This window comes from Patagioenas fasciata, chromosome 11 (genome assembly GCF_037038585.1).
Source record: "Patagioenas fasciata isolate bPatFas1 chromosome 11, bPatFas1.hap1, whole genome shotgun sequence".
In the NCBI taxonomy this organism is placed as follows: domain Eukaryota; kingdom Metazoa; phylum Chordata; class Aves; order Columbiformes; family Columbidae; genus Patagioenas; species Patagioenas fasciata.
In genome coordinates this window covers 21306469-21363604 of record NC_092530.1, presented here as the reverse complement: position 1 = coordinate 21363604, position 57136 = coordinate 21306469, and the positions used below count along the sequence as shown (strand labels likewise).

At 41.6% G+C, this 57136-nt stretch overlaps 3 protein-coding genes and 1 non-coding gene across 7 annotated transcripts in view; 3 read left to right on the top strand and 1 right to left on the bottom strand.

The window, feature by feature from the left end:
* The window catches only part of MOSPD1 (motile sperm domain containing 1), a 14217-nt gene extending 4898 nt beyond the window's left edge, over window positions 1-9319 (top strand). For both annotated transcript variants that reach the window (XM_065846829.2, XM_071813563.1), the window contains exons 2-6: window positions 862-1118; window positions 1302-1377; window positions 3998-4224; window positions 6144-6305; window positions 8665-9319. In XM_065846829.2, the coding sequence (XP_065702901.1) occupies window positions 965-1118; window positions 1302-1377; window positions 3998-4224; window positions 6144-6305; window positions 8665-8696 (651 nt within the window). In that variant the 5' untranslated portion in view covers window positions 862-964 and the 3' untranslated portion in view covers window positions 8697-9319. The remainder of the gene's footprint in view (window positions 1-861; window positions 1119-1301; window positions 1378-3997; window positions 4225-6143; window positions 6306-8664) is intronic.
* A 5986-nt stretch (window positions 9320-15305) lies between these two features.
* On the bottom strand, window positions 15306-29728 carry LOC136106489 (P2R1A-PPP2R2A-interacting phosphatase regulator 1). 3 transcript variants are annotated; one of them, XM_065846825.2, is made up of 10 exons: window positions 29260-29728; window positions 25959-26037; window positions 23347-23403; window positions 21755-21798; window positions 21621-21675; window positions 21088-21180; window positions 20450-20538; window positions 19947-20008; window positions 18823-18919; window positions 15306-17704 (listed from the first exon to the last, which is right to left on the bottom strand). In XM_065846825.2, the coding sequence occupies exons 1-10, from the start codon at window positions 29373-29375 to the stop codon at window positions 17548-17550; spliced, it is 849 nt and encodes a 282-aa protein (XP_065702897.1). In that variant the 5' UTR covers window positions 29376-29728; the 3' UTR covers window positions 15306-17547. The 3 variants fall into 3 exon arrangements, with proteins under 3 accessions (XP_065702897.1, XP_065702900.1, XP_065702899.1); XM_065846828.2 differs by having other exon boundaries at window positions 19947-20011; window positions 29260-29727; XM_065846827.2 differs by lacking the exon at window positions 29260-29728 and adding an exon at window positions 27626-28391 and having other exon boundaries at window positions 19947-20011.
* Window positions 29729-32157: 2429 nt separating this feature from the next.
* PABIR2 (PABIR family member 2) lies at window positions 32158-42477 on the top strand. The gene is made up of 10 exons (XM_065846280.2): window positions 32158-32615; window positions 33092-33170; window positions 34481-34537; window positions 34898-34941; window positions 35026-35080; window positions 35305-35406; window positions 35959-36047; window positions 36598-36662; window positions 38974-39070; window positions 40134-42477. The coding sequence occupies exons 1-10, from the start codon at window positions 32500-32502 to the stop codon at window positions 40282-40284; spliced, it is 855 nt and encodes a 284-aa protein (XP_065702352.1). The 5' UTR covers window positions 32158-32499; the 3' UTR covers window positions 40285-42477.
* On the top strand, window positions 39908-40050 carry LOC136106592 (small nucleolar RNA U109). Its single transcript, XR_010652156.1, has one exon. It is a non-coding gene; the product is annotated as a small nucleolar RNA U109 (small nucleolar RNA).
* Window positions 42478-57136: the final 14659 nt, after the last annotated feature.

Genomic DNA, 57136 nt, shown 5'->3' with positions numbered 1-57136 from the left:
GTCAATGGTATGTGTGCTGAGGAGTCTGGCCTTAATTTTAATTTATGAATTATGTTTGGGATTGTTGCTTGATCGGCTCATGGGTGCTGGTTTTAGTTCTGCAATGTCACTCAAAATAAAACTGTAGGGGTGGCAGAGGGAGAATTATGCTGGTTATACTTGGGTTAGAGGCAGGGGTGGTAGAAAACCTGTCTTATTTTTTTTAATCAAACAGTAAATCTCAAATCTGTTTGATATCATTTATCCCAGTTATTTTTCATGTAACTACCCTGCCATTCTAACATGAGGTTAGTTTAAACAAGGCGTGAAGGTGTTCCCCATTCTTTTGTTCTGAATGTCTGGGATTTGACATACCTCAGTGCCTGTATGAGCAGATACCTGAGCTGTTATTCCTCATCTGGGAATGCTTTGAGTAGGTCACTGCTGTGGAGATTCCTGCCTGACTGGTGACTGCGGCGGCCTCATGTCTTTGTGCTTCCTCGTGTTGCTATGGGGTTTTTTTGTTTCTCAGGTGTGAGTGTCCCGAGGCAAGGATGGGATATCTTTGTGGTGGTGGTGGTTGGTTTGTGTTGCAAAGACTCAGCATAAGCAGCCTTAGTCATGGATTGGGACCCCCAAATGCTCTCATGATACACCGAAGAAGTGCTTCTCCATTTATTTTATAGTGGTTTGTTAAATAGAGGGAAACCTGATGCAAATATTTTTTTCTATTTCCGTATTTTTGAAGGAACTTAAGGTAGATTCATAGCCAAGCATCAAGTTCTATATTTTTACACCTTTGTTGTCTGCTTCAGTTTAGTGTAGACTTATGGAAATAATCTTCTTGCCTTTTCTCTTTTTTTTCCCCTTTTTTTCCTTTAGAATTGCCAAAATGCTTTGGAATTCTTAAACGATTCAAAAACTGAAGTCTCTGAGGATACAAAATCATAAGAACACAAGAAGCAGCAAGGAGGATTCAGTGCCAATGCAGCAACAAAAAAGACAGCCAGAGTTAGTGGAAGGAAATCTTCCTGTTTTTGTTTTTCCTACAGAACTTATATTTTATGCAGATGACCAGTCAACACACAAGCAGGTGTTGACACTATATAACCCCTATGAGTTTGCCTTAAAATTCAAAGGTGGGTTTCTTAGGTTAAGTTCTGTTTAAGGGTTAGTTACTGATCTTGAACAGTCCAATAATAATTCATGTAACAAAGCATATTTATGACAAAACCAAACTCTTGTCTTTACGTGTGTCTGTTGATGAAGTTGGTGAGGTGTGTATTAATGATTTGTTACCACTACTGTCCTTTTTGTTGCAGTTCTTTGTACAACTCCAAATAAATATGCGGTGGTTGATCCTACTGGTGCCGTGAAGCCTCAGTGCTGTGTTGATATGTAAGTAAAAGTTGGTTGTTTTATTTAATGTATGACACTTGATTACCCTAATTTCTTCTATTATTTAAGATACAGTAAATGACAGCATGCATCTTATAAACTAAGTTGGATAAAGATATGCAATTTTTCTAATTTCTTGTATTCTTGTGGCCATCTGGTCTTGGCTATTCTTTCACTCTAGGGCAGAGATATTACAATAACGGAGATACTTCCTTCTTTAATTTTGTCTTTAGGAATAAATAAAATGCTTGTAAATGCATCCTGTAGTATATGTAAACCAGCAGTTTACTTGTTTCTCCTGTCAGGTTCCAACCCAGTAACGGAGAAAATAAGAAGGCTGGTTAAGTGACCGCAATAATGCATAGGATCTGCAGGCTGCTATAATTCAAAGTAGAGTAGGTATATAAGCTAAAATAGACCAACTTTTTTTTTCGTAATTCGTTTGCCATATAATTTCTGTGCTGATGTACAGATACAGCTAAAGAAGGCATGAAGGTGCCTAAAAGAGCAGACCGAGCTTTCTGACTAGAAATCTGCAAATTGTGAAACTCCTTCTGGAATCTCTGGCTAACAAATGGCCAAATACAGAACAACAAAAAATCCCCTAACCTGCTATTGAATGATGTGTCTTTTGTCAGGTAAATAATACTGTGCTTAGGAAATGGCTCTTTCCAATAGACTCTTCTCCTTAGGTGTCATTTGGAAAATTTCAAGGACTCACCAAATAGAAAAGAAGATTAAAACATGGAACTAAAAAGTTTGGGTGGGCAGGGGCAACAGTCCTAGAAATGGAACAAAACAGGTCAGAATATAGCAGTTTATCAGTGAGCTATTCCACTCTTTAGCAGACATTTACACAAGTGTCATTACATTTGGTTCATCTTAAACAAATGTCTTTTATTAAATAAAGTAAGACATATGCATGTTTCCAGGGGAATTTTTCTGCCACAAAAACCCCCATCCTGTTCCAATGATTGCTGTCTAAGGGCAGTGTTTACTGCTAGGATATGAGCAGTACTATGCAAGTGTGGCTGTTTGCCAGATAAACAGATATTCTACAGAGCTTCCAATTATGCAATGGTCTCTAAAAAGAAACAGGAGAATGTATTTGTTTATAAGGGTCTGCAGAAAACAGCTCTTTGCTTGGCAGCAGATGCAGGTTCTCATACCACAGTGTTACGTAAAGATTCTGTTTAGGTTGGTAGCACGCTGGTACTAAGAGTAGAGATAAAATGTTAAAAGGAAGTGTTAAAGGAAGCAGTAAGAGTTGAATCCACTGTTCTGATGTGCTGAGAGTTGTATGAATTAGGCTTTTTTCCCCCTGACAATCCTTTTGTTTTAGTGGAGGCAGTTGCCCAGCCAACCCTCAACTTGCTGAAAGGCTGTCATAAGCACACTATTTTGCCCCTAAAGTGACGTAAACCTGCGTACGTTCCTGCAGCCTTCTAGCTTGGGGGATGACTTTGTTTCCTTGTTGAATAGTGTGATCAGACTAGATACCAGTTACAAGCGCTGGCCAAGTGTTAATGATTGTAGATACCTTGATGTGATACAGTTACTTTAAATTAAGACTGAAACACAAAAATTGTTTCTTGCAGAATTTTAGTACATATAATGTCACAAAAATAGGTTTCTGAAGCAGTTTTAAAAGTAATATCCTGTATTACTAAGAGTAGAATCATTCTTTTCCCCTCAGGAGATGGCAACCTTCTTGAAGCCAAATCACTTATATGTAGGTATTGTTATCTTAGAAATTTAGAATAGCCTTTTATAAACAGAGTTTTCCACTTTGGAAAAATAATTAAAATCCATATTAACCATAAGAGCTGATGTGACTTCAAAACCTAAATGTTATAGCTTTTTTAGTGCTAGGTATGTATTTTCAGAATGAATCATAAGTGCAGAGAGGAGGCAGTTGAGCAGGGCACTGCTCAGAGGTCTCTACTGTCTTTGATTAGTGTTGTTTTAAAACTGTGCCTTTTGTAGGTCCCACATACAATTTTTCCCATGAAATGCCATAAAATTAGAAGGAATGCAACAGCGATTCCCCTGTTGAAGCCGCCTTGGTCAACCTATTCAAAGCAGTAGAACAACAGAGTTGTTGCTGGACAGTGAGGAGGTTTACCAAGGCAAGGCTTTGAGCCTGGTTTCCCCAAAAAGCTGGACTTTTGCCATCAGCTGTCCAAGCATTTGGCAGTCCTGCTTTTCTTCTTTCCTTCCCTGACCACTACAGTCCCCCCATACCTTTTAAAAACATTGGTCAGCATTACAAAAACCTTGATAAAAGAGGAGGCATCTTTCAGATAATGGAGATTTCATGAAAATGGGCAGCGAGGTCTCAGACTGAGGCAGAGGTGTGCTTGAGATAAAGAATTAACTGTTGTTCTTGGCCAGCTGATTGGAGCGGATATGTTTGGGAACCAGAGGAAACATGAGGGGAGAGAGGAGGCAAGATCAAATTATCAAGCACATGGAGTGACAGGGAGGGAATGGGGATCTGGACTATTGCAATGTATCTGTGGGGAAGAAAGAGGGGAAACATCGGTGTGTAGGGCGTAATCCCAGAGGAGACATGGTTTTTATCAGTTCCTCTGTTTCAAAATGTTGTTTTCTTCTGCAGCGTGATTCGTCACAGAGATGTTCGCGCATCTTACTTTGGTGTGATAGATAAATTCCGTCTACAAGTGTCTGAGCAGAGCCAGAGGAAAGCACTAGGGAAAAAGGAGATTATTGCCACTCTACTTCCATCTGCAAAGGAGCAACAACAACAAAAGGAAGAGGAGGAGAAACGAATAAAAGAACACCTGGCGGAAAGTGTCTTTTTTGAGCAGACTTTGTGTCAACCAGGTAGCTGAAATCTTCTACCCCTCCTGTCTTGTGAATCAGTTATGAATAGCTCAAGTGACTAGAAAGACTAGACTAAAATACATTTTTAAATAATGACAGTTTTACAGGTTAAGTAAAAAGAATATTTATCACTGGGGGATGACAGTGCCCAGGAACCCAGACCATGGTCGTTCTGCTTGTGCTCTCTTGATTAATCAAGACCCTTTGCTACCCCCCGTTTGCACATCATACTTTGGAGAGTACATCTGGTGTTCCTCTGGTGCAGAAGTTCTTCTGCAGCCGATAGGAATTTATCTGCAAGAGGGTGGTAGTTGTTTTTTCCCTTGGTCTCTTTCAGAACATATGCCCCTCCTGAGTTTGTTCCAAACCCTTAATCCTCCATTTCCTGATGAGCAGGAAATATTGCCAAAACATCTTCTGGAGTGCTCCTTGGTCTGCGCCATCTCCTTTGTCTGTCTCATAAGTACAGAAAAGCACAGTTGCTCACTGCAAACTCCGCACGTTTCATACGTGAGGAGCTGAATCAACAGTCTCGGGCAAAACCTGAACCGAACAGTCCAATTGAAGCGTTAGGGAGAGACAGAAAAGATACCGAGTTTTACTGGAACTGAGTATAAACTGATTCTTGACTTTTACTGATTTATAGTGTAATATTTCTGTCACTGCTTTATTTTTCATGACAAGAACAAAAATCAGTTCCTTAAAATAGATTAACTTGCTTGAGAGTGTGCCTTCTGTTAAAAATAAGTTGTTTCACTATTTTTACATAGCTTGTTGGCTGGTGAAACACCTTTTACTAAAAAAACCTTAATATACATAGGAGGGGAGGATACACAATTAAAGTAAACCTATAGAATCCTGGGCTCACAGAACAAAATGTTGCTATGATAGTTGTTCCAGTACAGAAGGTTTGAACCATCCTGAACAATCTGATTCTGGTCTTAATCCAAAGGCTATTTCTCTGCTTAAAAGCCTTGTCGGCTACATTATATTGCTCGCTGACAGAAAAACAATAAACAGAGCAACTACAGTCTTTGCATATAACTTGCAACCCGGGAATAACAGATTTATGGAATTTAAACAGGACATGCATTGCTATTCACTCTGAAGATAGAAAGACGTTATAAAACATTGGCCAATTTCTAATGGTTCTTAAGAATTTGGTTAGAGGTATCCAGCTAACGCCTTAAGAGCTCTTTTTACAGGAACGTTACACAGTGTGCCTTTGAGTAGGTTCCAGCTGCACAATAAAGCAGCGCAAGGAAGAGCATGAAGGATGGTTCATCTATAGTTTGGATTTCCTTGCTCTGGTGATACTGGACTGTCAGAGTGGTTGACTTACAGTGTGTTGTTTTTTTAAAGTACGTTTCAAATGATACTAATTTGTGGCACATAGAGTAGTTCTGGGAGGTGCAGCCCTTGAATCCTCTAAAGAAGGAAGGGAAACTCATCCTGCCCAAGAATCTGCGCTCTTGCTGCAGCCAAGTTTAGATCCAGACGTGTAAGCAGAGTTGCCTGCTCGTGAGGCTCCTTTAGGTGTTCTTTCCTCATTAATTACTAATCACTGAAGGAACAAATCAAGGAATGGAGTGAGGATGCATGGTGAAAGCCCAAGCGTTGCTGAGCCACCCAGCTGTCATGCGTGTGTGTATATATAGCTGCTGGCAGGCTCTGTTCCTCCAGAAGGGAGGGGTTTGGGAAGTCATGTGAAAACAAGTTCCAGCATCAGAGCAGGGAGCAGCCTTCTCCCCTGCAAAATGCGGGAGGTTTAGGAGTTGTTTTCCACCCCCTTCAAACTCCAAAGGGAAAAGAAAATCTCAGGGTATTGCAGCCTCAATGTACCACAAACATTTTTTGCAGAATATTTCACGTTTATATTGGGTGGGTATTCCTTACAATTGTGCCATTTTGTTTTTCAGAAAACAGAACTGCCTCGTCGGGACCTAGTTTACTAACAGTCTTCCTAGGAATAGTGTGTATTGCAGCACTAATGCTACCTACATTGGGGGAAATGGATTCCCTGGTGCCTCTCTACCTCCATTTAAGTGTGAATCAAAAGTTGGTAGCTGCTTATGTTTTAGGTAAGTATTTTGGATTTTCTAAATGTTTTCATGCAACTTCTGTGATTTGGGAAACTTCTGTGTTTGCCAGTGGCTTCAGGAAACTTGATGGAGACAAAGCACCTCATTACATCTTGGTTTGCATCTCCACTATTACTTTAACTTGCAGCCATAGTTGATGTCAGGGTAAACTGGTTATTGTAAGTATTTCAGACCAGATTTTAGTTCATACTTCTTACATACAGGCCCCTACATGTCAATTTCACCTTTATTTGATGACTGGCCAGCTGTAGTCATCTGCCAACAAAACTGAATGGAATGTGCTCTATTGCAGAACCAACATCTCTTCTGTTATTTGGTTTCCCAGATGAGCTGATCTCAAAGGCTCCATTCACAGCCTCATTGACAAGCAGTTGAAATGTGTAGACATAAGTTGTTGTAAACCCTTCCCAAGAGATCACTACCATTCACAATTCTTCCCGATTTGTAACTTGCTCCTGAATTAGCAAGTGTAGATAAGTTGCACATTTCATTTGTTATGACTGTTTTTCTATGACTATTTCAGATTTGAAGAACAGTCACACTAAACTCAGTTCTCCTGTTCCACTACCTGGCAGAAATGAGGATTTAAAGGAAACAAGCTAGGCAGCTTCAGACTGATAGCTAGAGGTGAGGTAGTGATGGGGAGAGACGCAAGTTCTCGATGGTCAATGCGCATGCTCAGTTGACTGACTGGCTCATGCAAGTCAGGTTGCTGAAAGGGTTTGAAAACTCACTTGTCCCTCTTTTCCTGAGCTGATGATGATGTATTTTCAGATCAGCACCTTGCAGTAATCCTTGCTTTGTTTTTATCTCTAGTTTTGAGAATTACTCCAGTTTCTGCCGGTGCTAACTATAGTATTGAACCATTTGACTTTTCACAACAACTTAACCTGTTTCCAGATTCACTATGAAGTTCTTACAGGCTCTAATTCCTTTGGTAGCAGCGCTTTTAGTGTCGATGAAAAGATTCTTTCTGCAGTTCTCCTTCATCTAAGAAGTTGATTGCTCTTGAGCAAGAAGATGAAAACACTTTCTCCCACAACAAAGTAAAATTGGATTGTGTAGCATTTAATTGAAAAGGGAGGTTAATACCACGCCAAATGGGCTTTATGACATTTGACAAGTATTTGCTTTACAGAAATGAGTTAAACTCTTCATTACCTGTAGGTCCCTGTACAAGTGGTACAGACTGCCCTGTAGCGCCTTCCAGGAGCTGCTGTTGGTGCGCTGTGATTTTGAAACTCCAAGACAAGGCCCTCGGCAGTTCTGGTAGCACTGGTTCTCTAAGCTAGTACAGAATTCTAATGGATAAATTGCTTATCTAATGGAAGGCAGCATTACAACTCTGTTCTGTGATGCTTCAATTTTCAAAATATTTATAAAGTGAGTAATTTAAATCAGTATGTAGTGGCAGGATAGTGAAATAGTCTCAGAAAATTCTTTATCCATTATGAGATCTCTAGGCTTTAGCTTTCTGCAGGGAAAGGCTATAATATTAACATCATCTGAGCCTGCAGGAAAGTAAGATTGCCCAAGAACTGATAAATTACTATTTTGATGTTATGTAAGGCTGGAATTCAAGGAGACCTGATGTTTTCCCATGCGCCTCTTTGCCTTGCGCAATATAACTCCTGGCTAAGAACTTGCAGATTTGTACTTTCTCCTGTATTGGCACATCACGAAGATGAATTTTTCAGTTTGTCATGAGTAGGTTTATTAGCCTCGCATTTCCTCCTGTTTGTAATTGTTTTTTACCTCTGTCAGAGCAGTGGGTTTTTTTTCCTCCTCCTTTAAAGGTCACAACAAAGAGTTTGCAGAAAGCTCCCTGTGCAGGCTGACAAGGACGCCTCATATCCGTGTGGAACGAGTCTTTGATCAGTTATTCTGCACAGAGCAGAACCAAAATGTCCTGGAGCCTTCAGCTCATCTGCCCCACTGATGATTCAGCGTTGGAGGGGCTGACACTGCCCAAAACCATCCCCTGTGAAAACTGGGGCTTGTGTGCCAGTGTGACACTTACCTAAGCCAAAATCTCAATGTTACGATTTTCCAGTAGTGAGATCAATATTATTTTTTGAGTATTTATAGCTTTCTTTGACATTTAGTCACTAGATATACTGCACCTCAGTGTCATTTCTTAACACAGGTTTTGACTACATCAAAACTTGGACCAATACTTCCAATATTTAAGTGAAATGTATATATAAATTCATTCTGCGTTTATTTATGCACTTTTACCTTGTTTTCTGGCCTGTGATAGGGTAAACTGTATTTTCTTTATTTAAAATGTTTTATTCAGTGAAACTAAAGCATTTAGTTCTTAATTCTTGTCTTTCAGGTCTCATCACCATGGTTATTTTGAGAACATGAGCAGTGAGTTAATAAGATGTCAAACACCTTACTGTATATTCACATCATGAATGTGGACTGCCTTCTACTCCCATTTGGCTCATCAAGATGCTAGCGAAACTGTTCAGTGATTTAAGAAGTGTAATATATTTTAACTATGTATAATAAATGAAAGACTCAAAGCACTTTTGGGTGCTTCTGTAACAGACAGCTATGAAATGTTCAGTGATACCTGTGAAAATAATTTGAAAAACTTTTATATCTACGCCTACTGTAAAAATTCCTTATTAAAGCAACATTTGTTATCTTTAGTCTATGTTCACATCAGTGTGTGATCACTATAAAAGCAAACTGTCTTATGTAAAACGTTCATTTGGTTTGTGGTTGTACATGCTGAGGCTGGCGCATAACACCTCTGTATACATACCAGAAGGATGAGAGTCATTATTAATCATTGAAGAAAACGAAAAATCCCATCCGTGAAACTACAAAATAAACCATGCATTTTAGGTGAAGAAGTAATTCTCAAATTCCTCATTACCAATGTATCCCTGAGTGCTTGTTTTCTTACCTGGGGAAAGAATTTCTGCACCAGCCATTTTGTATCGCAATTGTCGACAATAAAAACAGGTTCTCTAATCAAATCCTTTCACTTCTGAGGGCTGCACGTCATAACGTGAGTGTCATTAATGGCAGTTGAACTCACACTGCACGCTAATACAAAATTCTGTACTTTTTCTATTTTAGAAACCAAACTAAGTATAGCAACAAAGGTCTTTGTCTACACCACCTCGCTCCCCCACAGCTGAGAGGGGATTTCTTTTGTATCAGAAACTCCTGCTCCAATTCCAGTTTTATATTCCAGGTAATTTACCTTGTCTCGTGTAATGAGTGTTTCCCTTCATTTGACATTTCATTGTTGAGGTGTTAAGTTTAAAAATATTTCTTCTGAAGGGCCACTGTTACTGCATTTGACTCATACACACAAATCTTTGTTTATAAGAAGTCTGTGATATATGTATTAAAAAAAATAATAATAATAATTTTAGAAATTAAATGTACTTTTCCCCCTGCATGTTATGGGTTACTCTTGTGCTTATGCATGGAAGTACACAGAAACCATGCAGATAACAGGGTTGCTTAAAAAACAAAAGAGAAATGTTGAAGTTGTTAATCACTGTACATTTTTTTTCTTATCTATAATACAATAAGTCTTTAAAGGGAAATAAAATGTTACTTTAGCTTGATTCTCAGAAGAACTGAGATTCTGTCATCTGTCAGCATCAGGTGATGAAGTCTAACAAGACGATCATTTAAACAGAGTCCGTACGTGGTGCTGGGGTCGCGGGGTCTCCTGCTGCTGTTGAGCTTCAGTCCTTAGTACCTACACTGTTAATTCTGGTTTTCATGAGGTGCTGTAACCTGTTGTTTCCCTTCTTGAGGGAATCAAATACAAGTAAGGGAGATAAACCTGCTATGCAGTACATTAGCCTGGCTGTTCTGTATTAAGGTATATGTTTTATTGTACTCAAGCTGATTGATTAAAAAAAAAACCAAAACACACGACACCTTTTTTCTCCCTATTCCCAAGTTCCAGTCCCGGGCCAGGATTGTGTTTTGCAGGAGTTCCCAGTCACTATAACCAAGGCCTGAGCCCTGTGGGCCCCTCAGGGCTGCAGGAGGGCGCACACTGAGGTTTGGGAAGGGAGATGAGGGGACAGAGACCTGGTGTTGGTTTCCAGGGAATTTAAAGGGAAGTGACTGGTTTAGAAAAACACCCTGGCAAAAGAAATTGGTAACAAAAAGTTATCAGCAACTAAAAAGACCGTAACATTGGACCATTTCTTTTTGGAGGGCAAGCGGGGAGCACTACACAGACAAAGACTGAAGGCACAGTGTAACTCAGCAGATGCAGATAAAACTGGTGCTTGCATAAAATAAGCCCGACAAGCGTGAATTTTGACTTCTTTCTACTTCAGGGAAATTACAGCACACTGTGTAATCACAGATTTATTCCAGTGTTGGGAGAACAAGACCTGCGGACAGTTTCAGCTCTGTACTGTGAGCAGGATTGTATCCCCCATGGTACCGCATGGTCACAGGGAGAGATGAGTAACCTTTTAGCAGTGGATACACAAGGTTTAGAAGATATCTTCTGCTGTATATATATTTGCATATATATAGATGTATGCACACAATAGAGTTATGGAAAACACTGAGTGCCTTTGGAAATAAGACCTGAAGCAGTGAATATGTCTCCTTTCAAAAACACCAGGAAAAACAGTTAAGAGTTCACGTCATTTCCCATTCCTGACTCGTAACACAAACAAAAGAGTCATTTCCTTGAAATGGAAAAGTATTTAGAGCAGACAGTGAGGACGGCTTTAAAATCGCCCAGCAGAAACAATCATCTTGTTTACGCAGCACTTGCTATGGCACTGATGTCAAACCAGCAGCACTGGCTGCAGGAACCCAGAGTGCTGCTGAGATCACACTGCCAGCGTCGCTCCTCGGAGCTACAGGCTTGGTAGATTTGGTAGATGATCTCCTCTGGACCAGCAAATGCTCAGATGTCCCTATTTTCTCTAAAGGAGCAAATCACAGAATGCTTGAAGTGACAACAGAGCCAGTGTAACTCTTTCAGAGCTCCGGGGACTTTCATGTCCTCAGGTCGCAGCGCAGCTCATGGAGCCCCCAAGACTGCAGAGCAGGTTGACCAGCCTTGTCTGGAACCCACCTGGAGACAGAACCCGTCCCTGTGACAGGAAACACTGAGCTACTGCTGACGTTTCCCAAAACGTGTCCCAGGAAGATAACCAAGGGTGCTGTCAGCTGTAAGTCACTGTTCGTCCTTAAGCATCTTAGTGGTGGCATCACTTGCTTAGTAGAGCTCCATGTGAGCCAGTGAAGACTGGGAAACCATCGTTACACAGTCTAGCAAGAGCTATTTAAAGATAATGAGCATATAAATGAACAGAGTCTAAAGAACCTGTGTATCCTCAAACAATAAGTACTGGAGGTATGAACACAGGCAGGCAACACAAGTATAACAACTAAAGCCAAGTACAGGGGAACACTCACTTTTTTGTCTTTTTGCCTTCTGCAGAGCACACCCTTGCAGAAGCTCTCTGCTGTAAGCTAATTAGCCGTTTGCTTTAGAAAATCAACTGGAGCTAACGCATATCAGCTCTTGAAAATCTGCAGAGCTCTGTAACCATGCTGACAATATAATGTGGAATTACGCAAAGAAACACACACTGGGCTTGGAAGCAGCAGAGACTCAAAGGAATAATTGAAGCAAGAGCACGATTACAGCAGCACAATCATGGCAATGGATGAGGAAAGAGGGCGGTGAAAGGCTCACCTGAGTGACGCACCTCTGCGAGGAACATCGACCCCGACACGACCCGCAGCCATCCCGATCCTAGCAGAACAGGAGACACCAAGAAGGATCAAAGATGACTGATAAAATACATATCAGAGACATGGAATAAAAGAACCAAGAAGCTGTAATGGAACTTAAAGCCATGTTTCCAGTTAAAAAAACAATACAATTTACAACAACAACATGCAATTTACAATAACAAAAATGAGAACATTCCTCTCTAGGAAACTGCAGATACTCAAGGCAGCTGAGGGCTGAACATCATGGCACTAGGTGAGGATATACTTTGACAAACAAGAAACCACCAACAGGAGACAAATAAAACTCTGCAGTGAGGCTCTGGAATCCCGTGTTCCATCAGCACGGAACCCATTAGCGCCTCTCCCTCAGGAATCTGCAAAATCAAAACCGACTGCTGAAGGGAATGCATTTAAAATGAAAGGATCTTGATGTATTTTTAGCAGGAAGCCCCTTGCAGTGATCTCAGTGCCACACAGCCCAAATTAAACTGGCTTGAAAGACACCACAGTACGCTGCTTCTGTGCACAAAAACCAACACGTGATATGTATATTGTGGTTTTGATTTTTCTCCACATAAGAGGAAAAACTGATCATGAGAACCAAAGATTTACACCTTCAGCAAAAAATACTCCAGCTCGGGCAGCTCTTCCTACCTAAGCTGACATCCAGCAAAATCTAAACATTTACACACAATTATTAATCACAGAAAGAAATCTTGAATAACGAGCATTTACAAGGCTCTTACAAAGCAAGTAAAAGAAGAAACTAAACTATCAGGAGAATTTTGAATTTGATCAATGCCAGATTTGTCTGAGGAATCTTCACGGGAACAGGGAAGCCTCACCAATTCCTCGAGACACGCTGGGGATCCAGCACGCATACCGTGTTTGGTTTTGGTTTAAACGCACTCAGCTCCTCCCTGCTCTGAAATTTCTGTTTCCCAGCCAGCTACTAGAAGTCAAACGAGGTTATTCTCCTTCAGTTGTTTATTTTTTCCCCCTCATCTTTCATGCTTCTGCCACAAAACCCCAACAGGGGAAGCAATCTCTCCCTTCCAGTGTGTACATGTACATGGGGTCTTCCAGCAGAAGGGGAGGTGTCTGCTTGGAGCCCCCAGGACAGGGGAAAAGCATCTCCTGAGCAGGACCTCGGCTGCCCCCCAGCTGGGCTCCAGTTTATCACATAGGGATGCTCACACCAAATAAATACAAGTGGGAAGACTCTCTTGCTGCAGGTAAAACAACCGGTCATCCAAGGTACACCCTTCAGAAACAGACACAACCAGTCCTCCAAGGTACACCCTTCAGAAACAGACACAACCAGTCCTCCAAGGTACACCCTTCAGAAACAGACACAACCAGTCATCCAAGGTACACCCTTCAGAAACAGACACAACCAGTCATCCAAGGTACACCCTTCAGAAACAGACACAACCAGTCCTCCAAGGTACACCCTTTAGAAACTGACACCAAATAAAAAACGCAGGGTGACAATTTTTGCATCCAGTTACTGAAAAGGCCTCTGGCAAGCCAGGTGCTTTGGACTGGTAAGGTTTTAATTATGGTACTGTAGCTGCAAACATTCAGTTACATTTACAAATATTTTAACTTGGTGCTTCCAGGAGAAGAGGGATCAACTTAAACTCCATCTGCCAGTTGGTGATGAGAAACATTGCTTAAAACAGGATACGAAGAGCTCACACATTTTAATTATGACTCCTGACGCTCTCTATTTTCAGTAAATGAGTTACGACTCCAACATATGCAGGAACACAACAGCATAAAGTGAACATTCCTGAAGCGACTACTACTAAGAAATGCACAAGCTGTTCCCGAGCTGGAGGCTGATGGGGCTCCAGAGGTCACACCTGCCCGGAGTCACCTCAGCACAGCAGGACTGGACTCGCAGTGCAGCACTAACATCAGAACCAACATAAACATGTAGAAACGGAATTATCCTAGTCCCACCAACACCAGACTTTGGAGATCTGTTTTGTTTGTACAAGCTGGTGACCATTTACACTCAAGTTTTCTGAAGAAAGGTGAAAAGAACAAATTTGGGATTAACCTCAGGAGGACCGTGGGCCACCGTTGAGGGCTCGCTGGCAGCACAGCAGAGACCCCAGCGAGTGACGCTGGCTGATGCACTGGCTCATTTTTCCTGGCATTTGTTCCTCTCTTCTAGCATAAAGTGTCTATTCCTGTGCTGAGTGCAGGAACCACCGAAGCGCTCACTCCAAAAATACAGTCCCCCTGAGTGCTGGCACGGTTATCCATGTTCCCTCAGCAACTATGTCATTCTGGAGAGGGTGGAAGGAAGAAAAACACCTATCAGTTATCAAGGAAGCCACCCTGGCTCAAACCCGATTTAACTGCCAACAAACCCTGGGGGATAGTTTTCAACCAGAGCGATCAAGTGCCGATCGCAAGCACGACTTCGGAAGGGTGCCCGGCGAGAGGAGTGGCAGACGCCCAGACAAACAGCTGCATGCTTCAAAGAGCTGCAGAATTTAAAAAAAGTTTACATATAATAATATACTTACATACTTTTAAATATCTATATATATGACAGTAATATTTCCAATATGGCCTGAGACAAGAAAGCTGCCCATTTCTTCTTGGAGGAAGATAAAGGCACAGACACTTGTGATATAACCTCTGACCAGTTAAGGAACATCACACGCAATCATCCTGTAACCACGACGCTTTACCAAGCAAAGCTTCAGTATTCATTGCTCATGAGTTAATGGTGAATTAGTAAAACAGTGGTGGTACTAACAGCACAAGCTACTACATGAGCACAGGGCTGATTACACAACATTGTGTAACACCGTAATTCCCTGAATCCAGATACGTATTTTGCAGGATGATTTGGTTCCAAACTTTAATCTTTCATTTCAGTGGAAAAAACCTACACAAGTCTCCTGACTCCGGGGTGCAGCTTCTTGACGACATGAACAGACAAGAAACTGAGATGCCTTCTTCCACAAGTTTACAGTAATTTCCATTTTGCAAAAGCAGGAAAGGAACAACTGCAGATACAGAACTATTTCTCCTCCAACAGCATTAATTGCCCAATTAGGGCAAGCCACAAAGCCCCCGCTCTGCTCCCCAAGAGGCAAGAGCCTCAGTACTGTCCACCCACCAGCTGTACCTTCTGTTTTCCAAACTGTTTCACCAGGACTTCATCTACGTATAAACCAGGGACACGTGGAGCTGTTAAAGTACTTTGAAAAAGTTTGGTTTTATTCTTCGGTTTTCCTAGAGTTGTCACAGAACTTTACGATAGCATTGCGCGAGGAAAACAGAAAAGTCTGCTGCAGATTTTAAGGCCAACTTAAATGTAAACTAGACTGGGTTGCAATAGATATTATGATTTAAAAATAAAAACATTTAATCACAGATGAAAACAAGAATATGGTTACTTGTCTAACAAAGTGCAGAATCAGCAAAACAGTTACTTTTCCATTTATTGGCACTTCTTTGAAAAACAGCATAAATATTCAACAGAAAAGATACAAGTTGACCCACACACAACTATTACACCCCTCTACTGATGCATCTTTTAAAAAAAGACTGGAAGAGACACCAGAGACACCAGGAGGTTCATTCTTAAGAAACAAGCAAGTTTTAAGAAAACTAAATCTTGCCCTCACCACAAAAGAGTGAATGCACAGCGACTCTTTGGCACATACCTGAAACTGCAGAATGAAACGATGCCACGTTAGACAGAGAGCAAACAGACATTACACACGAGCTTGTCCATCTGCGGCAGGAACGAAGGGCAGTCTGAAGTCTTTGTGAGTTTTGTTCGCTTGTTTTGGTTGTTTTCAAAAAAGGAGCTGCAATCAGGAAGCTGACTATTACAATAATTTAAGAGGAATTAAATCCAAAGTAAACCATGTCATATCTTACTTGAACTGAGTAAAACTATTAAATAGATTCTATTTTCTTTTTACAGTAAGGACATACAGAAACGGGTTGTTGGTCCTCGGGTCGCCAGGTCTTCCCACTCCATATCATCCGTTTCTACTTTCGATGGGTGCTGTCATTTAGAGCTTCATCCAGGTGGTTCTTCCACAGCAGAGTTCAGAGTGGGCTTTTCTCCTACTTGAGGAAGTCTATATGCTTTTCTCACTTTATTACATGTTACAAAGATTTAGTGTTTGAAATTAAAACATTAACCTCTCTGAAGAGAAGGCTTGAAACCACATAGTACAGACACGTACACACGTACAAATGGGGACCCAGCTGGGGAAGTTCAATCACGTAACAGGAGCCAACGATCAAAACAAGGTTGCCACTGGAAAATCTGGAACAGCTGCCTATGGTGGGGTTTGTAGATTTTTCCTCCCGTTTGGGGAATTTAAAGGTTGAGATCAGCGTGCCTCAACCCTCCGCCTTTGCAAATATAGTACGAGAATCCCGAAACATCTCAGATTACCAAATTCCAGGGTTCCAATAGCATCTCCAGTTTTCAACAACAGAAATAACTTGACGCCATTGTTTGAGGAAGTGATGCCATGAGATTAAACACAGATTAAGCGTCTGATCGCCTCAGCCTGTAAAAATGCATTCAAGATTCCTTGCTGTATTTGTCCAACAAAAGTCACATATGAGGACAAATACTATCTGTTAAAATAATGCATTTCTGAATGCCCAAATACTAACATCTGAGGATTTAATGTTTTATTCCAAACATTATTACTATTTTCCCTATTAAAAGACCTTTAATAGAGCATCTATCACTCTAATACATCACCTAAATGGGGAAGAAATAAAAACCAACACAACACTACAAAACCCCAGAAGAATGTTCCACGCCTCATTTGGATTTGGTCAGAACAGCAGTCACGATCATAAATACAATCCAATGTATAAATTCAAGTTGACAATTCACCTATTTGTTCTTTTGACATCTATTAGAACACAGAATTAACAGCCAATCATAATAGGTAACAGAACACAAGAATCAATTCCCCCCTGCCCCCATATTCCCGCTTTCATATGAAAAATCAAAAATATAAATATCTAATACCCAGGGAATAAAGCCAAATTAGTAAGCTGCTTCATTGGTTTCAGACTGAAGACAAACGTGAAAATTATCTGTTACTTCATAAGCACCACTTGATACTAGTGAAGACGCTGCCTGTTGGCCGATGGAAAGCCAACTCTTCCACGAGCGGAATGTGCACACGGCATTTGTAATGTACGCCAGCAAGACGACATCCATTGTAAATCAACAGCTTGCTTACTCATGTTAGCATCAAATATGTTTGCAATTCAAATGCTTATTGTATTTTAGTAAATGTCATACAAATCACTAGAAACGCTAATTCCTCCTCAAGGAACTATTCTGGAAGTTTTCTAGAAATAATGACATTTCTGGAAGTTCCTATGAGGAACAGAATCAGTTACGCACAACAGAAAGTCTGTTTCTTGGTGTCCATTCACAGACTTCTCCTTCTCAATTAATAGGTAACTTAGCCGTAAGATCTACTGGTAAAAAAGATCTGGAGTCAGGGAGCGAGACGGGAGAGTCTGTGTTGGTGCTGACTTCAGCTGGTGAGTCACAGGAAGAGCCTGCACTGCTTCTGTTGTCATCGAGAGCGTGTGACGAGAGACTGAAAACAGTAACATCAAGATATAAGAAGTGAGGGACTCTTTCTGGCATGTTTCTAGTACTAGCTGCCAATCATTACAATGCCATTTTGAAAACAAATGCACAATGTTGAAGGAACAGTAAGCCCTACGATTTGAAATAAATCTGTAACTACTTCCAAACAAACAGATCACATTCTGGCAATTCCCTCCTTCTGCTCACCCAGAAATGAGGAGCGTCTGGCAGAGAAATTCATTGCAAGACTTTACCCCAATACCTACAAGGTCTCAGGCTAAAAATATCCAGAGGTCTCTTCCGTCAGGAGAGCTGATGATAAACTGTTCATACTTCAGTTGTACCATTCACTCTCTATTTCACAGGACACAACATTGTAACTATAGGTGATCTGTCATCAGCGACAGCAAAGTGTTTTTAAAAATCACCATCTCCCAAATCAAGGTGCAGCAACTGAACCTGCACTGCTACACCTACTATGAATAGGGTGTGCAAAAAAGGTGTGTTTTTACAGTACCTTTAAAACATGGTTTTTTATTGCCACTCGAATGGGCGCAGCGCTTGTGCACAGCTGTGTGCATTAGCGGAGAGGCAAAAAGGACAAACATACCCCGTCTTGATAGCTGTGTGGGCACACCCTGAGTACTATTAACCCCTTGACCAAAATACTAAATCAAAATCCCTTGCCATTTCAAGTCATAATGATTTTTTACTTAGTACTTTTTATCTCCTTCCAGCAGGGAGGGTCAGACAGACAAATTTTCCTGTGTGACTAAGAGCAAGGGCAAAACAAGAAGGAAAAAACCTCCAATCCACCCACAAGCACTAGCAGGTGCATTTGACTGCAACTTGAAAGTAGAGTAAAAATTGCCGGCCACAAGGTATCTTTTCCTAAACATGCTCAATGCTCATGTACGTGAAGCATGTTAACGGTCAGTCCTAGAAGCTGTAAAACTGTAGTGAATATTACTGTCTGTTTACTGTGATAATTTCAGTGCTTCAAAATTACAGGATGTCTGTATTAATGATCTTTAAAAAGCAGCTTCAAAGCACAACCATTACTAGATGATAAAAGACTTGTAGCAGTTCTGACAAAAACGACACAATGAACAGCACAGCATTTACCATCCCCCAAGGTCCGCCTGATGTGAAGCTTCAGGGGTGAGCATGTTGGTGGATCCTTGGAATAATCTTTTTGGATGATCTTCTATCTCTGTTACACCTTTGGTAAGAGACAAGGAGTGATAAACAGTTACTACTCATTTAAACTAAAACCTACTTTGAATTAAAACCTACTTCTACAGAGCAAACAATAATAGAGGTTCAAACATGTTGCAACAGATTATTTTAGACATAAAATAGAAGTTTGATGCTGAAATTTTAGAGACTATTTCTCAGAAACATTTTAGTCTAAGCTTCAGGAAAGATTAGTGAGTTATGAACTGAGATTTAGACATTGGATATTTATTCTTTGGTAGCAAAGAATAATCGTTTTGTTTCAGTTGATTCAGCTCCACCAGAGTAGAGAAGCTCAGAATAAGGAGAGTTTGTTTTCCTCTTGCAATCAATAAAAACAAGGTCCAGGATTATCACTGAACTGACATATTGACTTTGATTTCCAAATACACTACAAGAAGAGAGGATAGATATATGCTTAAACAGGCTATGACAGAACTCACATAAAAGTATTTCAAAAGCTGTCTCAGAGCCAGAAGTGTTCTATTACAAAAGTGAAGCAGAAATATATAAACACAAATGCAATAAAATAACTAGAGGTTAAACTTGAAGAAAAATGTAGGAAGATAGAGAAGCATTTCCCAATAAAGCTGTAAGGTGCTTACCAGGTCTCTGCACATCACTTTTTGGTTTTGAAAAGCAATTTTAAAATCTACAGTGCCTATGCGCTTCATTTAGCCAGGACTTTCAACATTTTCTGTTTGTCAAATATACCAATAGTTGTATTTTTTTTTTGTTTTGTTGAGCAGGTTACATGTGTTTGCTATCAGATCTATATGAATGCAGCAATGGAGAGTCATTAGAACAGAAAAACTATGTGTTTTATGCAACAGTAAAAACAAATTTATCAATTTCTGTTTTACAAACAGTTCAATTTCTTTGGTTATCTGTAATACCCTCTATTTCTGGTCACTCTTTGAAGTATCAGCCAATTGAACAGAATTATGAAGAAAGCTATATGAATTATTATAAAATAAACAAGTTGGCATATTAGCCAAATCCAAATACTGTACCTTTTCTTTTTATTGATCCGAGAACACTTGGTCGAATGCAGTTAATTGGACTCTGGCTTCTCCTGCTAAAAGAAGGCATATGCTATACTGATATCACCATTGATAAAGGAAGTCTTAAAACACGTTAAAAAAAAAAATCACAATATATTCAGATAACAAACAAAGTGGAAAACACTAAGAAAATAGGCATTAAAACAGCTTATCCAAAATAAGTCCTTCCCCCCACCCTTAGGATTCAATTCAATTAGTTAAGATCTCATTAAGAGCAATACAGAGATTACACTGAGAAGACAGATGCCACAGGGCAGCCCACCCTCCTGATGTTTCAACATGAGGATTTTAACAAATATTCTAGAGCATTGTAAAATCCAAAGTTTACATGCATATATAAAGTTATATTTGTGATCAGAAGTCAATTATGCATATAACAAATTCTGGTATTTCCAAGCCTACTGTGAACAAGCTTTGCCAATTTCCTGTTATTGATCTGATCTGGTACTCACCTTGAAAAGCGCCTTGTTGGACTTGGGCTAGGACTTGGAGGTAACCCACTGCTGCTCACCAAACTTTGCAAAGATGGTGAGAAACATTGCTGAGAGCAAAACAGTTTGCATTATTTACATATAAATACTGTATCACATCCATATGTTAACAAAAACTTTATCACAGGTAAATACGAAACCCACCACCAATTTATGCCACCGGTCACTGCGGCTGGGTATACTGAGATACCACTTTTTGTTACTGAGGAAAAAAAATAATTGGACAGATTCCATTTCCATGCAGAATACATGAAAGTTGACAAGGATTTATTTCACCATAGTCTGGTTAAACAGACTATGGTTTATAAAATAAGAATGTATGCCACTTCCTCTCATTCTAAGAGCAAGGCAGATAAGCAATAAGGTTTACTAACCACAGATTAACAGCTGAACGCTCCACAGAAATGCATGTCCACAAGATGTGCAACTGCCAGCTGGTATTTTTTGGTTTGGGGTTTTAGGGTTCTTTTGTTTACCCTCTAGTTTCTTGTTTGCAGTTAAGGTAGAAAGGAGCAGGTGGCTTAATCTTTTGCTATTAATTCAGCTGAATTTATTTAGCATTGCTCAAGATAAAACCATTATTGCCACATTTTGCTCACCTTCCCTATTCCTCTGGTAGGTGAAGGAGCTGGAGAAACAGGGACAAAGTCTACTTGCTTTGGTGATGATGATTTTTCAAAATCATTGTCGCTCTGTAAATTGTACATACAATTAATCTTATGAGCAAGTACCTTAACATTAAAAGGACTGATTGGTCTAGAATTAAGTAAGATTCCAAAGTTATCCTCCATGACATTCGTAATTTTTAGGTAGTCATTTATGAGTTTAAGCTTAACAAAAACAAACAAAAAGCTTTAAATATTACTTCGTGAGTATCAGAACATAGAAGAAAATTTGAACGTGCAGACATCCATGCAATTTTCTTTCGATATACCAGCCCAAGGAACCCACATGTATCCTCCAACAACTGATAATTCTATGCCTTGTTAGGGTGAAAAACTGCTGATCAAAAGCAGCGATACACTAACACTGTAACTGCAGGTCAAACTATAAAAGAGAACGTTGACATGAGAGAGTCTCTAGTATCCTGATACTGACAACAGAAACACAAATTAAAGCATGAATTCATTACCAGGCTCAAGCTCTCCTCCCATGAGTGGCTCATCTGCATTGCTACTTGCACTTCTCTATAAAGAAGAAAAGAAATGTATTGTCCCAGGCCCACAGAAGACTGCATTAAGTACTCTAGCTTGCTTTAATGCCTACCTTTCATGTACTGTTTCTCTGTTCATCAAATTCATTCCTTCTTCCTAAAATATTAGCAGATGAAAAATTAAGACCAAAAAACACCGCTTTGCTACAACAAATCAGAAGAGCTCTAGTTTCATTTTACTTTGGTGTACAGAAAATTTAATTGAACTCGGTTAAGCAACAATAACCCTAAGCTCTCACTACATGAAGAGGAGTGCAGGGGAGAGGACGGGAAAGAAATGTAGCAAGAGACACCATCACATAAGAAGTGCTTATGGGAGTTGGTTGCTTCTCAAGCAGCTTTTTAATTTTCATTACTATCCAAGATGTAGTTACAAAATTGAACAATGATAATATGAACCAAAAATTCTGCATATGCTAGACTATGCAGTCTAGTATATCAGAAAATAGACATACTTGAAACTAGTACAGATAATCTTTCAAATGCATGCCTGGATCCTTACCTTGTTCTATGTACTAGTAACTAACTAGACTCTGTCAGCATTTCCTTTGCAATGCAGTAGACTTTAATTCATGTAATATAGCAGAGCCACAGTAGTTCATTCCCTTGCTCTCACATTTACATATTAACTCTAAGCTTTTTAACGTTGATAAAAACAGCTCTACAGCTGACCTGCCTGCTTCAGTCTCTTTAAGCCAGTAAATTATTTACATAATGAAAGCAATCAGTTTTGTTTTGTTTTTTTCAGGATTACTACATATGCACCTTAAATATCTGAGGTAGAAAGCAGAAGTGCCTTCTATCACTTCAGACATCATACTCTCAAAATGCTGGCCACAGCATCAAATTGTTATCTTAATTTTTCAACCATTGAAAACTAGCAAGCTAAAAAAAGGCATCTTCAAGCCAATTTTATAAACATTCTACTGTCAAAAAGTCAACATATAAAATGGAGGAGCCACGGGTGTCTGAGCTTGTTGATTTTAAAACCTGAGTCTTTAGACTCTGGTCTGTTGTCTGGTGTGGTGCTACTTGAGCCAGCTCAGATATTTGTCACACCCTCCCCTCCCTTCCCAAGTGTTTGCTCTCCTGCCCTTCCCCCTCCGCTCATGCTGCGACAGCACAAGTCCAGTGATCTGGATAAGAAAATTATACAGATGAAAAATAACCCAGCCAGAAGAGTCGAAGCTATTTTTTAGCCAGAGTGTTTCCTTATCCAGTTCATTTGCTGGCTGCAAAAAGGTCTTGTGCCAACACAAGTTAAGGAACACTTTGTTATTGGCCCTGAATATTTATGCTGGCGCTACTGCCAGAAACTTGGTTAAACTTTATTCTAAGGGTTTACATTAAGGGTTTCCTTTCTAAAATGTCCATTTTAAGATTGCTCTTTCCTCTCCAATCTTCTTCTCACTAGGTCTTCTACTTTATGAAATGTAAAACTCTGTAGACAAGACACAACCTTTCCTTTTGAAAACACCTTCAAGCGACAGACTGCAGCAGACTTGATACTACAGTTTCAAAGCAAAATCTCTAGCTATTTGAAGGACGTTACATATTAACTGAAAACAAAACAAAACACAACAAACCAGAACAACCCCCCCTAAAGATATTTAAAATTCAAAATAAAATTAGAATCTGTGCTTACCTGTTTAATTTGATGAAGCCGGCTGCTTGGAATACGGATAGGAGATGATGGCACAAGCTGCAAAACCAAGTCACATACAACTGAGACACACTTAGAAATTACAGGAGAACAGAGGAAAAGGTGCAGGAATTTCAGTAACCACTCTATGGCACTACCCCAAACTAAAAAACAAAGTAACTTAAAAACCCAAACCATTTCTAACATTCTCGGTATATAGAAACTACATTAATTATGTGCAAGAACATGATTCTATGTACTTCCATGCTTTGCATGCTCACAGATGCTCATTGCTGTCAGCCTGGCAACTAGAACTCAGCACCTTCTCTAGAGAATGAAGCTGCTTTTAACCAGCACACTGCCACCCTTAATATTTGTAGCTGCATAAATATTTTCATTTCAGTGACTCAGAAGGCTCTGCAATAGGTCCTTTAAAAATACAAAGCAAAACCAACACACTGCGCAAGGAGGTTTCTAGATTGTTGTCTGCCTGTAAACGAGGACTTTGACAGGTGGAAAAAGTCAGCTATTGGAAGGCTAACAGAGTTAAACACCTTCCTTGTGGTTTCTCAAGAGCTTCAGCAATTTGGGTAAAATCAGAGTGGATTTCACTAAAAATGGTCTTCTGTTAATTTTGGCAGTTTTGCTTCTAGATCTCACTGGAATACCATGATCTAAAACTGCATACTCAAAACCAAGTAATTATATTTTGAGAAAATAATAACTTCTAATTTCCTTTCATATATTTCCCATCCCCCACATGTTTGACCCTCAGTTGACTTTTGTCATAACCCATTCACGATTCAAAGCTTAAGCTTCGAATAGAGGTTTAACTTCTTCTCTGTAAGCTGACAACCCCTCCATAAAAACAAGATGTCTTTTTAACATGGATGTGTGTTCAGCAAGTAATGTTTGTATTATTACTAAGTGTTAATGTACTTTATGCAGTATTGAGGCTTCCTCCTCTTCACAAAGCACTACTAGAGCTCTTCATTGTGCTGAAGTTGGAGAACTAACATACATTCAATTAACTGCTTACTGCACCATCTTCTAATCAGTGTCATGGAAAACACAAAGATTTTGCTGTCTTACACAAAACGTTATGGGAAGTTATCACAGATGATTAATTCTATCCAGAATCCTCCCTCTCAAAAACAAAAAGTCAAAACATCATGCCCTTCTTCCCACAAAAGATACTAGCCTATCAGACTCACACAGAAGATGTCTAATGTTTGTGCCAGAATTCAGTCAGTATAATATAGACTACTAAAGTCTAACGGCTATAATGCTACATCTTAAGTCCAGTTTAGGTCAGCTTTACTATTATACTGGGCTTCCAAAACTCCTGTGCACCTAATAAAAATTCCTCCAAGCTGCACCAGCCAATGTGGACCCTGAATTGACCTTGATTCTCACACAAAGGACCTGGATAATAAGACATTCTTAATTATTTACTCTGTCACTCCACAGTAGGAATGCATTTGTTCCACTCATTATATTCTAACTTTATGACTGGGATCCACATACTTTAAGGTTTGACATTATTAGGACATATACAAAACTAGTGGCTCACAATGTGAAATAAAATTATGAAGAGACAGTTAAGTGTTCCTCTGTAGGATCGAATGCACTAACTAAAACCCCTAACAAGTCACGATCCTTGATTAGTCAATGCTTAAAACTCTCTTCCTCCCTGTTCATAGTCCTTTGATTTAATTCTCGTGAAAAGAAACCTTGGTCACTTTTAAAGGATACTTGCTAAAGCAGACTGAACACGTTTGTTAAAATTATGCTATTCAAATCCTTAATGTTTTAAGAAAGCACAAAGCTTAAGTTACAAAAAACTTTAAAATTATTAGACTGCCACATAGAAGACATCTTCCCCTTTCTCCATTCTCCAGTATGTTAGACAGGCTTTTTCACTGAAGGTAAAATCAAGACCCATCTATCAGTGGCATCTAGTGAGTAAATGTTTTGATGTTTTTTTGTTTTGTTTGTGTGTGGTTGTGGTTCTTGTTTTCTTTTGTTGTTTAAGCAAAGCAACTGACACCTTCTGGAAGGAAATAAACAGCGGATACTGAGACTAACTTAATCTTCCTTGCCAATTATATGTAGTGTCAGAAAACTGCACGTTTATACCCATCCAGAATGGCACAGCTGCCCTGTAGTAATCATTACAAAAGAGTTCAAGTCCAAGACTTGGAGAAGTTACTCAAATAAAGAAAATATTTCAAAATTCAGCTGAGCAACTGGGACAACCACAGTAGCCCTAAGATGCAGCTAGATAGGGTATGACCTTTTTTAGCATGCTGGTTACTGAACAACAGATCTATGCAATCAGTTTTCCTTGTGAACTACCTTTCTTATTCTAAGAACATGTGCTTGCATTTTATAAACAAAGTTATGATCACGATGAAATATAAGCACTCTCCAAGGCCAAATGATCTATAAATAACATCTCACTATAGCTACAGTATATTAATGCCACAGTCTAGAGCCTCATTTCTGAAAACATGCTGTATCAGTTTCACAGACTACAGTCTCATTTTCTCCTTTAATCCTTTTTGCACACATCTGCTTTGGACCTGATGCAGTTTGTCTAATAGTTTTCTTACCAGACTATGACGATTCATAACTGTGGTACTGTTCCTGCGGGTTCGCAAAATGTTAGCCTGGAACACCTGTGAATTATCGCTGTGAAAAGAAACACTTGTCAAATGCAAAAGCCATTTCTTTCTTATCAAAAAGTACCTCTTAAAACAAGCTCAGTTTCAAATACTGTGACAGATATCATTTCAAAACAAAGCACTCGAGAGACGGGTATTAAGAACTCCTCTAGCTTGCTGGCAGAGGGTGGAAATCAAATTGCTCTTCCTCCAGTTCCAGCTACTTCAATTAATGATTTTAATTAATCACATCGAGTCTTTAGAATAATTGAAAAATTGTTAAGATTGAACATTTCTGTGGGAACTTATGATGTTTGGAATGGCTGCAGCTTGCATATTGCTTCAAATGCCATTCAACAAATTTGTAAAACAGCATAAAACGAATAACTGAAACCAGCTTCAATGCCACAGATAAAACAGAATTTTAAAAAATACAGTATCTTGATAAATCTTATCATTACAAATATTAATAAGTTCTGAACTTTTTTTCTAGGATCTGTTACATTAAACAGACAGTAAAATGAGTTTTTTAAATCTCTAAGACTTTTGACCACAGTCACACTTCTAACCAGGAAGCAGCACATCCATTTAAATAATGCAGGATTGGTTATTTGATAGAAAATTAGCTCCTTTATCAAGGCAACTTTACTTATTTTGATTCCTAAAGCAAGTTTCACTGGCCATCATCAGTGTTATCAACAGCCACTGATCAGCATTTAATGAATGCGACTGCAGCAATTAAGTTTTATAGTTATTAGAATACAAATTTTGATCCATAATCCCCATACCTAAAAATTACTGAGGAACTGCAAAGGCAAATAGATTCAAATACAAGATGGCAATTAGATCCAAAATAAGACAAGTCACTGGGTTTTATCTTTTTTTGTTTCAGCTGCTACCTTGGGATGAACACAAAAGCAGTACACAAATATAATCTTAAAACTAATCTGACCTATAGTATTACCTTGTTCTAAAGACTGATAATTATAATGCACTTTAAAGATACATGACTGTCAGTATCCTCCAATTTAATATGCAGCAGTTCGACACATAAGTGATAGATACCTTTTATTTAGCTGTAAATAAAAAAACCCCAAAGCTTATACTGTGAAATAAAAGCCAATAGCAATTGGCATAAGTGCTGTGCTTTTTGCCAAGAATGCATTGATTCTCCTGTAAAACATCAAGTACAACTGACCAGACACCTTTTAAAATTTCAAAGAAGTTTCACTCAGTTTACACCCACAAGAGAACAAACAATTGCCATTTGACAGGAGGTAGAACAGGAGAAATTTAAGGGATCCATGACGTTTAGAGATGAGATTTACTGGCTGAGGCCAACAGCTCCAACTACTTTATAAGTGCACTGGTTGGCATGTGAACACAACACAAACAGCACATGCTGAAATCCAGGGTCTGAATCAAGAAAACAGGCTAGAATGATTCTGCAACACATTACCATAGGCTGAGTCCAATATTCAGTACTAACTAGAAGAGAGGGAAAGCAAACAAAAAACAGCAGCAACAACAAACAACAACAAAAAACCCAACACTACAATATCCTTACCTTTAATCTCACTTGCAAAAACACCAGAGCTGTCAGATCTCAGACTTACCTTTCACAGAACATTCTTACAGTTTCCATTAAAAATCAGTCTTATTTGGCATAAAAACAACAGCCAAAAGTTCTGACAGAGGCAACTTCCATGATCTAAAAGAACTTAAAAATGTTCTCTGGCTCTATAGTAACTCATTCACCAAGCTCCTCACTAAAGCTATTAATGAAGAAGTCAAAACAGGAGGCAGAGTTGAAAAAGAAAGCTGTTCATGAGCAAGAGCTTTGTTTCAGTTTATCCAACAAAGCTATTCTGGGAAAAACTGAAGCTTCTTGCCAAGAGCTGCAATCTTGCAAAAACAGTTTTCTGCTGGAAAATTCCTAAGAGGCAAACCACTGCAATCACCTCAAATTAGTTCAATGGCATTTCAGTTTAATTTGTATAAACACCTATCATATAGCAGCTGCACAATTTCAAGGTAAGAGCTCAGGCTTTCCCTTCTACCTTCCCAGGCCCTGAAATAAATATTTTGTTTACAGCACAGGATGCCATTCCCCGCCCCCCAGCAGTCAAGGATCTCTGTAAGAAACAGCTTACAAAAGGCTGGCATTATAAAAACACCTTGTCTCACTCACATAATTAGTTTACCTGCTCAGAAATCTCCCTAAGAAGAAGTGCCGTTCACAACACTTCTATACTGCATGGAAATGTAAACTGATAGCGGTTCCATTACGATTATGTAAAAGAATCGCAATTATGTTTACTTAACATTAAATCATGACTGAATAGGCAAGAATTTGTATTGCTTCTGAGCTGTAATGTACTGTTAACCATGTGGGTACAAAAGATTTATAAGATCTGTACGTCACTCGATGTCTATTTCCTCACAGAAACACAAAGTTTAAGAGAAAGAAAAAAGTATTTACAATGTAGCACACTACCTTTTATAAAGTTTATTGTCAATATATGCTCTCCCAAACTGCAGATATACCACTAGTAGCAAATATTGCCTGCCACGGGCTGATGACAATATCCAAGCAAAACAGTCTACACAACTCCTTGTGTTTCTCCCAGTGTTACATACGAACGAAATTAGTGTCATCGGGAATAACCTCAGTACAACTGACCTACTGCTTTACACTAGATGTAAAAATTATGTGTCTCTCAAGGTCCCATGAAATGATCATGTCCACCGAATTCACCCGACTGTTCTGAAAGCATTTACTGTTCAATCACACACAGTGCGGTGATTTTTTTTGGCCAAACTTGAACCGTTACAAAGATCACTAGTTTCTCACTGATAAAGCCGTACACTGACCTAGATGGAAACAAAGCGTTTTAACAGAGTTACAGGACCTCTGCCTCGGCTTTCTCACAATCCTCCGCACCTAGAGGGACATCTTGCCTGAATCCCTCCCCGCTCGGGACACCGCTCAGGAACTCGCCTTTCCCCTCACGCCCGAGGCGCCCAAACCATCCCCATCGCTCTGTGCGGCTGGACGGGCGCTGAGGGGAGACAAAACCGCGGAGCAACCGCCGCGACTACAGCCAGGGTGGCGGCGGCCCCATGCCCGGCACAACAGCTGCCGAACGGCCCGGCCCGACCCGGGGTGGCCCCGCTGCCGCCGGGGCTCCGGGCGCCGCCGCTGGCGCCGCGGGCCGGGCCGGGCCGGGCCGGGCCGGGCCGCGCTCACCTGAGCCCGTGGATGAGGGGGGCGCTGTTCGATCTCCTCAGGCCGCCCCCGTCGCTCGGGGCCGCGGCGCTCCCCGGCGGCAGCTCCAGGTCCAGCTCCATTTTCTCCTGAGCCATCGCGGCGGCGGCTCCGGCTCCTCCCGCTCCGCCGCGACGCCCATTCACTGCCGGCGGCCGCAGCGGCTTCTCATGCCGCCGCTCCCCCCGGCCAGGCGCGGCGCGGCCGCCCCTACAGGCCCCGCGGGCGGCGCCGCAGGCAGAGGCCGGGGGCGCGCCGGGCCCGGCGATGGGGGCGGCCCCAGCAGCGCTCCATGCCGGGGGCAGCCCGGGGGGCGGCCCGTTCCCCCAGCCGCTCTCGCTGACGGACGAGCTTCCCGCGCGCTCTCCCACTACCCGCGCCGCTGCTGCCGCCGCCGGGGAGCGATCGCCGCGGGCCGGACACCCCCGCACCCGCCTTGCACAGCGCGCATGCGCCACGGGGAGTCCCGTACAGCTGTCCCGAGCGGCTGGGCCCGCGGTGGCGGAGCGCATGCGCAGAGCGGCCCCGGGCGATCGGCGGCCCGGTTCTCAGGGGTTCTTTGCCGCCGGCCTTGTGGCCAGCCAGGGATGCGCTTGTTGCCGTTCCCGCGGAGCCTTTCAGGCGGGGTCAGCAAAAATGTCTGGGTGCCATGAGGCAGGATGGAAAAGCGCAGCCGCCGCCGCTGAGGTGAGGTTGCCGAGGGGCTGGCAATGGGGCTGCCCGGGCTCCATGTACCGCCGCGGCTGCAAGGGCTGGGAAAACTTAAAACCGCTCCTGTCCCCTCGCCAGAGTGCCCGGCCCGACCTCTGCGGGTGGGAGAGCCCAGGCCGGCGGCTTAGCCAAGTCCAACTGCGCTGAGGTGGCGTGCGGAGTTTGGCTCTGAGGCACAAGAACTCAACCCTACCGAAGAGATGTACCCTTATGTTTCTGTGCCGTAACAGTTTCTGTCAAGCCAAATCCAAACATTTGTGCAGAGAGCAGTTCTGCTCTCCTGCACTTACTGTCTTTTGTGTCAATGCTCACTGTCACCTTGTACCCATATGTCTAACTGTAGTCGTTTTATTTAACTGTTTAAAACTCAGATGTAAACATTTTAGGTATCTGAAGTGTATTTATTAGTACTCGCTTGCTAAGTGCTACAATGCTGAGCTTTACATATGGAAAACTAAACATCTGAGTTAATACCTGTTGTCGCTTCTCAGAAATACAGTTGATGATTCTTTGCAGACCCAGACATCTCTTCATAAGCTTATACTCCAGGTGAGATTTTCAGGCAAACTTTAGCAACAAAAATAACCAGGGAAGAAAGGTAGATTATCTATAGCTAAACCATTTTTTTCATGGACCATGTGCTTGCTTATTTATTTAAGGCTGATAGTGTTTTGTAACTTTGTGTGGCTGTGTTTATTTGACCCATGGGGATATTTCCCTGATACTACCAAATATTTCGCACATTGTCACCCACACATACCTTCATGCCCACCAGTCCCTCAGTATCTCTGTGCCTACCTATCTCATTCTCCCACTCTCTGTTTCCCCCGTTTTGAAACTCCATCCTTCACCTGTATCCTCCCAAGGCTCTGTTTTACATATTCTCTGCTTTCTTAATCCCTGTTGCCATGGTCATTTGCGCTGCTTCTCTAACTCAGCAGTTTGTGATTTCCTCATTTCCACCTTTCAGCTCATTCTGTTCCATAGCACGACTCTGCCACAGCCACATCCCCTTTTCTCTGCCTCATTACCCTTCCTGGGGCCTTTGAGGGTCACCTTGACAGGCCCCACTGGAAAATTTGAGCACGCAAAGCAGATGTTTTTGACCTCTGAGCCACATTTTGGATATTGTTGACTTTTTGCTTAACAGTGTCCTGGTACACAGCATTTGAAGCTTTTTGCTGTCCATAGTGGCAAGGACATAATATAATAATTCCACAGTGAAAATAAATCGTAAAATCTGCATAGTCTGGTGATGTAATCAGATTTTGCAGGTGGCTTTTGTACTGTTAGAGCCAACATATGTCTGAGTAGATTTCTGTTCAGGGTTATGTATTTTGTTAGATACTGTCACTTAAATTGTCTTTTGGTGACTTTCCAATTGTCATATGAAATGCTCCTGCTAAAGCATGAGATGAAAATGGTGCAGGTCCCATGTTAAAACTCTGGCATTACCTTTAGTGAGTGGTGGCAGCGAGAGGGAATCAGCAGTACTTTCCTTTTGCAGAAGCAGATCCGAATTTTCCAGTAAACCAGGCTGATCGTAAGCATTAGAAATTAAGCAAAAGAAAGTTTTAGGTATTTACCTTCTTGATCTTTGAACGAGATGGGAATTCTGTGTTATTACACAGGAAGGTGTCGCTACTGGCTACGATATATCATAGTGTAAGCACTGGCACGGGACTGTGAATGGTTTTCCTCAGCAGCAAAGCAAGGCTGGGAAAAAACACTAGAAATCTCCACATAATTGAAGTTAAAGAGATAGAATCTAATCATGAATGGGGTTGCAAAGCCTTTTACGCCGCCAGCGCTGCCTCCTGCCAGAGCAGGGCACAAGGCCAGCCCGGGACTGACCCAGTTGAGAACACGCCGAGAGTTACGGGTAACGCCGGACTCGAACCGGCGTCCTCTGCAAGGCCACGCCCCCTGGCAGGCCACGCCTCCACATGACGCAATTTGTGTTTAGCGCCCATTGTACCGTTTTAAACACACGCCCTGCCCCACCAGCCAATCGGCGCGCGCTCCATCTCCGGAGGCTCTTGGGAGCCCGGACGCGACTGAAGCCGGGCCTCGGGAAAGCTGTGGGCATGCGCAGTGATGGGTTGCGGTAGTGGGGCGCATGCGCTGTGCAAGGCGGGTGGCCTTGGCCCCGCCCCATCCCCTGCGCATGCGCGCTGTGCGGCGGGGGGGTGTGCGGCCCGCGACGATCGCTCCCCGGCGGCGGCAGCACCGGCAGCACCGGCCCGGGTAGTGGGAGAGCGCGCGGGAAGCTCGTCTGTCAGCGAGAGCGGCTGGGGGAACGGGCCGCCCCCGGCATGGAGCGCTGCTGGGGCCGCCCCCCTCGCCGGGCCCGGCGCGCCCCCGGCCTCTGCCTGCGGCGCCGCCCGCGGGGCCTGTAGGGGCGGCCGCGCCGCGCCTGGCCGGAGGGAGCGGCGGCATGAGGAGCCGCTGCGGCCGCCGGCAGTGAATGGGCGTCGCGGCGGAGCGGGAGGAGCCGGAGCCGCCGCCGCGATGGCTCAGGAGAAAATGGAGCTGGACCTGGAGCTGCCGCCGGGGAGCGCCGCGGCCCCGAGCGACGGGGGCGGCCTGAGGAGATCGAACAGCGCCCCCCTCATCCACGGGCTCAGGTGAGCGCGGCCCGGCCCGGCCCGCGGCGCCAGCGGCGGCGCCCGGAGCCCCGGCGGCAGCGGGACCGCCCCGAGAGCGCCCTATCCGACGGGACTCGGTACAGAGCGGAATCGCCGCCACCGCCTGGGCCTCCTGCGCTGTCGGAGTGCGGCAGCCCCGCTGTCGGCCGTGCGGGCCCCGGCCCTCCTTGGGGAGCTGGTGCGGGGTGAGGCCTCGGGAACGTGTCAGTCGTTTTCTCGGAATGTTTGAGTCGAGGTGGCGAGTTAATGCTTGTAACTGCAGAACGGCAGCGTGCGGATCCCCCGGGTGCAGGAGGAAAGAGCTCTCCGGGCTCCTTCAGTGAAAGCGGTGCTTCTGTTGAAGCAAAATGGATGTTTTCAGGACAGTGGAGATGGAAGCGTGTATCGTACCACTGTGTGGTGTTCAGTAAAACACACCTTAAAAGTTGTTCACGAAGCTTTTTTTTCTCCTCCAGTGACAACTCACAGGTTTTTCAGCCTTATGTGTTGCGAACTCGCAGGAACAGTACAACAGTTATGAGCCGCCACAGTATGGTAAGGAATCCTAAGCATGTTTTGTTTACACTTAACAGGAAATAATTGGGCTGGCGAAATGAAGTTGAACTTGTTTTATATTTGTACTAAGTACCCTAGCAAGCTTCCAGGCTGCAGAATGTGCAGTTTTTTTCACCTGTAACTGCAACCTACAATGAATTAATACTGTTGCATTAGCTGTATGTCCACAAAAGGAGGACAACAGCTGAAGCTATGTGTGATTCCCAGTGTTAAGTGCAATCTTAAAGTTAATTTGGACCTGACCCTGGCTTGGAAGAGAAAACTGGTGTCACAATTGAAAGTCTTGAAAGGGTGAATTAATTTGTTTTAAAAATAGAAGACGGAGTCACAAGGCTTCGTTGACCTGTTTTTTTTGACAGGGACACTTTTTTTTGCAAAGACTGAACATTAAATGTCAGAAAAAAATCACTTAAAAAGGAGTAATTTATTTGCTGGGTGATATTCTGCCCCATAGTATAGAAGTCTGGTACTGTACAGTAATGCAGTTATTTAATTTTTCCAAGATGTTGCATTTCTTTTTTTCACCCTTGCCAAGGCAGGCATCTCTATGCCCTTTTCCACTGAAGATTTTCTTTCTCATAGGAGGGTAGTGAGGATTAAATATTGCTTTTCTCAAAATCCATAGAACTTAAACTCCTGGAACATGTTTCTTCTATGTCTTCTGTTCAGAAAAGGCAAGATGGAATTTTAGTTCAAAATCTTCTGTTACGAAATTTCTTAAAAGTAAGATCCTGAAATTTTGGAACTCAGCAAAGATTTCAGTAGACACCTGGGCATCCTGAATGTGGACTGTTTGGCCCATTTGTATGTGATAGTGGCCAAAGTTCTGGAGGAACTTGATGTGTAAAAATCACAAAAGTGAAGTAGGGAGCGCTGTTCAAGACTGAAGTGAAACACTGAGATTTCTCCTTTACAATAGCCAACTGGTCGAGTAAGTTAGTACAGGAGTTTGGCAGTAGGGATTTGTATAATGTTCATAGTTTAATTTATAATATCTTGCTTATCTAAATGGCATATGTAGCTATTTGTGTATTGGAGATGGTAAGCAATATCTGCTTGTAAGGCTGAGATCTGTGCTACTTGCAGAGTGATAGAATGAATTTGTAAGTGGTAAAACAAGTCTTTTCTCTTGAAGGTCAGAGTTTTCTTTTTCCAACATTATTTGAGTCATCCACATCTAGTTGTACAGCTCATTTTTAATTCACTAAGAATGGAGGTGATGGTAAATAGGACGTACACAAGCTGTTCGTGTGTGATTTAATCATTGTGGCTGTCGCTTTTTTTTTCAGTTGTTGTCATCATCTCCTATTCGTATTCCGAGTAGCAGACTTCACCAGATCAGAAGGGTAAGTGTAGTTTTTATCTGTACATTTAGTAACAGAATGACAAGTATTATATAATATTGAAGTACTTACATAATGGGAGTATCTTTCGTATTGAGTTTTTCATGTACTAGAGGAAACAGTCTTGAGACTTAATTTCAAGAAGGAAGTTCCTTGCAAGGCTTATTTTTGTAATGTTTAAACTAACTTGCATTTTTGAAGTGTTATTCAAGAGAAATGGTGAGCTGGGCTGCTAGCAGTCTCTTCTTTCTGGAGTGTTTCTGCTGTTAATATTTCAATTCTTACAGCAAATTATAGAATCAGGAGTGTTACCTGTGATGAATTAAATGTTATAGGGAAACTTATGACACTTTTCTCCTGCAGGAGGAAGGAGTGGATTTAATGAACAGAGAAACAGCACATGAAAGGTGAGTGATGTTGAAATGAGATGATAAAATAGCCAGAGTTATCCTTCCTTTTGGTAGCTACTGATGGGACTTTTTGTATTCTAGGGAAGTGCAAACAGCAATGCAGATAAGCCAATCATGGGAGGAAAGTTTGAGCCTGGTAATCTCTTCATAGATGTTTCCTGTTCAATTCTACTTTTACATTCAACTGCAAATTTAAGGGAAAGAGAGGAATTAACTGTGAAAATAATTTAAGAAGAACTAAAGTTAATCTGCTTTAGCTATTTTATGCATTTGGCCAAATGACTTTTGATAGGAAGTTTTGCCTTGTATTCTAAGGTAGTGTCCTGTACCATTGTTAAATTTGAAACTTTGTATTTACAGAGCGACAATGACTTGGACAAGTCTGAGAAATCTTCCTCCCCAAAGAGAATAGACTTCATTCCAGTTTCGCCTGCACCTTCACCTACAAGAGGAATAGGAAAGGTGGGATAAATGAAATACCAAACTCGGAGAACATTTTAGAATTTTAGAGCAAGGTGAACTGTAAAGATAAGTGTAACTTCAGTAACTGATAGCTTTTTATAAAAAGCATCACCAGCCAACAACAAAATCTCCCCAACCCGAACCCACTTTTTCTTGATTTCTAAGAAGCAGGTGCTTACCATCTGAAAGCCTCCAGAGTTTAAGCAGTGTGCCAGTTCTGTCACACTGGATGTTTTCAGTGGCAGCTATTTGTGCCATGTTTGGATGGGTTAGCGTTCTGGTTCTAGGGAAGCTGTGGAGGTCATTTAGAGTAATTGGATTTAGATGTGATCTTCAGCTGCCTGAGTTGGGGAGATGCTGGGGAAGAAGCACCAAAATCAGAATGTATCATATGTGTAGAGTGTAGACAAAGACCAGAAGCTGCAAATCTGTGTGGGGCGAATGTGTCCATCAGCTATGGAAAGGAAGGCATAAACTCACTGTGAAGGATGATTGGGGCACACTGAATTTGCACTGAAGACTGATGGCGAATTACTGTGACTTTTTCTGCAGCAATGTTTTTCACCATCATTGCAAATGTTTGTGAGCAGTAATGGATTGCCTCCAAGTCCTATTCCCAGTCCAACAAGGCGATTCTCCAAGTAAGTGACATCTGCAAGTAACAGGTACATGTTGGCTCAGATTCCAAGGCTAGCATGAAGAAGAGTTAAAGCTGATGTTTAAAGATACTTTAGTTTTAGAATAGCTGAAGTATTGCGGCATAAAAATGCTGTGAAAGTTCAACCTTTACCAAGGGTAACTTTATGTGGGTGCTCTTGTAGGAACCTTCGTCAACTTCAAGCTGGACTTGATAATTTGTGAGGAAATTCCTGGGTACTTTATTAATTTTGTCAGCGTGTCAATTTTATGTAAATATTACACACAGTTTATAAATGGATTGAGGTGAGGATGTGATGCACTAAAGGAAGGAGGAGACACTAGAAAATTTATTACAACTTTATGTGGCAGATAATCTGCTCTAATAGGCAGCACTTTGTTATGTATTTGGAGTCCCTAAGCATTCCAGTTGTGCGGGAATAGTTTTAAAGAATGTTTCATGTGATGTGGTTGTGTTGATGTGATGCTATGTATGGTCGTGTTCTGATTTGGAACCTTTACAGGCCTGACTGAGCATCAGTGTTCTCTCTCTAGCAGGAGGAGTCAAAGTCCAATCAACTGTATCAGGCCCAGTGTTCTTGGCCCCATTAAAAGAAAAGGTAGGTGTATTTACATTGTCAGATGTTTTAACATGGATGTAGTTTTGCAGCTGGATACATTTCTCTCTCTTCCATATATTTTGTTGTTCTGTAAATACAGAATCACAGAATGTTAGGGATTGGAAGGGACCTTGAAAGATCACCTAGTCCAGTCCCCGTGCTGGAGCATATACAATGCACTTCTATCAGCAGTGAACTGGAATTTGCCAGTTGTAATTTAAATATATGATGTAAAGTAGCTAGTCTAAAACACACGAGTGAAGAACTCTAAAACCAGGTACTGCTTGAAAGAGGCAAACTTTCTTCCACGTCAAATTAAATGTTATGAGTATTCGTAAGCCCTGACATTCCTAAATGTACTGCTGTAGAGTGCACACCCTTCAGATCAGCTTAGGAATGTTGCTTATCATGCAGTATCTTCTAAACTTAGTACTGAGTGTTTGTTTTTACTCTGGAAGTTCAGAAGGTGACTGTTGAGAGAAATAGAATAGATCAGTGCCCTTTCCTCCTGACGGAGCAAAACTGCATTCTTTCCTGGAAGTATTCTGTGTTGAGAATACTCAAATTATAGCCAAGAACACGTCTCCATAGCAGAACTGTAAGACTGGGATATTTGCAGATGTGCCTCCAGCTATGCTTATCCTTTCTGCATTTTTTTTCCTTAACTTAGGCATTCTTAACTGCACCAAAAGCACATCCTTGTATTTTACAAGAATTATATTTAGCCTTTAAAGAAAGTTAGTGGTTTTTTTTTTTTTTTAGGACTGCTTTTCCTATTGGATAAAGAATGTTGTCTAATTTATATTGAATTGACAGGGGAGAGAGACAGATTTTCTCATAGGTGCCAATTTACTGGATGTTATTTCCTAGGAATTTTCGAGGCATTAAAAATTAAACAAAAGTTCATCAAGCTCAATGATCAATAGGGAATAGATATGCATACTGTGATGTTTTACTTTAAACATTTTACAATAGACTTTACACAGACTATATTAAAAACAGTGTAGGTAAAGGCAGGATTTCCTCACCCTATCCACGTGCTCTTGAATCTCCACTTTGTAAAAAACACTCCACGAGTTTGCCTTTTTTACTTGAAATATCAAGGAATTTTCAAAATGTTACTTCATTTTAAAACATCTAATCCATTTAAATGAACCTAATTTCTTTTCCTAAATACACAATCCTGTTACTTTCTGAATTTTAGCAGTACCTTTATGGTTCATATTCTGCAGATGGGACATGGTAACAAATAGACACTATGATATGTGGAGGGAAGAAAGCAATGTAGTGAAGAACGTTGCACTGCTATAGGGAATTAATCCTGGTAGACTGTGCAGCGTGTTGTAGTGGTGCACATTTGTGAAATTTCAAGTAGCAGAAGGGTTACTTAAGTTGCTGTTTTGGGGTTTCTTCATTTTTGTTTAATACCCAGTGTTTCAGTCTTTTATAAAATGAGTGATAGTATAATTCTCTTGCATAACCTTAATATGTACTGTTTTGCTATCATGATTAATCTCTGTCAGCTTTTCAAACTGACTTCCCCAACTGCTGTGAAGCATAGGTAAAAAGCCAGAAAATTGATTTCTGTTTCATATGTTGTTGTCAAACCAAAAATATCCTGTAGCTGAATTCATGGTGTTTCCAATGTGTCTGTTGTACAGAAGCTATTAATGAGCTACCTTATTCTCAGCGCAGATTAAACTAAACAGATTATATGAACTCTCCCCCATCATGTTTAATCTTTTAATGTCAGTAGACGATTACAGGTACAAAGATAGTCTGATCCATGATGAGTAAGTGGAAATGCATACACGTGCCAGTTTTTTTGAATTCAGCTTTTCCGTAGAAGTGTGCATATGCATCAGAATTTGTGGTATGCAAGAGGGTGAAACTGTGAACCAAGCTGGCATCCTGTTTTCGTAATAACTAAGAATTTTAATGTATGTATTTTGGCTTATGTCAGTTGCCTTATCTCAACTGCTTCCTTGAAATTAAGTCACAGTAATTAGTTTGCTTTAGGTTATTTTGTCTGATCATAGTCTAAGTAGGAAGTGCCTGGTTTTGTGTCTTTGAGATTGTTGTAACCACTCAGATGCTACTGAAGCATTAGTTAAATTAAGGATGGACTGGGTGGTTAGACAACAGCTGCCATCAACTTCATGGGCTTGGTTGGCTGAATGAGAGGACTTACCACGTTACAGGTGCAACCTTGCTCTCTTATGGGACAAACCTCTCTTTTACAGTAGACAAGTAATAAATGGATGTTCCAGAGACTCAAGTGAAGCTTGATTATTTGCACTATTTTCCTTAGGTGAAATGGAAACTGAAAGTCAGCCAAAGAGACTTTTTCAAGGAACAACCAACATGCTTTCTCCAGATGTTACACATCTGACAGATCTCAGTTCATGGTAAAATATTTCATGTGCCCTGAAATGCCGGAACAGGGAATGTGCATTTATCACAAGCTTTCTTGATTTGTTTGTGCTTTTATTTATTTTCTTTTTCCCAGAAAAAAAAAAAATACTTTGTGTGTAGCTTACATATGTGTGTTACTGGGAACTATTCGTGCAGTAGTGTGGTGTGACAATGTTCCTGCTCCTTCGATCAGATCTTCCTGAGCAGACTCTAGCCTAGATTTTGTGTGTCACATCTTTTATACTGAATATAATTGTTACAAATCCCTGTTGGTTCATAAGCAAAGTTACTTCACCTCGAAGATGCTTCGTCATTTCAGTATGTTGTAGGCAGGGGTCGTATAGTATCTGTGGTTCCTATTGGAATACTTAGAAAATGTGTGTGAATAGTTACATAATTCATGTTGATACACTCATGATTTTTTTTAGTGTTATAGTCTGTCTCCTTTCTATATTATGATCATAGAAAACAGTTCTTTTTTGTGTCTAGAGTCAGATACTAAATATTCTAAAACATCAACTCTCTATTACAATTTCAGTTTACCTACAGGCTTTAAACTGCTTAGAAATATGGTCTGGGGTGTTGCTTTCAGCTAAATTGCAAAATCATCAGTTTATGTGCCATTTGGAATCTTGGAAGCTTCAAAATCCAAACACAGGACCTCCTTACTTACAGGGGAAAAACAGGTTTCAAAATCTTGCTCTGAGTAGTGCAACACTGAAGAACATGCTAGATTCTTATTATTCCTTTACTATAACATTGTAGGGTTTTATTCTCGACAGTTTTCACCTCCTTTCTGTAACTGGTAAAAATTGGAGTCTTAATTTATTCTGCATGTTAAAAAGAAAAGATTCTGCTCCTCGTTCTCATGAGGAGCATGAATATGTATATAACATGCTACAGAAAACAAGGAGTTTTCAGGGCTGCCAGTCTTGAAGTAGAGACTGAGTGGTAGTATAGGTCTCCTACATCTTTTCAACAAAGGCAACAGTACATTAGCTTTGTGCACAAACTCCATGTGCCCATGTTGCTGAAATCCGTTTTCTTTTTCCCCAGCCTGTCTTCAGATATTCTCGATGGGAGTAGCAGCAGCGTTGGCTCTTCCTCGGACTCGCTGACTAAAGGCAGCATAACCACCGAGTCCCCAGTGCCGTGCTCCAACTCCTGCTCTTCCTTCATTCTGATGGATGATCTCTCACCGAAGTGACTTACGGAGCTCCGAGCGCGTGTCCGGCTGTGCTGTTCCTTTGCTGTACACTTGTACAGAGAAACGAACTCTGATGCTTGAACCATTAACACGTGGATTATAAAAAGGAAAAACAATATTGTAACTGTAATCCTTGGTGACTTTCCAGTGATTTTGATTTATCCATTCAATGGACATTGTAGATCATATTAATGTCTGGTTTTGCGAATTTATTTTTTTAAACAAGATGTCTGCTCAGATTATACTAATTTTTTGCTTTCAGGAACTTGCGTACAGATTTTGATTCCAAGAATAGGTATATACCTATTAGTATTAGGAAAATACTTCTATCATTATCGTGGTCAATATGTCTAGGGAAGTAATTTGGTTTGGAAGGATTTGAAAATACTAATTTATTCTCTGGCACTTCTACCTTTGAGTAAAACTTCTTGCTTTTTTCAGTTGTTAGCCTCAAATTCTCTTACATAAGGGAGAGAAAAATCTGTTATTTTCTTAGTGCTGCTAGTTGTTTTTAGTACAGGAGACCACAGTGGGGCTAGAAATCTCACTCTATTACATTACAAAAAATTCTCAATAAAGTAACCAATGCAGTTGGCACATTTGCTGTCAGTGAAGAAATAATACTCTACAAATATGATTACAATAGTTCTCTCCCCAGGTCCTTTATCCTACAGATTGTATGAAATAAGGTCAATATTCAGGAAGATTTGACCAAGGGAAACGAATCCATGCCTCGATCTAAGAAATACAGCGCAGATAAGTTATTTAAACTACTGTGTAGGAGAACCATGCATGGCACCGTCGATGTCTCCTGTGGCATTGAGGTCACCAGTATTTTTGTGCCTTAGGGGACATTGTTACAAGAATTACGGAATGTAAACCAGAGGGTGGGTGGGAAAAGTCCTTTGTGTACAGGCTGTTCATAGAGCGCTTCCCGAGCCCGTCGGCAATGCCGCTTCCCTCCTCACCAGGTGCTGCCGGCAGCTTTGGTACCTTTGTGGGCCACGAGCGGCTCGGTAAACACTGTTTCTGAGGAAAGACTTTAAAAGTTTGGATTTAATATGAACTCCGCAAATTGCTTGGCTTAGGAGTTATATTTCAGCTATGAGTAGTCTTGATACAGTACCTTGGTCAGTCTGAGGTAAGACAATAGATATTTTACTTTTTAAAGACTTTAACGGGGCAAAATAAATCCGTTTGTAATCTACTGTGTTATGCTATTTATTATTTATAACTATGTAAAAAGTCTGTGGTGATGAATTATAGTATTTTTTTATGATTGAATAAGTTTTTTATGTTCAGTAATTGCTGGCTGGTTTGTATTTAATACGCAACGTTGTCTGCCAGAATCATAAGCTTCCATTTTTGAATGTTTGTAACATAAATGCTTTTGTTATCTAAAAGTACAACTTCTGATCTTTTTGAAAGAAAATAGCACTGAATTTAAAGTAAGATTATGTGCTTTAGAAGTGAGCACAATGTCTGGCAATACTGTCTGGCTAAGAAGGGGAGGGGGAGAGCTGTAGTTGTTTTCTGTTTCTGCCATTGAGTTTCCAGAAGATGTGTACATACCAGTTTATTTTTAAGAGTGTTTCCATTAAATTGTAACAAGTACCATAATGGGCCAACAGTGGCGCTATCATTTGTATGATCATTTTCACCTGTGGAGCATTAGTTCCCCACCTGAAATAAATGTGCATATTGTAAAATACTGTCCACTGGTGCCATTTTTAAATGAGCTCTGCAGTATTGAGTGTTAATTTTATTTGTAAATGCACAGTGCTATTTCTTGATTTTTTTTTTTTTTGATGTCTTAAATCGCTTAATTATTTTTTTATTCATGCTTGTATCTTCTCTGCCTTCTTGATGCTCAAAGAAGGCTGCTTTGACATTTGCAAGATATTGATGAATGGTCTGTGATGAACTCCAGCCTGTTACCTGTGCCCCAGTTTCATGATACCGTGCTTTTATTGGTACTGTGATTGAGAACCCTGCACAAGGGGTGGCAGAAGGGGGAATCCTATTGCATGCTTTCTTCAACCCGAGAAGAGCATAGGTATTGCTTATTTTTGGCTGATTTACCTGTACAATTGATGTATTCCAGATTTGTTTGTTAGTGGAGAGTCTTATATAAGTGCTGACCTTTGTAAACATTAGAATGTAAGCTTCATAAAACAAACGCACAAATATTCACTCTTGTTACAGCTTTTTTTTTTGTTGTGTTCTGGCTATACTCCACTTTAGAAGACATTGCTCTTTTATAAAGTGTATCCATAATACACACACATTGTGTCTGTTGTTTCAGAGTTAATGCCATTGTGTAGTGTCATAGGTCGCATCTAGGACCGTGTTCTGTTGCACACACGTAGCTCTGAGACCACTTGTTCACTTTAAAACTAAGTTTTCTAATACTCTGGCAGATGATATTTGTGCTTAACCGCACGGGAGTTGCTGCCGCTTACAGAATCAACCTATATTGTGCTGTAAAGGCTGGTGCAGCATCCTCTAAACTGCCTGAAGTTGCGTTTCTGAATTTATTGACTGTCTTGTCTGTAATGAATTAGATACCAGTTTGGGGAAGAATGCCAGCTGGTGCTACTAGTCAGCTTTAATATCTAACTAGTGACATCTAACAACTGTTTTTTACGACTTGACCAGACTTATTTGTGCTGAAGTGCCATGATGAGTGTCTGAGAATTCCTGTCTTCCCTCTCTCTTTTTATATTTAATAAGGCAATATGAATGTGTATCTCGTGCTGAGAATCACCAGTGATGACGTACCTTTAATGTTTTAACTGTTGAGAAGAAAGTTAAAATACCAGCGTAATTCAAGCAGCATTTTAGGCGAACTATTTTTAATCTGTTAATTAGCACAGCATTAAGATGTTGTTCTCTCTACGGCTCATTGACTAGCGCTGCCTTTAGATCCTGTCCAAAGCACGCTGAATCCTCATTTTGTGGGCTTAAAATGCTGGCAGGATTTTAGCGCTGGTTTAGAAAAATGTGTGTGTCAGCTGTGGAACTCTGTGTTTTGATAATATCAAGTGTTCTGAATCAGGAAATGGATCACAGTGTGCGTGTTTCATTCTCCTTCATTGAATTTCAAATTGGGGATCATGGGCCCGAAAACCTGTATTTAAGGGGCTGTTTTTCTGACTGTATGTGATTAAATACTTTCTCCTACAATGAAGGTAATTAAACTGTCAGTGAGTGAGAATGTAAATCAGAGTCCTGCAGGCTTTATTGGAAAACACAAAATGCACAAGGAAAGCTAGACTGTATAAAACCAGTAAAGTGCGATTTGTTTTCTTTTCCAAAGTCACGGCAAAAATAGGGGACTCATTTTAACAATTCAGAATGCTAAAAACGTTTTAAACATGAGGCTTTAACTTGGCACACTTCTCTCGACAGCACCACGCTGGGGGCTGGATGCAGAGGTTAACGTGAGCAGGCTTAGGCGGGTTTGGAACTCTCATATTCTGGTCACAAACACAATGGACTGGCCTTGGGAAATGATTTTTTTGCAAATATTCGCATCCTTATCTGTAGACCCCGCTAATAAACTGTGTGACAACAAAGACGAGAACTTGTTTTTCCTGGAGGAATTTCATCTGCATATAATCTTCCCAGTAACTTCATAATAAAAAAGCTTTGCATTAATATGGGTTGAAATATTCCATGAAGTCATAGGACTGTTTCATTTGCTTTTTTGGAGTAAAGGCCAAGAAATATATTTGGAGCTATACAAACTGCCTCTGGTATTCCAAAGCTATTATATAAATGGCAACTGTCCATGGTAAGTAGAAAGGGACTTTGCCTACCATTCAATGTTTCAGTCTCTCTTGAGATCTGTTAAATAATCCTTAGCAAATTTGGGGATGGATGTAAGACGGGTCAGTGAAGGTACCAGATGACCCAGTGAGGATGCGTTAACCACCTCCTTTGACTATAAATTAGAGTTTTAGCCCCGAGATGTAGACCTAACTTACCCAACAACTAATTTTCAAATGAAAAATGCATCTTTCAAGCAACTGAGTCACTCATGAGAGTCTGTGCTGTTCAAACTCAGAGGAAAACACTCCTTGTTGGCAAGTTGCAGACTGTTTTGCCCAATCTACCCCAAAAGAGCAAGCTCTGCCTGCCAGTCAGGATTAGAGTAGCAGCTGTCTCTGTTTTAGCCACCTTTGGAGAGGGCAGGGTGGTTGGGTTTCCTCAAGCACTGGTTATCTAATTCACAGCTAAGACCTTTGTCATTAGGCTAACACCAAAAGTAAATGTTGTTTATAGCAGGTCTGCTTTCTGAGAGAGTAAATAGGCTTCAGAGCTGGTTTAATCACGATAGTCCAGGTTTGCTTCCTGCTGGGGATAAAGATCTTCCCGTGAGCAGGTTTGGTGACGGGGCTCGGCGCTGCCATCCCCATAAGCACAACCTCCACTTTTAACTTGTACACATACCTCAGGGCTATCCTTTTTATTAGTGTACTGGGCACTTAACGGAAATCTCTTGTTTCAATCCAAACCATTTTGCATTAAAGCTGCTTTTTATTACTTGCTTTTAGATCTTAAAGCCTTTTGATATGGGGCCTATTGGGCCTTGGTCTGAGTTTTGCCTCTGATTAGCACGGCAGGGCAAACATTTTCTTTTTAAACCTGGAGCGATTTGTTTTGTTCTTCTTGCATTATGAAGTTTGGAAATGCAGAGTAGGGCGGTTCTTGCTATTAATAAAGAATGAATGCTAGCTTGGGTGATCGCAAAAGATTGTGGAGTTTTAGAAGAAATAAGACCTGAAAACACAGAATGAAGAAATACCTATTTTTAGCTGGTTTGATATCAGGATCTTTTTTTTTTTAAAATTTATTTTTAAATGTAGGCAGTAGTCTTTTGAACACGTCATTACTAATAGCGACTGAATCCAATATGCTTCCACCCCCAAAATACTTTACCTTACTGTGAAGTAAGAATTTAATACAGAAAGACCACAAGTTTTGTTCATCTCTAATGAACAGAGAGCACAGCTTATCTCAGGGCTCTGAATAATAATAAGTTTGAATAAAAATAAGTTTCCTGTGATTCCACAGGCCTGTGAGTGACACCAGGCTGTCTGGCAGTTCCTTTCTGTCCAAAAAGCATCATCTTGGACTATATAACAATTCTAACACCTTTACTCTCCCTTAGCTTATTTCTGAGGGCTATGAGATTTTTGCCTTTTACACAAACATAATTATTATCTGCTGTTAATTACTGTAGGTTGACTGTCTTACTAAACAGCTGTGGTAAAATTCCTGGTGGACTTGGTGGACTTTTGCATGTCTCCCATTTTGGGGTTTAACAGAGTATGGGATTTTTGATTAATTTTCAGATAATACAATGTGTGTCTTCTGGAAGAATTGTCCATTGTGTTTTGATTCTGAAAGGCATTTGAATATAGTTTATGCAGAAGCTTGTATAAAAGTAACTTGTATTTAACAACATGAGTCTAATGAATCTTGGAGAAAATGACATGAGTTTGTTTTTTCAGAGGTTGCCCGACTTAACCCTTGCATCACCTACAGAAACCTCCTGCATTCTGCCACAATCTCCACCACTTTAGAGCTTTTCCCGAAGTCAAGCAAGCTGGCAGAAGTGCCGGGCTATTATTTGTGTTGGGGTAGTTTATAGTGCAGATTATGAAAACCCTATTGTGCTAGAACAAAAAGATTTTCCTCGCCTCAAATAATTTGCAATTTAAATTTGTCATGAGAACTGTGACAGTTTATCAATGCAATGCATGGTTAACAATTTTTTTGGTATAAAATACTCAGGGTCTGTAATACGCAGGTAGGAAGCAGGTGGTATCAAAAACTATGGGCCAAAGTAGAATAAAGATGTAGCTACCATTAATTAGTCCAGAATGTAAATCTGAATGCTGTATCTGGCCTCTGACAAAGAAAACCTTTTGCTCTACAAGCCCCTAAAATGTTGGAAATAATTCAGCTACTGCCATGAACTTAGCAGCTCGGTCTCAACCCCAGTTAAGTGTCAACACTTCTCTACTTATGACCAGAATCTCCAAGAATTTGGAAGAAAAATAAATGTGAGGGGGGAGCTAGAATAAAAATGCCTCTCTGCCTATGATGTATGAGTATTGGTTTGAAAAATGATACAGAGAACAAAGCACAGCAATTTGGGACAAATGTGCTTTAAATAAGAGTTGAGGATGTGCTACATATAGTACGTGTAACATCTTGTTTGTGTGCAAGAACGGACTGTGAAAGAAACAGCTTTGTACGGGAGAAACAACATCAAAGAGCCTGAAAGAACCAGCACTCTAATAGGAAACATTTGCCTTTCGAGGACTGTGATTGCTGCTGGTCACTTCTTTTTTTTTCCTGATTTTCTGTTCCCCTCCTGCATTAAAACCCAGCAGCAGGGACAATGTGAGGCAACACGGGTAGGGTGAACCAGATGGGCAATCAGGAGGGGTACAGAGGGCTGGCTGCGTTTGTGTGTCCTTTCCTCCTGCCCCTTTACACTGAGTTTGCATCAGCCTTGAAGGGTACGGTTGTGTTTGCTGGCCAGATGAAGCAAGGCTGGATGCTCAACTGCTTGTCTTTAGCAGCATAGTCACCGGAGGGGATTGCTGGTTTCTGTCAAACACAGGGTATGTTCTAGACATCAGTGGGCAAAGCTTTTCACGGGGGTAGAGGGGAAATGAGAGGGGAATTGAGTGTGTAGGATTAGGACAGAGATGCCCAAAGAGCTGTGAGCACAGTGGGAGAGCATGGGGGACCTGGTGGGACAAGGGACTGTAGAGAAAGCAGAGCAGCAGGAGGAACGTCACCCAGCAGGAGGAGGTGGCATGGCAGGGCGGGAGGCTGGTCCACCTGCTTGGTGTGGAGAAAGCGGCGGTTTTCCTGTGGAGCATCATGGTTATCCTTGTTGCCACTCGAAGGCTCATGCTGTGGAAAAGGTGGTGTGGCTATAGCCGTGTGCAGACAGCAAGCCAACCGTGCCACAGCCACATCTTACAGCTGGCGCTTATCGGGGTTTACCAGATTTTTTTTTGAGAGTATCTGAAGTTTTTCAGCCTCATTTTGCATTAGCAACAAGGAACTTAGAGCACATAGCACTTATGATGAGCATAAGTGCCAGCACGCACAGTGCGCATCTCACTGCATTGGGTGCTTTGGACCAGAGGTGGGAAGTTAATGATGATCCGATGACCACAGGATGGCGTATCGTGGCTTGCAAAGCACAGGCCCGCACTTAAAGAGCAGTGGTGATACCAGCCCAAGTGTGTCTGAACTGTGTTCATCCCGCAGCTTCTATTGCTAGAAATTTCAAATGGCTTCTTTTCTTTTCACTCGCAATGTAACCTCTTCCTTCCAGATTGAATGCTTACTTTCCAGAGTGAGGTTTGGACTTCATTGTACCAATAGTCTTAAAACTGATAAAAATTAAAAGGTGAATGCTCTTTGATTCATAAGAATGAGACAATGCCATGCTAGAGGAGAATTTGACCCAATGTACTGGCAACCTGAAAGGAATGGAAAGGCCCTGCTCACAGCAGGAGAGGTTTTCTAGGCATATGCTGCATATCGGCTGTTTTCTCAGCCCCGTGAAGTCTTTGAGAAGCATGGTGTGGCACAGTTCAGTTTGGTTTAGTGAATTGCAGTGTACAAGCTGTTTTTTTTTTCTCCTGAAGTGCTGATGCTGCAGTGTTCCCATCAGACCGCACGCAGGAGGCGTCTTTCTGTTATTTCCCTGTGTGGGCACACACAGACCTGGATTTTGGAGAATTTAAAGCGGCTGCAGCACAAAAGAACATCTGCCTGCACGGAGTGAGAGTCTGACCAGGGAGCTGTGCTTTGGTGTCATGTCCAGGTGAGTGCCTGGGTAAGCCTGGCTAGAACATGCCTTGGTGTCTGCTGCTGCTTTTGACATAGACTGGATTATTTACCACAAACGAATATGCAAAAATAAGCAAGCAGCAGCTTTGGGCTGTGTGCTGGAGAGCTGCCTGCAGGGTTATAGCGTGGGCCTGGGAAGGTCTGACCTTGCAACTCTAAGCCAGCCTAGCGAGGAGGTGGGGGTAGAAGGATGAGCCTGATCTTCATGAAGTGCTTTGAGATCTCTCCATGGCAAGTGCTATGCCAGCGCTGAGTTCTGCCCGCACCGTTGCTGCTGGGAGTTGTGGTTTGGCCCCCAGATCAGCCACTGGCCCTGTCGTGCCTGTGCCGCACGTAGTTTTGACTTGGGTTGGGAGCGGTTTCGCTGCTCTTTCATAGTTTGCCTTCTCCTTCGCACGTCTCCAGCAGGAAGTGCAGATTCAGCAGGCATTGTGTGCTCCAGCAGCCTGCCAGCTGCCTTGCTGAAGCTAATTCACAATTCAAGTCACTCCTGATAAGTTTGCGAACAATGTGCAGTGATTTCTGAGCTAGATAGCAGCTGAGCTGAACTCGTCGGTTTCCAGCCTGTCAGTTGAATGAAGCCCTACGTTTATTTTGTCAAGATCATGGGTCAGACCTGGTTTTAACAATTTGTGCTGCTGTGATGTCTCATAAATTTTTTATTTTTTTAGGAATAACTTCAAGTGAGTGTCATCATTATCGTTAAAACTCTCAAGTGAGTGTGTGAAGGCACGAAGAGGGCACGCGGTTAGTATCGGTTTACTGTCAGCTAGGAACTGAACCCAGGACTTCTGACTTGCTGTTTAGTCCTTTGATCACTGCATAATTCCGTTACCCCCTGTACAACATACTGAAATAGCCTGGGAATAACTCCAGTGAATGCAAGAGCCGAGGTGATGATCTGTCAGGTAAGGATTTGTAGGTGAGGCTGTGCCCTCCCCTGAGCTGTGCACAGCTCTCCCTGGAAAACGGGGTCAGTACAGAACACGCACTACTTAATCTTGGTATGATTTATGAAATGAAATCCTCATGACTCTGTATCTCAGCTTGACAGATACTAGCTTTGTTCAGATGTGTGTAAGGTCAGGAGTCTCATGTGGAGCAGCCTAGAACTGCAGGGTGGGTTTGACCATTCTGAGCAAAAATTGTTACAATACAGTGGCAGAAGTAGGAATACATTACTTCTGCCAGATGACAGCAGGGTTTTTTATGTACAAGCTTGTGGAAGCTCACCTTGGTGCACTTTCCAAAGGGCATGAGGTCACAGCACAGGCAGATGTACATTTTGAATGTATTTGTCACTGCGCCATATGTTGGGTTTCTTTCATTTTTTTTTTTTTAATTTTTACTCCTCCTGTAGTATTGGAATTGGAAATTCAAGTTGGAGAAATGTGAAAGCAATTGGGCCTAATCCATTCCTGTTGTTACTCCTTTTGTTTTCACTGGAGTTACTCCAAAGCTGAATTCAGCATATGATGAACAACTTGTTCTCCAAAGTTGGAACTTAGGGGAGAAGGTTTCAGGGATGATCACGCAAGTCTGAGGCTCCTTCTCAAACAGCTGAAGCTCCCACAAGCGGGACAATATATAGTGAGTTCAGGTTATTGAATTTAGCACAAAATTCTAGTAATAAGCCCTCTAGTCATAATAATACATTATTATCCATTAGAACAATCACTTGAATGAAACCCAACTGCTAGCTCACTTAGACTGGATGGAAAAATCCTAGCTGTTGATCTCAATTAGCCAGTTGGCTAAACAGATACTAACCACGAGCAAAAGACAAATGGTTCTGAGCCCGGTGATCCTCGTCCCTCTTCCCTTTCCTCTCACCTTTTCTGGAACCAGCTGCTCCAGGGTTGCCTGATCCTTACACATTGACCTTCTCAGCTGCAGCCCTGGAAAGATTACAAGCTTTAGGTGTGTTTTGGTTAGATGTAAAAAGGACAGTGCTACAAACCGTGGAGAAGCTACACATTGCCAGCCGAGGATTGGTGGTATTAGGGTTTGGTTTTGGTTTTTGTGGGTTTTTTTTGCAGGAGAGTGGTTATTTCTTTTAAGAACAAAGATGAAACTCTTCACAGATCTGCAAGAGTGAACCAGTCCTCACTGCTGGTTCATTCCTCCTGTGTTCCTGTGAGCCGTTGGAGAGGTCATGGCAGCGCAAGGTCCCCGTGGTAAAATTAAACTTTTCTTTCCTGGAGAAATAACCATCACTGTCTCTCTGGCTCATTCCCTTTCATTTACTTTCTAAACAACTTAGAGCACAAAGGGCTCCAGAAGGGGTGCGGAGCTTGCAAAGAAAAGGCCTGGATGATTTTCTCCATTTAAGAGAGTCTTATGAAAGTCGTGCTTCCTCCTCTTGCCCAGAGAAGAGGATTTACAACAGATGCTCCTGCAGCCTTCACTGTGTGTCATTTGGAGGGTGGGGGATTCACCAAGCTTACCATGCTTGGGAGGCCAGAGGAGTTTTCTGCTGAACAACATGAGTCCTGTCTGACTAATGGAAAATCCAGAGCCCAACTGATGCTGGGACAGGAGATCCCCTTCTTGTCTCATCTTTACCATGTTGGGGCATGTCTCATCTGCAGCTCTGCTGTTTTCAGTGCCACAATCACGGTATTTCCTTGGTCTTGCTCAGGTTGAGCACTTCTCTGTTACCCCTCTGCTTTGTTTCTGACCCAGGGAGCGGATGCTGCCTGCTCTCCCTACCGCTCCTCCCTCTGGACCAACTCTGTGTGTAAGGGTCCAAGCTACAGTTGATACCACCACAGCCTGGCATGGTACAGAAAGTGCTAAGAATAGAAACAGCATTACAGGAAGGGGCATTTATACTGTTTATTTCAGCTGACTGGAAATAGAGGAAGCTGGTCTGCACTAATGGTCAATGAGATGCTGCTTTGCTTAGGTCTGAGGAGGTTTTAGGGAGAAGGCAGAAAACTTGATGCATTCCACACCTCAAGGCTCAGTGGAGCAAACACCAGATAGCCAAGGAAAACAGGAAGAGTTAAAACCTTAAAAACGACAGTGCAGTGGGGATTACTGCACCAAACTTTCGTTAAAGTTCAAGTAGCGAAGAGGATCTCTGTCATTTCAGGAACTGCAGCTCCTACTGTTTGTCAGGCATGTTGGTCCAAGACATAATCACTTCCCCAATTTGGTCATCAAGAGCACTGTAATTCGAACAAAGACTTTTGGGAGACTTCAACACCAAACCAAGCATGTTATTGCCTAGTTTAAGCACAGGAGAGGAGGGGATGTATTCTCCCTTCTGTGGCTGTATTTCTGCAAGGCGCCCAAACACAATATAAATGTCTAAATTTATACAATATGGGTTTGATAGAGTTAAAAGGTGGGACCTGCTCAGCCTCATGGTCCTCAAGTTTTGCCTTGAGAGCCCAGCATCAGGTAGGACTGTAGGTTTGTGTCTCCAGCCCTGCCGCGCTCTTATTTTGTCTTGGTTTTGGGTTTTTGCTTCACTTCCCTTCAAGCATTTGGCTCTAGGAGCTGGGGCATCTCATCTTTCACTTTGAAACTCTCTGTTCCTTCTAAGCTATTGAGCCACCTGGGAATTGCAGATCCTAAGAGTCTGGAAACTAGAAGATTAAAAAAAAAAAAAAAAAGCCATCAAAAACTGTATTGTCTTAATTCCTGGAGGAGGCAGATTGTAATTCATGTTCATGAATGCTGTGGTTAGGTGTTCAACCCATTTTCCCTGTAAGCTAAATTATTTTTTAATTTGTTTTGCCCTATGAAATATTTGCCTAAGGACTTTCTTCTATTCCCAGGTTAGTAGTAACTCCTGTGGAGAAAGACTAACTGCTTCCTAAAAAACGGAATCAAATCTGGGTGGAGGACACAGATAAGCCGCCTGGCGTGGAGCATTGGTGGGGGTGTTTTGCATGACTTATTTCTCCTCAAGTGACACGATCCCACACCGTACTCATTCGATTCACGCACGAACTTTTCCAGAACAGGGAAATTTGGGTCAGTTGTGAGCTGAATATCGCTTTCCATGTGGGTATGAAGGGACCAGATTTCTCCCTTGATGCTCTCCTTGAGCCCCCAGTGCTCCCTGTCCCAGAAGGGCTGTGACTGCCTGTTTTGGGGACTGTTTGTCAGATCTGTCTGCAGAGACCGCTGGAAGAGAAAGCATTGAGATCTGCGCCTCTGGGCCAGGCCCTGGCAAGTGTTGTGGATTTATTTTACTTTTTTTCCCTTGAACTTTGCTGAAATGCACGGCCATACTTCAGGACCTTCAAGGGCTGCTTCTCTAACCTGTCCAGAAGGATTACTGCTGCTGGAAATATGAGGGCTTGGACTACCCATTAACTTTATCAGGAAAGCTTCTTTCCGGCCAAGCTAGTAAGAGGTTTGCTAAGCGGGAATCTTGGGTTGAAGCTGCTCTTCTCATATTTCACAGATGGCCTCAATGAATGATTTACTAGGAGAGCGAAAGATTAGCCAGATTCCTCCAACTGCATCTTGAGTCATATAAAGCACTGGATTTTATTAGGGCCTAGACGATTCCTAATTATTTAGCCTCATTAGACTATTTTACAATGACTAATTGCCTTGTGCTCCCTTCCCTGAGAACCAAGTGTCTCCTGGTGAGAAACCCATGCTCCTTGTATGAGCCTGACCCACAGCTCTGGAACAGCCGTGCCATGAAGGCTTCGCCGTATGGTCAGGTACTCAAAGACCACAAGACACTATGTCAGTTAGAACTGTATTTTATTGGAGACCTTAAAATGCTTATGGAAGGAAGATGATAAAGGAAATACTTAAAATATGCAATGAGGTGTTTCCATAAAATTATCAAAAGCTTTGCAGAATCTTCCTATGGATAAGAGCCATTGCTGGAGAGTTCATGCAAGTAGAGGTTTGAGTGGGGCAGAACCTCTTGCTTTGATGTTTTACCCAGTCTGCAGGGCTCAGATGAGCTCTTCTAGGGGAAGGGACATTACCCTGTGTTTGCCTGTTATGAAATTTCTTGCATTTTTCTTTTGCACTTGGCAGCCAGAACTGACTCTCTATGGCAATTCCTACAGAGTCTGGCTGTTTTAGAGGCCTGCAGTACTGAATGAGATGTCCAAATTGGAAAAGCAGGGTTTAAAGTGGATCTACTTTTTCCTTTGGAGTGAGACTTGTTAGAGATCTTTGTTAAATTATTTACCAGTGGTCTCACAAGATCAATGGAACTTTGCATTTAACCATATGCATTATTTCCATCACGCTTTTTTCCCCTGTCCTCTAAATAAAAAAAAAACCACTATCATAAAATCGCTAAAGGGCTTGCAGGGATGAATTGCCCATCGCTATCGATACATGATGTGCATGGACCATAAAGTGTAAAGCAATATGGACATGTGCTGATCTCATGTAAACAGTCTTCGGTTTATAGGAGCCAGAGATGAGAGCTCTGAGACTCGCTGGGGGAATCAACCCCTAGCAAAAATGTTCAAAATATTTGGGCTTTAGCCAAAAGGCTAAGAAAAGAGGTTTTGTGTCTTCCTTTCTCTCTGCTGTGATCTCCTTATATGCAACATTAAAACCTATGTAAGAAACAAGGATGAGAAGAAACAGCCCTGACAGGCTAGTCCCCAAGGCATCAGAAGAGGTTCAAATTGCTCAGTCTGCCCCAGAAGTACAGGCATAATAAAATTTGCTACTTTTCAGATTTTTTGGGACTGAACCTACTCTCCAGAGATCCCTTTTAGCTGAACCTATAGCCTGAAGGAGACAGAAGCAGTCCCTGGATTCACCTTGATGAAAGCTCCCCCTCCAGTTCTTCAAGGCTAAAATTTTGCCACCAGCTGTAACAGGGTGAGGGAAGAGTTATAAAAAGTACAGGAATGCAAAATTCTGTCTTCTTCTCAGTAAGGGTAGGAATAAAACGCATGCATGCGTTTCCAGGATGCAACTTAATCTACCATTGCTTGTGTCTAGTATGAATGACCTGTGCATGGGCATCTGTTGTATGTAGAGTTTTTCAAGCACATTAGTTAGCAGAACAGATCCTGCAACATTTATTTTGAAATGACTATGTTCTCCTCACAATGCAACTGACCTGCAGGAACAGAATATTACAACTAAACATCACTTAAAAGCAAATGTGATCCTTTGATGTTAAAAAAAAAAAAAAGACGGCATTTGTCAAGTCTGTGTTTATGAGAGTAACACCAAATCTCAGAGGATTACTCACCATGGCAATTTCTGAGGATATTAAGTGACTCACCCAGATTTTATCCATAGACTGCCAGACCAGGGGCATCCCTGGGGCTGCCTGTGTGTGATCTCCCATCAGTGACCATCTAAGGTCTCAGAGCCCTGCAAGACCCCATCAAAGACTGTGCCTCCACTTCTCATTGCCAAGCAGATGGGACTGTGGATAAAGGTTTGAAAAGGCACAGTCAGAAGAGGGAGCAATTGACAGGAAGAATTCAGAGTCATGAGAAGAGACGTAAAAGTGAACTTCCTTGATTTTTTAAATATCATTCTCATTATTTTTAAATGTACGATCTTTTTGCCAGATGCACCGAATGGACATCTGGGATCTTGATGTCTTAATCTGAAAAGGCATCAGGAAGACCCCAGCCTTTCGCTGAGCATCCCACCATGACTGCGTGTTTGGAAGCTTGTGTTGGCAATGGTGGGACAGCTGTGCAATATACTGCTATAAAACTTTCCTCTTGCAATGTTGTCTTGCTTTTCATCCTATTCTCCCTGGAAGCTCTTATTGCCAATGCAGCAACAGATCTGTTCCTTCAGAAAGGGCTGTTCTCTGCGTGCCTGTCCTCACCCTTGCATGGAGACTGAAGATACCCCTTTCCGAAACCAAACAGGAATCAAAAAACATAACAAGCTAAAAAGGAAATGACATCGCTAATGAATTTATGAGACTGATTAAATATTTATTCCTCACCAATTTTTATTGCAGTTTGTCAGGATCATGTCTGAGCATGGCCAGGAGCGCAGCAGCCCCGGCTCGCTCGCCGGCATGAGGATGACTGCTCAGCGGCAGAGACAGGACCGGGTAAGAAAGGAAACAGCTGTGATCCCTTTTTTAGAGCGTTTGCTCCTATTCAGCCCATTAGATGTATTCCAATGTAAATAACCTTTCATATCACTTTACAAAGTGATTGCTAAGTGGGACAGAGGAGAAGGTATTTTGTAACGTAATGATTCCTGTCTTTTCTCTTTATTTTCCTGCTTGGTCACAGAAAGGAAATCTGGCTGGTTGTTAATTTGAAAGCATTTGTAGTGGTGATGGCATAATAGATATGAAAGTTCACAGGACTCTGGCAACTCCTAATGTATTGAGGCTTTCAGAAGAAAAAACGAATGTTGCCTGTAAAGGATTCCCATTTGTCATGAAAACCTCAGAATACCATGGGACAGCTGTTTGCCTGGGATCTGTATCTCAGATGTGAGGAACCAGAACAGACATGTGCTCTGTTGTACAAAGACCATAACCCCAGAGACAGGTAAATCATTCTTTATAAGGAACAAACTTCATATAGAATTAACTTTTTCTGCAGAAGATACTTTTCAGGTTTTGCTGGCTATCTGACATAATCAAAAACATGGTTTAAAATGCATAGATTATGGTATTTTATATTCTGGTGCTCTAGTGACTTCCTCTGGAGATGTGCTTGGCAGTGCTGCGAGCGTAGCTGGAGAGCCGGCAGGGCCTGTCTTGGCCAGGAGCTCTGCTGTTGTACAAGAGCACAAGGGTGAAGCAGGTGGCAAAAGTTTCCTGGGAGACGTTTGGTCCAGAGTCTTTCTTTACTCTCCTCAAACCACTCTGTGCTTTGCCTCATTCCCCATATCAAATAATTTGGTGAACTTTCGTTTGAAAACCAGAATTAAAAAAAGAAATCTCAGAACTTCAGCAAGCAGTGGGAAATTAGGAAAAGCCAGGCTGTGATGCCAAGGTAACACAGCCTTCACACAAAGAGTGAGCTACTGGAAAATCTCCTCCTAGTTGTCTTGATGTGGTTTTATTTTTCACATGGTATCTTTGCCTTGGCTTCAAACACAGTATTTGGCTTAAGAGTGACCAGGGTGCCTGGGAAGCCCTCATGTAAAGGTCTATAACAAAACAGAGGTGCTGCCATGAAGTTCAGATAGGAGAACTATTCCCCCCTGAGCTCTGCATGAGCCTCCCTGTTGGTAAATTTTTAGTGATGACTCTTCTTAGGTCATTCTGTATCAGGAAATGCTGCACTGAGCTCCCCACTGTGCCAGAATGTGCCAGTATGGTAAAGCATATCTATATGGAAGAGTTTACCTGATGTGAATTTCCCTAACTTCGGCAGACCCAAAGATTTCCTCCCATCTTTCCTTCTTCTTTCCACTTTTTGGTTATTCCTTCAAACGAATAAGTGAGCAAACCTTGTAAATAAGGGATGCCAAAAATATGCAAATAAAATAGCAAAATTAACCCAACTGTGGGCTCAGCGTGTGCAGGCATAGGAAAGTAAAAGAATATTGAATGAAGCTTTCAAACTTTGTTTCTTTGCCAAAGCTCAAACTCCAGACACTAATTTAGCCATACTAGCAATGCATTTAAGCGTATTCCTCTGTTAAGCAATATATTCCCTTCAGAGCAGCTCTGCAGCAGCTGTTAGCTACAGGCTTTCCGCAGGCTGAGGTCTCTGGGTCAGGAAATCTCTGTCTTCCACCAGCACATCTCCCCACACTGCTCCACACATGGGTGATTTATCCTTGGGCAAAGTGAGTTCCAGGTTTCAAAGCACTTTATCTCAGTTTGCGATGGAGAGGCTGAGGTCGACTCAGTGGTTTGCTGCTCCTGCTGGAAGGAGCCATTGTGTCTGGAGAGTCAGCGTTGTCCCTTGTCACACCTCAGCTGCTGCAAGACGCTCTGCTTGGCTGCTGCATGCTCACCACAAATTGCCGAAGCCGCTGCTTGTGTGCATTTAAAAACAGGCACTTTATT

Bases quoted from the DNA above. Each gene is read 5' to 3' on its own strand.
- LOC136106489 (XM_065846828.2), bottom strand. From the start codon at position 29,375: ATGGCTCAGGAGAAAATGGAGCTGGACCTGGAGCTGCCGCCGGGGAGC. The intron at 21,799-23,346 runs GTAAGCACAGAT...CTAATATTTTAG, and splicing joins GGCTTCATCAAATTAAACAG to GAAGAAGGAATGAATTTGAT. The intron at 17,705-18,822 runs GTAAATGCTGTG...TACTGTTTTCAG, and splicing joins CAGGCGGACCTTGGGGGATG to TCTCTCGTCACACGCTCTCG.
- PABIR2 (XM_065846280.2), top strand. From the start codon at position 32,500: ATGGCTCAGGAGAAAATGGAGCTGGACCTGGAGCTGCCGCCGGGGAGC. The intron at 34,942-35,025 runs GTGAGTGATGTT...TTTGTATTCTAG, and splicing joins AGAGAAACAGCACATGAAAG to GGAAGTGCAAACAGCAATGC. The intron at 39,071-40,133 runs GTAAAATATTTC...CTTTTTCCCCAG, and splicing joins CTGACAGATCTCAGTTCATG to CCTGTCTTCAGATATTCTCG.